This window comes from Oncorhynchus gorbuscha, linkage group LG19 (genome assembly GCF_021184085.1).
Source record: "Oncorhynchus gorbuscha isolate QuinsamMale2020 ecotype Even-year linkage group LG19, OgorEven_v1.0, whole genome shotgun sequence".
In the NCBI taxonomy this organism is placed as follows: Eukaryota; Metazoa; Chordata; class Actinopteri; order Salmoniformes; family Salmonidae; genus Oncorhynchus; species Oncorhynchus gorbuscha.
In genome coordinates, this window is record NC_060191.1 from 54,565,591 (window position 1) to 54,637,679 (window position 72,089).

At 40.9% G+C, this 72,089-nt stretch overlaps 2 protein-coding genes across 3 annotated transcripts; both read left to right on the forward strand.

Moving 5' to 3' along the window:
- Nucleotides 1–12,815: 12,815 nt before the first annotated feature.
- LOC124005623 (RNA-binding protein 7-like) lies at nucleotides 12,816–15,324 on the forward strand. Of its 2 annotated transcripts, none has more exons than XM_046315042.1 (5): nucleotides 12,816–13,031; nucleotides 13,515–13,677; nucleotides 13,782–13,863; nucleotides 13,968–14,043; nucleotides 14,280–15,324. In XM_046315042.1, exons 1-5 carry the CDS (start codon nucleotides 12,939–12,941, stop codon nucleotides 14,625–14,627), a joined length of 762 nt encoding a protein of 253 aa, XP_046170998.1. In that variant the 5' UTR covers nucleotides 12,816–12,938; the 3' UTR covers nucleotides 14,628–15,324. The 2 variants fall into 2 exon arrangements, with proteins under 2 accessions (XP_046170998.1, XP_046170997.1); XM_046315041.1 differs by having other exon boundaries at nucleotides 12,819–13,031; nucleotides 14,262–15,324.
- Nucleotides 15,325–26,219: 10,895 nt separating this feature from the next.
- On the forward strand, nucleotides 26,220–41,428 carry LOC124006405 (homeobox protein BarH-like 2). The gene is made up of 4 exons (XM_046316402.1): nucleotides 26,220–26,649; nucleotides 34,331–34,646; nucleotides 39,392–39,476; nucleotides 39,795–41,428. The coding sequence occupies exons 1-4, from the start codon at nucleotides 26,463–26,465 to the stop codon at nucleotides 40,092–40,094; spliced, it is 888 nt and encodes a 295-aa protein (XP_046172358.1). The 5' UTR covers nucleotides 26,220–26,462; the 3' UTR covers nucleotides 40,095–41,428.
- Nucleotides 41,429–72,089: the final 30,661 nt, after the last annotated feature.

Consider the following 72,089-nt stretch of genomic DNA (forward strand, 5'->3'; position numbering starts at 1 on the left):
CAAAATGGCTCTTGAACTTTCACTCTAGAGTTTAAAACACACAGCCCAAAGGAGCTCCTGCTCCTGCATGGGTTTTAAGTAATGCGGTTTATCCCGACAGTGAAGATAAAAAGGTAGAGCTCGGGGGTGAGGAGAAAAAAACTACAGAGGTCTCCTGAGAGCTCACTGAAGGTTAGCTGTGCAATTTTTGGCCGAGATAAGGCCGGTAGTAAATTCAATTATTCCTTAAAGCCTCTACCAGCAATTAATTTACACACAGAGCGTTACCAACACGATTGAGGGTTCTTTGACCTTCTTTTGCACTCCATAAATGCCCCGGCTATACAAATAGATTCTCCATGAAATGACATGTCTAAATGCAGTCTTATTTCACTCCTGCAATTGCATCACTGACTTCGTGTGGAGGTGGCAATTTGGCCCCAAGGCTGGACCATGGTAGATAAGCATCCTGTCATGTATGTACGTATTATACGGTAGAGATGGTCCATCATTGTCTTTACCATGTATGTTCACCATTTGGATAGATATTAATGTCATCCAGTTGAATATACCAAGTTTGTAGCATGGAAAGAAACATTCTCAATCATGGCACGTGCCAGTGGGATGTACACTCCGAAGGCTTCTCCAGTGGTTTGATGGGAATTCCTCAGTGGGGTTGTTTAAACATCTGACATTTGATTGTAAGGGAACCAAGATCTCCTCCTGGGACTAACCATTGATCCCTAATTTGTACCAACTAATTTCCTCTCTAGGTGGTCATCAGAGAAATGATTGTGGGTTTGGTTATCAATGAACAAACAAGCAACCAATTTCAGATCCACTGACAGAACAAATAGTTAGTGTTAGCTGATCGTACCCCTGATCACCTGATTACCATATTGATGATGCCTTCAAAGGAAAACTGGGTCATTTTTCCCCCTCAGAGGACATTCAGATCTGAAGCCCTCTCTTCCTGAATGCAATGTTGTCTCAGCTGTGATATTGACTGGTTCTGATGCAATCTTTTGCTCAACAACTGAAATGTGGGACACCACACTGTCGGTTATATGAATTTTTAAAAAGTGTATTTAAAATAAAAATCCATATTTTGATAGAGCTCATTATCTTCTCCAAAGGCATTTTCGGCTTCAAAAGCAGCGGGAGTGGAGGAGAGGGAGTGGGATCTTAAGAGCCGCTGTGAGATGCGATGGGCTTGATACTCTGGATATCCATCTCTTATTAATTATTCCTGCAGGCTTGTCGTTATCCCCCCATCCTCCCTCCATAAAGTACTCTCCATATGGCTCCTTAGGCAGACGGCATTATTTTGTGTCTCAACAGGCGGTCATGGTGAGAGGGTTTGCAGAGCGTGAGAAATGTGCTGACGCTTCAACTCCATGAAACAGTGAAGAGGAAAAGGAGGTGGGCTATGTAAAAAACTAACTGCCGCCCCCTTGATCCATTTTATGACGACCTACGCTCCTTCTCAAGCTCATAATTATTTAAGTTAATTTAAGTAATTAAACACCTCCTGAGACTAAAGGAGGGCTCTCAGACGTAAGTGATGTGGGGCTGGTAAGCTTGTCGCCTAGCCGCAGTTGGTGTCAAGGTGCTGATGCCAAGCGCTTCTACTCAGCACTCCAGTAGCCTAGTACTATGGCAACAGGCAGGGTGGAACTCTTCTGCCTACACAATAGTTCTGTGCATTCAGAGTCACAGTCTGGAAACAGCCACAGCATATCAGGGTGGCAGCATGCAGCAATGATATTCAGATAACAAACATGGTGCAATATGAAATAAATAAATAAATTGATTGGAGACCTGCCTCAGTATCTTCCTCCATCCATCCTTGGAGACCTTGAAATTGGCTGATACAATGTCACAAGAACTAATTGTGTGTGGTGTGTTTCTGTGTGTCCTGTTCACTCAATCAAATATGTAAGAAAAGCTACAGTACACCAGTGGTGGAAAAAGTACCCAATTTTCATAGTTGAGTAAAAGTAAAGATACTTAAAAGAAAATGAACCAAGTAAAAGTTCTAGTCACCAAGTAAAATACGACTTGAGTAAAAGTCTAAAAGTATTTGGTTTTAAATATACAGTACCAGTCAAACGTTTGGACACGCCAACTCATTCAAAGGTTTTTCTCTATTTTCTACATTGTAGAAAAATAGTGAAGACATCAAAACTATGAAATAACACATTTGGAATCATATACTAACCAAAAAAGTGTTAAACAAATCAAAACATATTTTAGATTTTAGATTATTCAAAATAGCCACCCTTTTCCTTGATGACACTCTTGGCATTATCTCAACCAGCTTCACCTGGAATGCTTTTCCAACAGTCTTGAAGGAGTCCGCACATATGCTAAGATCTTGTTGGCTGCTTTTCCTTCACTCTGCGGTACAATTCACCCAAACCATCTCAATTGGGTTGAGGTCGGGTGATTGTGGAGGCTAGGTCATCTGATGCAGCACTCCATCGCTCTCCTTCTTCGTCAAATAGCCCTTACACAGCCTGGAGATATGTTGGGTCATTGTCCTGTTGTAAAACAAATGACAGTCCCAATAAGTGCAAACCAGATGGGATGGCGTATCGCTGCAGAATGCTTTTGTGGCCATGCTGGTTAAGTGTGTCTTGCATTCTAAATAAATCACATACAGTGTCACCAGCAAAGCATCCCCACACCATCACACCTCCTTCTCCATGCTTCACGGTGAGAACCACACATGTGGAGATCATCTGTTCACCTACTCTGCGTCTCACAAATACACAGCGTTTAGAACCAAAAATCTCAAATTTGGACTCATCAGACCAAAGGACAGATTGCCACGTGTCGAATGTCCATTGCTCGCGTTTCTTGGCCCAAGCAAGTCTCTTCTTATTATTGGTGTCATTTAGTAGTGGTTTCTTTGCAGCAACTCTACCATGAAGGCCTGATTCACGCAGTCTCCTCTGAACAGTTGATGCTGAGATGTGTCTGTTAATTGAACTCTGTGAAGCATTTATTTGGGCTGCAATTTCTGAGGTGCAGTTAACTCTAATGAACTTATCCTCTGCAGCAGAGGCAACTCTGTGTCTTCCTTTCCTCTGGAGGTCCTCATGAGAGACAGTTAACCCTAATGAACTTATCCTCTGCAGCAGAGACAACTCTGTGTCTTCCTTTCCTCTGGCGGTCCTCATGAGAGCCAGTTTCATCATAGCGAATGATGGTTTTTGCGACTGCACTTGATTAAACTTTAAAAGTTCTTGAAATTTTCCAGATTGACTGACCTTCATGTCTTCAAGTAATGATGGACTGTTGCTTCTCTTTGCTTATTTGAGCTGTTATTGCCATAATATGGGCTTGGTCTTTTACCAAATAGGGCTGTCTTCTGTATACCACACCTATCTTGTCACAACACAACTAATTGGCTCAAACGTATTAAGAAGGAAAGACATTTTTGCAAATGTACTTTTAACAAGGCACACCTGTTAATTGAAATGCATTCCAGGTGGCTATGTCATGAAGCTGGTTGAGAGAATGCCAAGAGTATGCAAAGCTGTTTTCAAGGCAAAGGGTGGCTACTTTGAAGAATCTCAAATACAAAAAATATTTGTTTAACACTTTTTTGGTTACTACATGATTCCATGTGTTATTTCATAGTTTTGATGTCTTCACTATTATTCTACAATGTAGAAAATAGTAAAAATAAAGAAAAACCCTTGAATGAGTAGGTGTGTCCAAATGTTTGACTGGTAATGTACTTAAGTATCAAAAGTAAAAGTATAAATAATTTCAAATTCCTTATATTAAACAAAACAGATGGCATTTTCTTTTTTTATTATTTATTCACAGATAGCCAGGGGCACATTCCAACACTCATTTACAAACAAAGCATGTGTGTTTAGGGAGTCCGCCAGATCAGAGGCAGTAGGGATGATCATGGATGTTCTCTTGATAAGCGCATAAATTGGACCATTTACTTTTGGGTGTTAGGGAAAATGTAGAGTAAAAAATACATTATTTTATTTAGGAATGTAGTGAAGTACAAGTAAAAGTTGTCAAAAGTATAAACAGTAAAGTGCAGATACTCCAAAAAACTACTTAAGTAGTACTTTGAAGTATTTTTACTGAAGTAATTTATGCCACTGCAGTACGTACAGCACTTACGTATATCCAAATGTACACAAAATCACCCTCCATGAATACAGGGAATAATTACTGACATTTGCATGAAATGGACAAAAAGTGCACGGCTCTGCCACTGAATTAAGTGTGATTGATCTACACCCTCTCAGTGCTACCTAAAACCATTCAAAATCATCTTAGACTAGACTGGCCAGTCAGAGTGCAAGAAGTGTAAAATAAGGGGGAGCTGGCATGGTGGGATAAGCACTGAGTAGCACTTATAAAAGGTACAGGCCATTAAACCAGAGCTGAGCGCATTGAACGGGAAGCCGATTGATGACATCATGCGCCGTTGGAGAGGGATGGCTTAATTAAAGTTTAATCCGACAAATATTCATGTACATTTAATGATCCCAAATCACTTCATTCTACATGAATGATGAATGTTAATGAACCAAAGGATGGATAAATTGAGGCAGAGGCAAGGGCCAAGGGATGTGACCAGCCACCAGTGTATAGGCACATCAACAGTCACTTCTTCCCAGGGGTTAAAGGAGAGGGGACTAATGTAGAGGAACAAAACTCATACGTGACGTCACCATAGGTGGGTGGCCTAGTTCTTGGGCTGGCCTGGTCATCGCGTCTCACTTCTTTAAATGCTCATTCACTCTCATCTCGCACCACAGTGATATTCCCCTTTGGTCTTGTTCTTCACTTAAATCAAAAATAATGCAGGTTCGAAGATATGGGGGCAGAGACCGAAACCAAAGTGGCCAATGTTAATCATGGTAATTGTGTAACATTTTGATATTTCATTTCTCTGGCAAGAAGTGCAATGCCAACATTTCAATCTTTCTATACACTTACTGTGTCTCCTTAATTATTATACACATTTAAAATTGCATAGTGCATGTTATATGCTGTGCTTACTAGATTAAGATGAGAGATACAGCTAGGGCCAACATGTCAATGTATCTTACTACAGCGAGACAAGAGATGAGGTATATACTATAGCTGTGGGTGTTTACTAAGTGAATGCATATTGCTTGCAGCAAGTACTGTGTAAATCTAGATGATTATTTACATAGTTAAATAAGCCATGAGGTCATTCTGATAATAATTAGTTGAACAGTTTACAATTTACCAAGCTAGTTGCATATTTTCAACGTTGTCACAATGTTGCTGTTCCAATATATTCAATCCCTATCTGCACTCCATCATTGGTCAGTTCCACTATCTAACGCTGTGTTATGTACGAATGAGATTGTCTATGAAATAGAATCCAGGAACACCCAGTAAAGCTAGACTAAAAAGTGCATATTTCTTTTTCCATTAAGATTGTTTTCTATTTCTCTTTTTTGCTTTTACAAAAGCTCGATAGTAGGCTATGCCCTTGTTACCGCAAGCAAATGAAACCAGTGTGTTCTTCATGAGGATGCAGTCTATCATCGGAACAACACTGCCATCTGCTGTCAGTCCTGTGAGAAACCAATGGCTTAACTCCCTGCCACGACAAAATAATGCTATGCCGCTTGAATAGAGAGCAATCCCAATTGGTATTTCATATCATATACAAGATTTAGATTTCATCCAAAATTCCATGGAAAAACTGCTAAACAGACGTATTTGTGAAATAAAAAAGGGTCAGCAGAACCTTTGTTTGCTTTCAGCATCTCTTAGTTGTTTTTCTTACTCAAAGCAACTAGATCAGCCTGTCTGCTTGTTGTTCCCCACTTTACTCCAATTTATGCCAATTCTCTGGTTCTGTGGAACTGCTGTTCCTTAGTGCTCTCCTGAATTCCATCCAATGCTATAAAAAGGGAAAAGGCATCCGGGAGATATATGGGTTAATAGTTACTGGGTCCAAAAATAGATTAATGTGCCTTAGTCATCGGCGTGCATTTCTGCACAGGTGTGGTTTTATGGTATAGATTTTTTATCGCTAGCAACTGACAAAGATTTGATGCATTTGAAATCATAAATATTTCATGTGAAAGTGCTGATACATCAAGTGTTAACTACCCTATACTGTACACGACACGTGATGCCCATAACAAACTGGGCTGTAAAAAAATTGATGATTTTAGTATTAAACTATATATTTTACTGCCCCATTATGAATGACAGCTATAAATCATGTGAAAATAAATGCTCTAGTGGGGATCCTGTAAATAAGAACAGCCTTCAAAAGAGTCCCATTGATATTCTACTATTATCTTTCCAGTGTGGTCCTTATACCCAGCCACAATCACAATCGCTATGGGATTTCTCCAGGGATGGGGGAAATCATTAGACTTTATTAAATGAAACTAATTAATATAGCAGCCACACACAAGTGCCACCTGATTAGGGAGGAAGTCGAGCTTTTCACATGGCTCATTTGACCTCGACACTATAATGATGCTGCCATCACCACAAGGCCAGGGGCATACATCGCAGTGTACTTGAGTCAGTGATCCGATCGCATGCACTGGACTGGGGAATGTACATGTCCAGGAAAATCTCATCAGCATGCACATCGACTTCCAAGGGGCTGAGGAGACCTGTGGACAGAGTGTGAGGAGGGCACACTATTACAGCATGTCTGAATCATCACCCTCTCTACTCTATAGAGGTGTTAGTAAGGATAGGCACTTGCTGCAGGAAATGTCAGCGATCTACAGAAGAAGTTAGGCAATGTGGTCCCATGGCAATTCGCATTCATCAGCATGTAAATCTGTGACACTCCATTTAGTATTATATGTTGCACAATGTCATACAAATTAGAGTACATATATTGCTCAGTCCCTTCCTGTACTCCCTGTTCACTCATGACTGCATGACCAGGCACAACTCCAACACCATCATTAAGTTTGATGATGACAACGACTAGACAGCCTATAGGGAAGAGGTCAGAGACCTGACCGTGTGGTGCCAGGACAACAACCTCTCTCTCAATGTGATCAAGACAAAGGAGATGATTGTGGACTACAGCAAAATGAGGATGACCCCATTCTCATCGACGGGGCTGTAGTGGAGCAGGTTGAGAGCTTCAAGTTCCTTGGTCACCAACTAACATGGTCTAAGCACACAAAGACAGTCGTGAAGAGGGCACAACAAAAAATATTCCCCCTCGGAAGACTGAAAAGATTTGGCATTGGTCCTCAGATCCTCAAACGGTTCTACAGCTGCACCATTGAGAGCATCCTGACTGGTTGCATCACTGCCTGGTATGGCAAATGCTCTGCCTCCGACCGCAAGGCACTACATAGGGTAGTGCGAATGTCCCAGTACATCACTGGGACCAAGCTTCCTGGCATCCAGGACCTCTATACCAGGTGGTGTCAGAGGAAGAACCAAAATGCGTCAAAGACTCCAGTAACCCTAGTCATAGGCTGTTCTCTCTGCTTCCGCACATCAAGTGGTACCGGAGCGCCAAGTCAAAGTCCAAGAGGCTTCTAAACAGCTTCTATCCCCAAGCCATAAAACTCCTGAACATATAATCGAATGGCTACTCAGACTATTTGGATTGCCCCCCCTCTCTTTTACACCGCTGCTACTCTCTGTTGTTATCATCTATGCATAGTCACATTAATAACTCTACCTACAGTTGAAGTCGTAAGTTTACATACACTTATGTTGAAGTAATTAAAACCTGTTTATCAACCACTCCACAAATTTCTTGTTAACAAACAATTGTTTTGGCAAGTCGGTTAGGACATCAACTTTGTGCATGACACAAGTAATTTTTCCAACAATTGTTTACAGACAGATTATTTCACTTCTAATTCACTGTATCACAATTCCAGTGGGTCAGAAGTTTACATACACTTAGCTGACTGTGCCATTAACTTATTGGTGACAGGGTGGCAGTATTGAGTAGCTTGGATGAATAAGGTGCCCAGAGTAAACTGCCTGCTACTCTGTCCCAGATGCTAATATATGCATATTATTAGTAGTATTGGATAGAAATCCCTCTGAAGTTCCTAAAACTATTTGAATGATGTCTGTGAGTATAACACAACTCATATGGCAGGCGGAAACCTGAGAAAAATCCAACCAGGAAGTGGGAAATCTGAGGCTTGTAGTTTTGTAACCCAGTCCCTATTGAATATACAGTGGGATATTGGTTATGTTGCACTTCCTAAGGCTTCCACTAGATGTCAACAGTCTTTAGAATGTTGTTTGAGGCTTCTACTGTGAAGTGGGACCGAATGAGAGAGGAATGAGTCAGAGGTCTGCCAGCATTCACGCGCTGATCATGCGCATTTCACATGAGAGGTATTCCTTTGCTGAAGACAAAGGAATTCTCCAGTTGGAATATTATTGAAGATTTATGTTAAAATCATCCTAAAGATTGATTCCATACATCGTTTGACAAGTTTCTATGGGCTGTAATGGAACTTTTTGCACTTTTTGTCCGATGTTCGGCTGGACCTGAATGCGCTTTTGGATTTGTTTACAAAACACTCTAACAAAAGAAGCTATTTGGACATATATGATGGACATTATCAAACAAAACAAACATTTATTGTGGAACTGCGATTCCTGGAAGTGCATTCTGATGAAGATCATCAAAGGTAAGTGAATATTTATAATGCTAATTTTGACTAGTTTTGACTACCCAATATGGCAGATATCTTTTTGGCTGCTTTGTTGTTTGAACAATGTACTCAGATAATTGCGTGGTTTGCTTTTTCCGCAAGTAAAAAGCGGTTGCATTAAGGAGAAGTATATCTCTAATTCCATGCATAACACTTGTATTTTCAACAACATTTATGAGGAGTATTTCTGTAAATAGATGTGGCTCTCTGCACAATCACTGCATGTTTTAGAACTACTGAACGTAACGCGCCAATGTAAAATTATATATATTTTAAATATAAAAATGCACTTTATCGAACAAAACATAAATCTATTGTGTAACATGAAGTCCTATGAGTCTCATCTGATGAAGATGATCAAAGGTTTGTGATTAATTTTATCTCTATTTGTGCTTTTTGTGACTCCTCTCTTTGGCTGGAAAAATGGCTGTCTTTTTCTGTGAGGTGGTGGTGACCTAACATAATCGCTTGTGGTGCTTTCGTTATAAAATATTTTTGAAATCAGACACTGTGGCTGGATTAACGAGAATTTTATCTTTAAAATGGTGTAAAATACGTGTTTGCTTGAGGAATTTTAAATATGAGATTTTTGTTGTTTTGAATTTGGCGCCCTGCACTTTCACTGGCTGTTGGCGAGGTGGGACGCTACCATCCCACATATCCAAGAGAGGTTTTAAACAGCTTGGAAAATTCCAGAAAATTATGTCATGGCTTTATAAATTCTGACATCCTTTGAGTCAATTGGAGGTGGACCTGTAGATGTATTTCAAGGCCTACGTTTAAAATCAGTGCCTCTTTGCTTAACATCATGGGGAAATCAAAAGAAATCAGCCAAGACCTCAGAAAATTAATTGTAGACCTCCACAAGTCTTGTTCATCCTTGGGAGCTATTTCCAAATGCCAGTAGGTATCACATTCATCTGTACAAACAATAGCAAGTAAGTATAAACACCATGGGACCACGCAGCTGTCATACCACTCAGGAAGGAGACGCATTCTGTCTCCTAGAGATTAACGTACTTTGGTGCAAAAAGTGCAAATCAATCCCAGAACAACAGCAAAGGACCTTGTAAAGATACTGGAGGAAACAGGTACAAAAGTATCTATAGCCACAGTAAAACGAGTCCGATATCAACATAACCTGAAAGGCCGCTCAACAAGGAAGAAGCCTCTGCTCCAAAACCACCATAAAAAAAGTCAGACTGCGGTTTGCAACTGCACATGGGGATAAAGATCATACTTTTTGGAGAAATGTCCTCTGGTCTTATGAAACAAAAATAAAACTGTTTGACCATTGTTACATTTGGAGGAAAAATGAGGAGGCTTGCAGGCCAAAGAACACCAATCCAACCGTGAAGCACGGGGGTGGCAGTATCATGTTGTGGGGTTGCTTTGCAGCAGGAGGGACTGGTGAACTTCACAAAATAGATGGTATCATGAGGTAGGAAAATTATGTGGATATATTGAAGCAACATCTCCAGACATCAGTCAGGAAGTTAAAGCTTGGTCGCAAATGGGTCTTCCAAATGGACAATGACCCCACGCATACTTCCAAAGTTGTGACAAAATGATTTAAGGACAACAAAGTCAAGGTATTGGAGTGGCCATCACCAACCTTGACCTCAATCCTATAGAAAATGTGTGGGCAGAACTGAAAAAGCTGGTGCGAGTAAGGAGGCATACAAACCTGACTCAGTTCTGTCAGGAGAAATTGGCCAAAATACACCAAATTTATTGTGGGAAGCTTGTGGAAGGCTACCCGAAACGTTTGACCCACGTTAAACAATTTAAAGGCAATGTTACCAAATACTAATTGAGTGTATGTAAACTTCTGACCCGCTGGGAATGTGATGAAAGCTGAAATAAATCATTCTCTCTACTATTATTCTGACATTTCACATTCTTAAAATAAAGTGGTGATTCTAACTGACCTAAGACAGATCATTTTTACTAGGATTAAATGTCAGGAATTGTGAAACACTAAGTTTAAATGTATTTGGCTAAGGTGTACTTCAACTGTACATCTACATATTACTTCAACTAACACGTGCACATTGTCTCTGTGTCGGTACCCCCCTGTATATAGTCTCGATATTGTTATTTTACTGCTGCTCTTTAATTCCTTGTTACTTTTATTTCTTATTCTTATCTGTATTTTTTAAAACTGCATTGTTGGTTAGGGGCTCGTAAGTAAGCATTTCACTGTAAGGTTGTTACACCTGTTACACCTGTTGTATTCGGCGCAAGTGACTAATACAATTTGATATTATCGTAAGTATTAACTGATCGTACAATAACATATGAATTGGATGATGTTAATGTTTCATATGTCTTAAAGGATGTCTTATTATATGTCTTTCTCTGAGACCAGGTTGCTTGTTGTGTCACAACAAAGGAGAATTAGGGGTAGAATTTAGGTTGGTGAGGTGAACTAACAACAAAGGTTTGGATAATTTATGTGAAAGATTAGGGGATCTAAAACAAATTTGGGTAGTTGAATTACGTAGTAGGTTAGGTTTTACATTTAGAATAAGTGTTAGGAGAAAGGTTAGCTAAAATGTTACAGTTGTTTTCACTGTGTATTCATTTCTCATGTCACTATTTTTTTAAATCTATATATATATATATATCTTTATCTTATCTCTGCATTGTTGGAAAAGGACCCGTACATAAGCATTTCACTGTTAGGCTACCCTTTTTTTTTACGGCAAATGTGACAAATAAAATTTGATTTGATTCCCTGGCACGACTAGAAAACAACACCATTAGATTGCTAGAAGGTACGGATTACTCCCACCCATCCTCCCTGACCAACTTCCCTACATTCCTTTCTTTATAGACCATTAGTATGTGTCTTAAGTCTTGGAGCTGTTAATCTGTCTTAAAGTATATTTCATATGACTCTGAGGTCAGGATGAGTTATCACCAGTGTATTGGTTTCACACCTTGCCACCGGCACATCGGAAAGCCGTGGACAGTCAATCAAATCAATCAATCAAGCCCTTTTTACATCAGCAGATTTCACAAAGTGCTTATACATAAACCCAGCCTAAAACCCCAAAGAGCAAGCAATGCAGATGTAGAAGCACAGTGAAAGGGAAAAACTCCCTAGAAAGGTAGGAACCTAGGAAGACAACCTAGAGAGGAACCAGGCTCAGAGAGGTGGCCAGTCCTCTTCTTGCTGTGCCGGTGGAGATTCTAAGAGTACATGGCCATTAAGGGTAGATTATTCTTCAAGATGTTCAAACGTTCATAGATGACCAAAAGGCTTACATGATAATCACAGTGGTTATAGAGGGTGCAACAGATCAGCACCTAAGGAGTAAATGTCCGTTGGCTTTTCATAGGCGAGAATTTAGAGATCCAGGGAGGCTCAAGAATCCTTGAATGATGTTTAGCGTGTTGTAACATTCAGTAAATACAAACATGACAGGAAGCTAATAGGGGTGAGGCTCATGTGTACTCAACTAATGACATGTTGTTATTTGCAGTGGTGTAGTAAGTACTTTACTATTTATATTTTTGACTACTTTTATTTCACTACATTCCTAAAGAAAAGTATGTACCATACATTGATTGTCCTGACACCCAAAAGTACTAATTTAATTTGCAATGCTTAGCAGGACAGGAAAATGGTCTAATGCACACACTTATCAAGAGAATATCCCTGGTCATCCCTGCTGTCTCTAATCTGGCGAATTTACTAAACACATGCTTTGTTTTTAAATGATGTCTGACTGTTGGAGAGTGTATGGTACATACTTTTCTTTCGGAATGTAGTGAAGTAAAAGTAGTCAAAAATATAAATAGTAAACAATCTGTACATTAAAAAATGGTGCCATCTGGTTTGCTTAATATAAGGAATTTGAAATGATTTATACTTTTACTTTTGATAAGGAAGTATATTTTAACAAAGACATTTACTTTTGATACCTATATGTAAAAACATTTTATTTTATTTTATTTACTTTTACTCAAGTAGGATTTTACTGGGTGACTTTCACTTCAGTTATTTTCAATCTTTACTTGTACTTTAATATGACAATTAGGTCATTTTTCCACCACTGGTATATTTGATGGCATGCCCTTGTTTTTAACCAGAGCTCAATGGCATATGTCGCAAAACATCTTGGTTATTGCAACTCGAGTTAACGAATGATGGCAGTTTTACTTTACGGTCGTACCACGGAACAACTGTATAAAAAACGTGCATTGTAATTTGTTTACATACTGATAAAGTGCATTAGATATCATTAAAGCAAGATGGGAGTAGCGGATGAAGCAGACCGGACTCTCTTTGTTGGAAATTTGGATCCAAAAGTGACGGAAGAACTTTTATTCGAGCTCTTTTTACAGGTGCAGTAGCTTTGAACTATCTAGATACGACATAGCTAATGTTAGCTAGCTAAATGAATTGCGATCATTTCTCTAACTTATTCGACAAATAATGATGGAAGCTTCTGACCCGTGTAATTATCTAGCTATCCAGATCAATATTGTTCATTCAGCCTTAGCTAGCTAACTACCTACTAGTATGCAGCAACGACGTTAGCTAGCTATATTAGCGAACACATATCTAGCTCTGGTCCATTGTACGACAACTACAGGTTGCCTCTGATCTGTTGCTTTTCATAGATCCCCAGCGCACAGGGTTTCGTTTCTCCAAAACACGAAATAAAACACTTGAGCAGGCCCCGGATTGCACATGCAGTTCAGATCCGATGCATCCGCATGGACCAGAGCTAGCTAGCACACAAAGTCCGCGAGCACAGTGGCTAACTTTTAAAATATTTTACAGTTGTGTTCTCCATCGTCTGTTTTGTCTTCTCTTTGGCGCAGGCAGGACCTATGTTCAAAGTGAAAATTCCAAAAGACAATGATGGAAAACAGAAAGCGTTTGGATTTGTCTGTTTCAAGCATGAGGTGTCTGTACCCTATGGCATGAACCTGCTCAATGGGGCAACTCTATTTGGAAGAACTCTCAAAGTACAGTTCAGAGCAGGTAAACTAATGTAAACCCCATACTAGTCATATAAATTGATTTGCTAATGTTTTACTAGGGTCTGCCTGCAATTGAAATGTCATTATTTGGGTAAATATTTACAGGGAGCAGTCACATTAACAGCCCAGGGAACTCCCAGAATCAAAGCCCTGTGAATACTCCCAATCCACATGGGGCTGGGGGCAGGTATGTTGTAACATAATGCAAAATAGTATGCATATGTAGGGAGTGTATTGTGCATCAATAGCCTCTATTTGTCTGTGATATAGAATGACATTTTTCTTGTGCAGATATGACAAGAGCCCAGACCAGGGGTCCATCCAGAGGACCTTCTCCTCTCCTGATAGTCTGCAGAGACAGGCAATGGTGAGCATACCTTCATCCACTGACATTACTCTTGTCAAACCATTCAATTACTCACTATCCTCATCTCCAGTAGTGACACTTATGTCACATTGTTGCGACGTGAACCTGCAAGTAACCATTTCATTGTATCCTGAGCATATGACAAACTGTACTACATAGTGGCCTGTATCATGATCATTTAACCAGTTGACATGGATCAGTAAAAGTGAATTCAACAGATGAACAACATGTGGCAGATGCAGCAGCTCCTGGGCGTGAATGGAGGTTTCCCAGCCGGCGGCATCGGGCTTCTGGGGCAGCCACCACCACAGCAGCTACAGAGTGGTGGAGGTGGTGGGTCCTGGCAACAGGACAGCTCCTCACCTCGAGGCAACAGGCAGGGGTACCAGCAGGACAGCGGCAGGGACCAGCGCTACCCAGGAGGCTCTGAAACTGGCTCCAACCGGCACCACCGCAGCCAGCGGGATGACCAGCGAGGTGAACACTATCACCATGATGACAGGAGCGGGAGCAGCGGAGGTGGCCGTAGCAGAGATGACAGGTGGAGGGACGGCTCCAGAGATGGTCGGTGGAGACGATACTGATGCACTATGGACATTAAGGACTATTGTGAATATTTTTCACTTTAAAGGACCTATATTTTATAATTTTACAGGATGCCACACTCAATGTGTAAATCCTGATCATATTGAGGGAAAAAAAACACAATTACAAGCTCAGGAGATGCGTTGTTTTTAAATAATCTGTTAGTCATATGTTTAGGATAATGACTTTATTTTTTAAATACACTGCACTGTGTCCAAGTAAAAACAAGATTGATTTATTTTTAATTACCAATGAGGTTTTCCAGTTTTACTGTGACAAATTGAAAAAAATGTATCGGGAGATGAATATGCTTTTCATACCATCCTCTGGAGAATTGTTAAATCTGATTATTATACCCCTTAGAAGGGGCAGTTGTCTTTTTTTTTTTTTTGAAAAGCTGAGCCGTTTGTCAAGAATTGGTATTTAATTTCTACAAGGTATGGTGCTCAACTGTTTGTGGTAAATTGCTCAGGTATTTAAACAATTAGGGAACTATTTCAGCTATGTAATCTAATTCCACCCGCAGCACTCTATAGGCTGAAATTTACTGTGACATTTGTTTCTTATCTTACAACTTTAAATGGCAATGTGATTTTTGGATTAGTCTATTTTAAATTTGAGGACTTTACAATTGTAAGATACCCAACAGGTTCCATGTACATGTGAAACATTGGCATAAAAATAATTTGTCTACCATTTTTCTCTTTTTTTTCCTTCTGTTTACAGGAAAAGCATTACTCTGAAAACATCTATTGAAATGTTACTACAACTGGTACTTCTTACAGATGTGCCAGAGGTCACAGATGTGAACTATGCAGTTAATCACGCACACATGCCTGACTCATCTGTCTTTTAATGGGCCATGTGTAACCATTATGCTTATGCAGTGGGTTAGAAAGTAATCTGCAGGTTGTGCCACACACACCCCTTTATTGACGCAGGAAGATGACCAAGCCAACTGTAGTCGACTCTATTTAGCATGCTCATTTAAGTAAGGTCTATATCTTTGGCACTAACTGCTTACAAAGTCAAGTTACAAAGTGTGACAGCTATTCTATGCAATCTAACTTGTCAAGATGGTGGAACAAATCATATCATTGCTGACATGTATCATTGACGTGTCACCTTTCCATCACTTGAGCAACCAAATTAGGTGTTATTTATGGTAGGCTGTATCGTTAATGCCTGGTCACCTTTGGATATGATTAAACAATTTTTCAGCCATGGAATTAGTTTAACTTTGGGCATTGTTTTAGCCCAGGCTTGAAACCTCATGTTACAATTAGTGGCCCTGCTGTATGTGATGCCCTTTGAAAAGGTTTGCGTACAACAAAGTGCCTGCTGAAATCCCTTAATGTACATGTTGAGGTCATAGTATACCCTTCCAAAAGTGCTTAGGCCGCTAACAACTGCTCCCATTATGTATCAACATGTACATCCCCCATAATGCTCTGGGTCCAAAGGTGGAAGTGCATTTGCTCCCACTACACTACATCCTTTGTCTTGCTTAATCTGGAAAGTGTCAGATTCCGCTCTGATGTTTGGAAGTGGCTCTAATGAAGAGTATCCTCAGTTCCCTGTCACAGGCAGTACTGGCAAGGCTGTAATTACCCTTGCTGGCTGGGGCCTAACTGTTTTAATTGATTGATCTGCTTGGCGTCTCTAGCACTAGAGCAGACGGATTAGAGGCACAGTCAGTGGCCGCTCCTGTGTGGATTTATAGACTGATGCGTCATGCCCATAGGGGGTACGGGTACATACTGCCTCAGATTTGTCTTGTTTAACAACAAAAAATACATTTTTGTTTCTATATAATACTACTGCCACCTAGGAATTTTATGAAGTTTTTATTATTATTATTATTATAAGTTTAGCCCAGATAGGTTCCCAATCTCCCAACCTCATAACTAGATACCAATAATCCATCTCAGGCTATCGTCAAACTATCTGGCAAGGTTGGTAGACATTAGAAAAACAGGCAATTACTAAATGTACTTAAGACTCACATTCCTTTCAATCTTTTACCCAGATTTTAGCAAAGAAGTATATCTTATTTTTTTAAATAACCAGTCAAGAGGATATCGACTGCTCAAGAGGTATGCTTCGATATGCAGAAAAAATGCATTTTTTAAAAACTTGAACTTAATGATTATGGCTCTAGATTGCAGGAAAAAGCTGTTTCAAGTGAAAAATGCTAAATTTAAAAATGTACAGATGGTGCCGACCAGATAGTCCAGCCATCCTCGCACACTTTGTGCCACCTCAGATTTTCTGGGGTGCATGATGCGCCTTTATATAGAATCACACCCCTTTCCCTTCCATCCCTGCAGCCCAGGATTCTGGTTCCATCAACTCAAATCCTTGCACTCAGGTTGCAGGGTTCATTGGTGCCAAATTATCCAAACCCCCAATGTACCCAAAACCCATTGAGACCCCCCCCCCCCCCGCAATCCAGCCTCCCAACTTTAAAGACAGCAGCAGCCTCTCACAGTTGTTCTCATCCTTTCCCTTTGATCAATCCATCAAACCCAAAAGAGCCCAATCTTTCCCATGCTGAGCTCCATGTTTTCTTCCCCATAATCCTTCACACTTTGAACATGGCGGCTGTGATCTACATAGGGTCTGCAGTAGCGGTGCATGGGTAAAATCACTGGGGAAGCCAACTCCACCCCCCAAAAAAATCATATTACAACCTATGTGTTGTGATAATTACATTGTTTGCTCTATGACCTGTTAATTCCTTGTGACCGTGATAGACAATGCATTCGGAAAGTATTCAGATCCCTTAGCTTTTTCCACATTTTGTTACTTTACAGCCTTATTGTAAAATGGATTCAAGTCTTTTGTTTTTTTCTCATCGATATTCACACAATAAAAATTGGAGTCCATCTGTGGTAAATTCAATTGATTGGAAATTATTTGGAAAGGCACACACCTGTCTCTATCAGGTCCCACAGTTGACAGTGTATGTCAGAGCAAAAACAAAGCCATAAGTTTGAAGGAATTTTCCGGATTGTGTCGAGGCACAGATCTGGGGAAGGGTACCAAAACATTTCTGCAGCATTGAAGGTCCCCAAGAACACAGTGGCCTCCATCGTTCTTAAATGGAAGAAGTTTGGAACTTCCAAAACTCTTCCTAAAGTTGGCTGCCCCGCCAAACTGAGCTATCGTGGAGAAGGGCCTTGGTCAGAGAGGTGACCAAGAACCGATGGTCACACTAACAGAGCTCCTCTGTGGTGATGGGAAAACTTTCCAGAAGGACAATCATCTCTGCAGCACTCCACCAATCAGGCCTTTAAAAAATATATATTTCAACTTTATTTAACCAGGTAGGCTAGTTGAGAACAAGTTCTCACTTAGAACCTCAACCTGGCCAAGATAGAGCAAAGCAGTGTGACCAAAAAACTACACAGGATTACAAATGGAATAAACAAACATACAGTCAATAGAAAATTTTTATATACAGTGTGTGCAAATGAGGTAAGATAAGAGAGGTAAGGCAATAAATAGGCCATAGTGGCGAAATAATTACAATTTAGCAATTAAACACTGGAGTGAATGATGTGCAGAAGATAAATGTGCAAGTAGAGATACTGGGTGCAAAGGAGCAAAAAAATCTAATAAACAAATAACAGTATGGGGATGAGGTAGTTGGATGGGCTATGTACAGTTGCAATGATCTGTAAGCTGCTCTGACAGCTGGTGCTTAACGTTAGTGAGGGAGATATGAGTCTCCAGCTTCAGTGATTTTTGCAATTCGTTCCAGTCATTGGCAGCAGAGAACTGGAAGGAAAGGCGGCCAAAGGAGGAATTGGCTTTGCGGGTGACCAGTGAAATATACCTGCTGGAGTGCGTGCTGCTATGGTGACAAGTGAGCTGAGATAAGGCAGGGCTTTACCAAGCAAAGACTTATAGATGACCTGGAGCCAGTGGGTTTGGTGACAAATTTTTTCATTTTAATTGTACCTTTATTTAACCAGGCATGTCAGTTAAGAACACATCCTTATTTACAATGACAGCCTGGGAACAGTGGGTTAACTGCCTGATCAGGGGCAGAACGACAGATTTGTACCTTGTCAGCTCAGGGGTTTGAACTCACAATCTTCCAGTTACTAGTCCAACACTCTAACCACTAGGCTACCCTGCCACCCCAGGAGCAAGGGCCAGCCAACGAGAGCGTACAGGTTGCAGTGGTGGGTAGTATATGGGGCTTTGGTGACAAAATGGATGGCACCGTGATAGACCGCATCCAATTTTCTGAGTAGAGTGTTGGAGGCTATTTTGTAAATGACATCGCCAATGTCAAGGACTGGTAGGATGGTCAGTTTTATGAGGGGTATGTTTAGCAGCATGAGTGAAGGAGGCTTTTTTGCAAAATAGGAAGCAAATTAGAGATTTCATTTTGGATTGGAGATGCTTGATGTGAGTCTGGAAGGAGATTTTACAGTCTCACCAGACACCTAAGTATTTGTAGTTGTCCACATATTCTAAGTCTGAACCGTCCAGAGTAGTGATGCTGGACGGGCGGATAGGTGCGGGCAGCAATTGGTTGAAGAGCATCCATTTAGTTTTACTTGCATTTAAGAGCAGTTGGAGGCCACGGAAGGAGAGTTGTATGGTATTGAAGCTTGTCTGGAGGTTAGTTAACACAGTGTCCAAAGAGGGGCCAGAAGTATACAGAATGGTGTCGTCTGCGTATAGTTGGGTCGGAGAATCACCAGCAGCAAGAGCGACATCATTGATGTATACAGAGAAGAGAGTTGGCCCGAGAATTGAACCCTGTGGCTCCCCATAGAGACTGTCAGAGGTCCGAACAACAGGCCCTCCCATTTGACACACTGAACTCTGTCTGAGAAGTAGTTGGTGAACCAGGCGAGGCAGTCATCTGAGAAACCGAGGCTGTTGAATCTGCCGAAAAAGAATGTGGTGATTGACGAGTCAAAAGCCTTGGCCTGGTCAATGAATACAGCTGCACAGTATTGCCTCTTATCGATGGCGGATATGATATTGTTTAGGACCTTAAGTGTGGCTGAGGTGCACCCATGACCAGCTCGGAAACCAGATTGCATAGCGGAGAAGGTACAGTGGGATTTGAAATGGTCGGTGATCTGTGTTAACTTGGCGTTCGAAAACCTTAGAAAGGCAGGGTAGGATAAATATAGGTCTGTAGCAGTTTGGGTCTAGATTGTCTCCCCCTTTGAAGAGGGGGATGCCCACAGCAGCTTTCCAATCTTTGGTGATCTCGGGCGATACGAATGAGAGGTTGAACAGGCTAGTAATAGAGGTTGCAACAATCTCGGCAGATCATTTTAGAAAGAGAGGGTCCAGATTGTCTAGCCCGACTGATTTGTAGGGGTCCAGATTTTGCAGATCTCTCAGAACATCAGCTATCTGGATTTGGGTGAAAGAGAAATGGGGAGGCTTGGGCAAGTTGCTGTGGGGGGTGCAGGGCTGTTGACGGGGTAGGGGTAGCCAGGTGGAACGCATGGCCAGCTGTAGAAAAATGCTTGTTGAAATTCTAAAATATCATGGATTTATCGATGGTGACAGTCTTTCCTAGCCTCAGTGCAGTGGGCAGCTGGGAGGAGGTGCTCTTATTCTCCATGGACTTTACAGTGTCCCAGAACTTTTTGGAGTTTGTGCTAAAGGATGCAAACTTCTGTTTGAAAAACATAGACTTTTCTTTCCTAACTGCCTGTGTAAATTGTTTCCTAACATCCCTGAAAAGTTGCATATCGCGGGGGCTATTCGATTCTAATGCAGTACGCCACAGGATGTTTTTGTGCTGGTCAAGGACAGGCAGGTCTGGAGTGAATCAAGGGCTATATCTGTTCCTGGTTCTAATTTCTTTGAATGGGGCATGCTTATTTAAGGTGAGGAAAGCACTTTTAAAGAATAACCAGGCATCCTCTACTGACGGGATGGGGTCAATATCCTTCCAGGTTACCCGGGCCAGGTCGATTAGAAAGGCCTGCACGCTGAAGTCTTTAAGGGAGCGTTTGATAGTGATGAGGGGCGGTCATTTGACCACAGACCTATTACGGACGCAGGTAATGAGATCCTGGTTCAAGACAGCAGAGGTGTATTTGGAGGGAAGGTTAGGATGATATGAGGGTGCCCTATATTTACGGATTTGGAGTTGTACCTGGTAGGTTCATGTACCTGGTAGGTTCAATAATTTGTGTGAGATTGAGGACATCAAGCTTAGATTGTAAGCATGTCCCAGTTTAGGTTGCCTAACAGCACGAGCTCTGAAGATACATGGGGGGAAATCAATTCACATATGGTGTCCAGGGCACAGCTGGGGGCAGAAGGTGGTCTATAGCAAGCGGCAACGGTGAGACACTTGTTTCTGGAAAGGTGGATTTTTAAAAGTAGAAGCTCAAATTGTTTGGGCACAGACCTGGATAGTAAGACAGAACTCTGCCTTTATAGTAGAGTGGCCAGACGTTAGTCACTCCTCAGTAAAAGGCACATGACAGCCCGCTTGGAGTTTGCCAAAAGGCACCTAAAGGACTCTCAGACCATGAGAAACAAGATTCTCTGGTCTGATGAAACCAAGATTAAACTCTTTGTCCTGAATGCCAAGCGTCATGTCTGGAGGAAACCTGGCACCATCCCTATGGTGAAGCATGGTGGTGGCATCATCATGCTGTGGGGATGTTTCTCAGTAGGTAGGGACTGGGAGACTTTCAGGATCGAAGCAAAGATAAACGGAGCAAAATACAGAGAGATCCTTGATGAAAACTGGGGCGAAGGTTCACCTTCCAACAAGACATCAACCCAAAGCACACAGCCAAGGCAACGCAGGAGTAGCTTCGGGACTGTAATATTTGTGTTGTGGAGAAATGACCAGGCAGGAGACGGGAGTACATTTAGTTTTCGTTTAGTCAAAACCCCTCGTGCTCTACAGTTCGCGGCACCCCAGTGCGCATGTGCATTTCCTATTAGGTGTAGTAACGTAACACTGCCGTAATGCATTACTGCTTAGTAACAGCACAGTAACTAATATAAACAGATGTAGATCCCAGATACTACAGGCTTGAACCCGATTGAATATCTCTAGAGACCTGAAAATAGCTGTGCAGCGATGCTCCCCATCCAACCTGACTGAGCTTGAGAGAATTTGCAGAGAAGAATGGGAGAAACTCCCCAAATACAGATGTGCCGAGCTTGTAGCGTCATACTCAATAAGATTTGAGGCTGTAATCTCTGGCAAAGGTGCTTCAACAAAGTATTGAGTAAAGGGTCTGAATACTTATGTAAATGTGATATTTCAGTTTTTTTCTCCATATAAATTTGCAAACATTTTTAAACCCTATTTTTGCTTTGTCATTGTGGGGTATTATGTGTTGATTGATGAGGAAAACAAACAATTGAATCAATTTTAGAATATGGCTGTAATGTTACAAAATGTGGAGAAAGTCAAGGGGTCTGAATACATTCCGCATCCACTGTAAAGGCCTAAAGGTAGCGACAATAAGACACAGTGGCAGAATAAATGCAACCACACCTTTGTTTTATCACAAAACCGGATAGCAACCTCTGTCCAATGAAGAACACAAAGCATATTGTATGTACAGTAACAGACAGTTACATGTGTAACGGCTAGCTAGTTGCGCTAAATAGCGTTTCAATCGGTGTTGTCACCTGCTCTGAGACCTTGTGGTAGTGGTTCCCCTTGCTCTGCAAGGGCCGCGGCTTTTGTGGAGCGATGGGTAACGATGCTTTGTGGGTGACTGTTGTTGATGTGTGCAGAGGGTCCCTTGTTCGCGCCCGGGTATGGGCGAGGGGACGGTCTAAAGGGGGGATGAGGGGGCGGTCTAAAGTTATTCTGTTACACATGAACTACAGCATGGTCAAGCAAGCGGGCCACTAAACAACTATTGATTTAACACCACAGAGAGCAATGCCAAATCGCAAAGAAAACAGGAGCTGCCTCCACTATTCCAGAAACATTTCAACATCAACATCATTAAATCACCTCTGCTTAGTGTTATACGACCATCTCCCACTATATCTGCAGTATTCTTTCTCCCTGATCTTGTTTTCCTTCGTAGGATGTCGGTGGGCGGAGCTGTAAGGGTCATCAGCGAAATGGGACACACGTGGAGAGAATCTCCATGCAGGCACATTTATTTTTTGCTGGTGTGGCATTGCTGGTGTGGCATCTCTCAACACCACTCATTATCACAATTTATGCACGCATCCACTCACTTACGCACACCACTGTTGTTTTTATATAGTTTACTTTATTTAATACATACATTTAAGTTATTTATGTATCTCTGCGTTGTCTCTCTCTTTGTTATGGCCTACGAGCCGGTTCGTAACATTAGTCGAATACAGTGACAAAAGATTTAAAAAACAATTTAGTCCAAGCAACATAAGCTAAATATGATGTGGCTGTCCTTGGCTCTGATTTCTGTGTGTGCGCGTTCGTGCAAGTAGAAAATATGTTGATTCACCAGGCCGATGTCATCCTCCTCTTTAATGTTGACGAAACGGTCATAAGAGTACACGCTTTTATTTTTTTATTGGCCTTCCTTGCCCTCGATGCTACGGGCGGCAACAATGTCATACTCGTTTGGACCAGACGGCATCAGATAGATGGGCTACACGTAGAGAGACAGCGGGGCGCTGTTTCCCTCGCTCGGATGCTTTCTCCTGTGAGATTACATTCAGTCTCTTGGGAATTGAAGGAACATTATGAAACACAGAGACAAAGTATAAACTATTATTCATGTATTTTTTTCTTAGTCCATTTTTTTGCATGGCTTGCCTTGGCATCCCTGAATACACGCCACTGGCAGAGAGGTAATATTTACCCCCACGGCTTGGGAAAAGGATAATCATTTCTGTTCATGTCACCATTTCAAAGTGTGAACTTGACACTATCGTCTGATGTTAGCGCTGCTGTGGTCTTTCTTCTGCTTAAACACACATAATAAAATGAGCCATCTGAAATGTACATCATGTCCTTTGAACTGCACATTAAGTTGGTTATCTGAGCCGTTTCAGGGAAGCAATCGGGTGATATATGAGCCTATATTTTCATTATAGCCTATCTGTAACTTTTAATGAAATATGTTGTATTACAATCTCAGTTTATGATACTTCAACAGGAATACATTTTAAACGTTCCACTGAGAGCAAAGGTGGAACGCTGTTGGAGTTTCCTCGTCCAACCGTAACGAAGCCCCTGAAGGCATGTTGGAAAACATACGGAAAATATACAGCCTGCCAGCTAAGAAATCACACTTGTCAATTGATGTGTTAGTGATTACTAATATCGCTTGTATCTATAACTAGTAATGAAAATAGGTTATAATCTACTTTTGAGTTATATTAATTAATTCACTTTATGAGTAAGATAATCGGTTATTTTATTGGACATTTTAAAATCGGTTGGAGTATTGTTATCAGCTATAAAGTTGTTATCACCTATAAAACTATTTCTGACATATGCCTAAACTGTTGCAGGGTCATATAAGACTCACCAATAAAATACAATGTATTTCTCTAAGCCTACTAACCGATTTATCAGTGTTTTTGTATACTTTGCCAAATTTTCTGTAATTACTTTCGATGGCCCTGCAGTTGATATATAGCCTAAAACTGTTTATTTCCTGGTGAAATCAATTAAACAATCTAGATGATTTGAGTTCAATTACATTTTGAAGACCCAAAAGATCAAATGTGAAAGACAGTAGGCATATATCTAGGCAGTTACCCACAAACACATACGAATCAGTAATTGCCTAGTCCTCTCTGTGTTTCATTTAAAATAGATAGGTATTCGCTTTTAGGAATTATCCTATAGCCAATAGGTATTCGACAACACTTGATAGTAATAAAGCCAGAAGTTAAATTGAGGGTAAATAATACATCTTTGAATAACGTCATTTTTCTTTGCAAGTGAAAAGGAACAGAACCTTACTTAAACCGCAAATATATCCAAGCCATCGCTTTTTGGTTTTAACGTCAAATTTGTTGACAAATTGGACTACAAATCGTTATAACGGCATAATAAACAAATAACAATAAAATAACAATAATCTGCTATTACTATTTTAAAAAATACTGTTAGTGTGTTATTGGCTTAGGCTGCGAATGTAAATTTAGAATAGAAAAGACGATCGTAAAACAAGTGCATAAGAAATTACAAAGGCTAAAAGGTTCTCTTTCAACTCACAATAATTATACCCGCGGTAGACTGCAATCAGCGTTGTACTGCAAAACATGTTTAGCGTTACTGTTCGTTTATAGTCGTTTTTCTTATCCCTTAATTGCTTTTAAAGAATAGCTACTATAATAATAATATTATTTGGATTGATGTGTAAGCCCAAATTGATTAAATACATTAATTCCTACATAGCCTACATTCTCATTCATTAATTTTATTTCCATCAGTTAGTATATTCGTTTATAGTCGTGTTTATTATCACTCGATTGCTTTTAAAGAATAGCTATTACAATAATAGTAGTATATTTTTAATTTGTGTGTGAGCCCAAATGCATCAAATAGACTACATGCATACGTAGCATACATATACATTCACTGTAAATCCCGCCAGTTGGGCCTAACATAATAGGCCTGCAGCGTGTGACAAAATAGCATGCTTTTGTATGACCAAACATTTCAATTCATTCTATTTAGTAGGCTACACACTTCTCTATTCAATTAACTATACACATCCAGGTAATTTCCGAGGTTGAGAGTTGCCTCTCAAAATCAGTAGTCCTATTAATTTTCGAGAAATAATATGAACACAATAATTAGCTGATGAAAGGTTAGGCCTAATACTAAAGCAGATAATAATAATGATAATGATAATAATAATAATACATCCAATGGTCATCTGAGATATTATATCATATCATATAGATTTTAAACTCCTTGTGCAATTAGACTGTATATAGGGAAGACCAAAGGAGCGAGACCGGTTTGGGCCGCGCTGAGATAGAGGGAGCGGTTGAGGGAGAGAGAGAGTCTGTCATTCATAGAGAGATAGTGCGTATTAGACCATACTAGACCATACTAGAGACACATCATTCCCTCAGATTACGCAGATATACAAATAATTCGGAAAAAACACGATTTTGATAAACTCCCATATCTACTGGGTGAAAGAATTACCAGTGTGCCATCACAACAGCAATATTTATGACCTGTTGCCACAAGAAAAGGGCAACCAGTGAAGAACAAACACCATTGTAAATAGAAGCCATATTTATGTTGATTTTTCCCCTTTTGTACTTTAACCATTTGTACATCGTCACAACACTGTATATATACATAATATGACATTTGTAATGTCTTTATATTCGTTTGGAACTTCCGTGAGATTAATGTTCACTGTTCATTTTTATTGTTTATTTCACTTTTGTATATTATCTACTTCACTTGCTTTGACAATGTTAACATGTGTTTTCATGCCAATAAAGCTCCTTGAATTGAATTGAATAGTGGGAGAGAGAGAGAGAGGGACAGTGCGAGAGAGGGAGAGAGAGCGAGAGAGACGTTGATTGACATCTGCAGTGTCATGTAGTAAAGATGTGTATGGGGGGATCGTTTATATATAGCGGCGCGTCCGGGCACATTGTACTGAGATCATAATAACCACTCTGAAGCGCACTGCGCTCAAGTTGAAGGCAACTGCAGTTAGTACCGCTCAGGGATAGAACAAAGCAAGCCTGTTCCGAAAACGGAAAACTAAAATGCATCAATAAATCGCTAGAAGACACCCAACTCTCAAGTTTGAACTGGTTTCGTTTTGATATTTTGAGTTAATATTTGGGTACAGTGCGAAAGCCAAGCACATCGGGAAATCATGCACTGTCAAGCCGAGTTGAGACTCTCCTCCCCCGTACAGCTGAAAGCAGCCAGGCGTCGCTACAAGACTTTTATGATTGACGAAATTCTTTCCAAGGAAACTTGTGATTACTTTGAGAAACTTTCTCTTTACTCAGTATGCCCTTCACTCATCGTTAGGCCTAAACCTCTACACTCATGTTCGGGTAAGTGAATATGCTTGAACTCTGTCAAATCAAGGGATGCTGATGAATGGTGTTAATGGTTTATATATAATATGTCTATGCATGCAGTGAATGCTAATCATCATTGTATTAAAACTACATCTGATTTTGTTTATCATGAACAAAGTGAGTTATAGGCATATTCTTCTTATTCTTCTGTAACGTTCAGGCGATCGTCCATCATGTGTCTACTCATATCACGAAATACTCAAGGCTAATGGTTATATTAGGAGTATTGACGACATATCTTACACGCAGTTGTCAGTAGAGACCATAACATGACGCAACACACCTGTGCAGAATCTATTACATGTCAAATAGCAGCTTTAGAGAAATTGAGCTGCATTTGCATGACTTTATTTTCGATAAATCTACTCTAATATAAGAAAATACGGAACAGGGACAGGTCCAGAATCACATTAGACGTCATGATTGTCAATTAATGTTTAACAATGCACTATAGAAATGGACCATGTGTAAAATGAATTCAGGCGACTGACTGGCCTGACTTGCACTTTTACTCATGGTGGACTTTCATATTCGTGTTTGGCCTGCTGTCTATATTTATCAAAGGTATATATTATGGAGAATACTATTGTGATAGCCTGCTATTTACAGAGATTTTGTGATGTAATTTTAACCCGTGAAATTATGAAATCAAAAGCACCAGATAAATGCAACATGTATAGTAGATGTAATGTAGACCCCAGCGTTTTAGTAACCTATTTATTAGACTTGATAGTTTTAATTTCCTTTTAAAACAGCAGAAACGAATGAATCCTTTTCCAACCCAAAACATTAATTCACAGTTTAACTGTAATTCCATGTTATTTCATTCACAATTAAAACCTAATGCACTGGGACCTATAACATTTATTTAACAATTCCTCAATATATTGTCTCACAAGAAATCAGTAAATCCCTCCAATCAGTCTAGATTATTAGTTTAATATATTATGCTGACATTCAGATCATTATCAGCATCAGTCTTTTATGTTCATGTTATATATACAGGATGAACCAAGTCCCAGTGTTGTAATCAAGGTGGTTTGTAAAGTGAAACCTGGTTCCCCGTTAATTATGTTGACACTTAACTTAACATATACTCTTCTGACAAAAGACACAAACTCAGAACGCACAACAACCAACCCTGCATTTAGTTGAACAGCAGGCTTTTGGTTTCTAGAGCTGTAACCACTAGGCCACTTGTCCTCATTCAGAAGGATTCATGTGGGCGCTGTGCTAAACCCAGAGTCTTGCCTAATTACTTTCACTGCTGCCACTTTGCATTTACTGAAGCATGGGCAATGCCCTCTACCTAACTCTCTTTCTGTGTATATGGGGGTGCAAGATGTGGCCAGAGTTCCACGGTTTGATATTGGTAAGGGCAGGTACATGGTGGTTAAGGGCAAGGTTAGTATGTCATCACTGATGGACATTTGTCCACCTGCCACTACAGTTGATTGTGCAAACACCATGAAAGTTTACAGTATGCTGATAAAGTGTGCAAGTCAGCCCCAATGACCTTTATTCATAGAAGTATGTTGCTTTGTGAAGAGAGATTCATTGCAATTGTCATCTCATAAATTGCAGCACCACTCATAAATTCATGGGTTCCATGCACTTGATCCAACTGTTTCAGTGAGGAAGACTACCTTCATTCTTCACTCAGTATCCAGAAAGGCCAATTAAAACAAAGAATTATTGCATAAAATAATTCCTTAATCAATATAAGCAGATTTGAAAAACAAAAAACAAAACATTGGCACAAAGTGTAAAGACACAGATAATGCTTTGTTTACAAAATATCTAGCAGCACTTGATTTCTGTAAATCATCATCATCAACTCCCTTTTCTTCCCACTTATCATGGGATACTAACGGTCATTTAAACACAATTACTGTTGTTCTGCAGTCAGTCATAAAAGCTTTCACCACTGTGTTATAATTATACAGGGAATTGATAAATTCATTTTCCTAAAAAGCATTTGGCATGAAAGACTATCACATTTTTGTCCTTCAATTGCAGCAGCATTTCGGAATCCATTCTTCATGGGTTATCCTGCTGTTATGAGTCAAAACAACATTGACTACTGATCTCTCAAGTAACTATTATGATAATTGCCTAAACTATGAAATAATAGCCGCTGCAATTTGATGATGACAGTGACAAATGTATAAATAGCAGGCAATGTGGGGTTTCGGTGTGTGCCAGAGTGCACTGTAAAAGGTTTTGGCAGCCCTGTGATGGATGGATAGAGTAACCAGCCCACATCTCACTACCCAGTGCCCACCACTTATTCGTAGCTGAGGAGGTGTGAGACACAGTATAGTCCCGCACTTCAATGTCTTGTAACGCTCAATATAGAAGCTGGCAGGCTTATAGGCCCAGGGCCAGTGAAAGGCCATTGGCCCGATGTGGTCCCCATCAGTGAACGTGGACTCTATATTTTTACGGTGTGGAGCTTCTGCTCCAGCAGTTACCAGTAGAGGCTGCTATAGGACAGTGGTGCTGGGCAGGCAACAAACCAGGCTGTGAGGCCTGGAGGGCTTTTACCCAAATTAACAGCTGTTTGTTTGTTCTTGATGTAATATGGCATCAACTAGTAGGATGCCACTCAACATAGCAACAAAGCGATTACTCTTCTCTTTGATCCGGAAATCCCCTCTGTTCTGTGATGATTTTGTTTGTCACAGATCACGCCTCTCTGCTCCCTGCTTTATGTTTCACAACGGTCCATTTACCTGTACCAAGCCAAATGCCCTTACGACAATGTACACAGTAAAACCAGTTGATGAGCTCAGAGCGTATTCTCTGCTCTCATTTTGTGCCTTGTAAAACTACAGGAGTGATAGACCTGCTGGGCAGACCTGACCTCCAGCAGAACATTACCTTGGTGGGGAGCTGTGAACAGTGTAATGACGGGTTACAATATTTCATTTGGAGTCTTATCTCTCAGCAGAACCCAGGGCAAGGCTTTTAGTTGGATTTCTGTAAGGAGGTGAGAGAGATAAAGATCAACTCTGGCGTAATCTCACATGACAGCGTGATGAAAAATGGCCAAATAGGAGGGTGTGGACCTCGAGGGGCCCAGGTATTGCAGCATAGTCACACGCCACCGCTGAGGGTTTAGGGAAGAAAGCAGGGAGAGCCAAGGGTTTTCATCCCATTTTAACAGTTAATCCACCACAGACAATAAGGCCTGCTATTAACCATGAGGCTAGCTTGAGGAGTAGGATCATGTCTCTGTTAACACAGTAAGTATTGACCCATGCAACCACCACACACACACACACACACACACACACACACACACACACACACACACACACACACACACACACACACACACACACACACACACACACACACACACACACACACACACACACACACACACACACACACACACACACACACACACACACACACACACACACACACACACACACACACACACACACACACACACACACACACACACACACACGAGAACATTTTTACAGTAGTTTGTAATGCAGGCTGCACTGCACACACAATGCCGTCGTAAGTAACATCTGAAAATTAGAAAATAGCATCACAACACTACACATAACATTCTAGAAACCTCAAAACGTCTCATGAAACCCAAATTTGAGTTGAAATTGGCACTTAACTGATCTGATCTGTGAGAGTTGAAACAGATTAAAAAGTAACATACCCTGTTGCCCATCCCATCCCTGCAGTGTTTGACTTGGGCTGGCTTGGCAAGACAGCTGTTGAGTGAAGAAATATATGTCTAATGTAACACTTCTCAACCTGTCACCACATGATGTACCCAAAGCAATACATGTTGCTGTAGGTTCATTTGGCCTCTGAGTGCCAAGTCTTGAATCATCACCTTGGAATCCAATTAAACAAAGAGAAAAGGTGCAGAAAATAAGCAGTAAAAATCAAACAGCTAATGAGCTTGTTGCTGGAGATTTCCCTGCAAATAGTAAAATGGTGACTCATTCTACTGAGTAACTGCCATTGTCAATGCCTTCAAATGTTAAACAGTACCAGTTAAAAGTTTGCATACACTTACTCATTCAAGCGTTTTTCTTTCTTTTTTCTTTTTTTCTACATTGTAGAATAATAGTGAAGACATCAAAACTATGAAATAACACATATGGAATCATGTGGTACCAAAAAAGTGTTAAACAAATCAAAATATATTTTATATTTGAGATTCTTCAAAGTAGCCACCCTCTGCCTTGATGACAGCTTTGCACACTCTTGGCATTCTCTCAATCAGCTTCATGAGGTAGACACCTGGATTGTATTTCATTTTAACAGGTGTGCCTTCTTAAAAGTGAATTAGTGGAATTTATTTAATTCATAATGCGTTTGAGCCAATCAATTGTGTTGTGACAAGGTAGGGGTGGTATATAGAAGACAGCCCTATTTGGTAAAAGACCAAGCCCATATTATGACAAGAACAGCTCAAACAAGATATGAAGGTCAGTCAATCTGGAAAATTTTAAGAACTTTGAAAGTTTCTTCAAGTGCAGTCGCAAAAATCATCAATCACTTTGATGAAACTGGCTCTCATGAGGACCGCCACACGAAAGGAAGACCCATAGTTACCTCTGCTGCAGAGGAAAAGTTCATTTGAGTTAACTGCACCTCAGAAATGTTAGCCCAAATAAATGCTTCACAGAGTTCAAGTAACAGACACATCTCAACAGCAACTGTTCAGAGGAGACTGCACAAATCAGGCCTTCATGGTTGAATTGCTGCAAATTAAACACTACTAACAGACACCAATAATAATAAGAGACTTACTTGGGCTAAGAAATACAAGTAATGGACATTATACCGGTGGAAATCTGTCCTTTGGTCTGATGAGTCCAAATTTGAGATTTTTGGTTCTAACTGCAGTGTCTTTGTGAGACGCAAAGTGGGTGAACGGATGATCTCCGCATGTGTGGTTTCCACCCGAGAAGCATGGAGAAGCTCTGCTGGTGACATGGTCTGTGATTTATTTAGAATTCAATACACACTTAACCAGCATGGCTACCACAGCATTCTGCAGCGATACACCATCTTATCTGGTTTGCGCTTAGTGAGACTATAATTCGTTTTTCAACAGGACAATGGCCCAACCCACCTCCAGGCTGTGTAAGGGCTATTTGACCAAGAAGGAAAGTGATGGAGTGCTGCATCAGGTGACCTAGCCTCCACAATCATCCGACCTCAACCCAAATGAGATGGTTTGGGATGAGTTGGACCACAAAGTGAAGGAAAAGCGGCCAACAAGTGCTCAGCATATGTGGGAACTCCTTCAAGACTGTTGGAAAAGCTTTCCAGTTGAAGCTGGTTAAGAGAATGCCAAGGGTGTGCAAAGCTGTCATCAAGGCATAGGGTGGCTACTTTGAAGAATCTAAAATCCCAAATATATTTAGATTTGTTTAACACTTGTTTGGTTACTACATGATTCTATTTGTGTTGTTACATAGTTTTGATCTCCTCACTATTATTCAACAATGTAGATAAGAGGAAACACAAAGAAAAATCCTTAATTGAGTAGGTGTGTCCAAACTTTTGACTGGTACTGTGTATAATGTGATTTAAACTCTAAAAATCTACATTAAAAAAACTTCAATAACGATTACAGTATCGATAATGTATGATAAACAGGCATGTGTGTATCAAATGTTTCCAGACTATTCTTGGTCTATTATTAGGAAGTATGTATTCTGTAATGACTACCACAAGCACGTGCCAGTCCGATCATTCCGATTGTGCTTGTCAAGAGTATCAGTGTGCTTTAGCATGGACAGAGTGCACTCTCCCTGCTACACAAATGGTTTATTTGTAGACTTTTGACCGGGCATTGGCGCTTGTCAACAATGTGTCAGATCTGGGCTCAGGAAGCCAGCTCAGTTGTCAGTGGAAAGTCATCATGAGGTCTGATTTTTCCCTGCTGACAAGCATCCAAAAGACACAGCTGTCACAGCTCTAAAGACAACTTCAAGCTCTGCACTGACAGGAGATTTCCTGAAGAACGTGAAAGAAATCAAGATGTTTCCGTTCTTTCTTTTCAATCAATCTTCTCATTTAAAATGACAGGAACAATTCATCACTTGGACTTATTATGTTATGATATATCTGTGTATTTTGGATTATTCCATAATAATACCAATATATTTCCGAAATATAAATATATGTGTTAAAACAGAGATAAATATGCCATTTAATAAAAATCAAGTTAGGACATCTGCACAGTTCCCCTCAGTTTGTCACAATCTCAACATCAAAGACAACGGTAATATAGGAGAGTAACAGAAAGAGAGAGAAAGAGAATGAAAGAGAGAAAGAGAAAAAGAGGGAGAGCATTGTGGAGGGAAGGAGGCATCATGTCCAGACAGCAGCAGTAGCAGCTATTCTCCGAGGTGAACGATTAGTGATGAGCTCAGTGCCCTGCGATGATGTCTTGCGTGATGTCATGTATATAGGGATGAGCCCGAGGTGCTGTCTGAGAGAATAGGGGATGTAGATATGGTAGGAGCAGGCTGCAGCGATTAATCCCCCCCAGACCATTACCTCCCAGACCAACCAACCAACCCCCTGTCACACCAGCTCCCATAACTGCTGAACATTACTGAAAATGTCAGAGAAAGGGGATACAAATTTAAGACCACGGTCTGCCTGGGTGTATCTTCTCAGTTGTGAATGTAGGGTTTGAATAATATAGCTTGTCTACAGTATGTGTTGGTGGAGAGATAAGAGAGGCAGATCCACCACAGGCATCTAGGAAGACACAAGGGGAAAGACTATTCTGTGTTTGTAATGTGACAGCATAATGTCCTCTCTACTCCGTCATTGGATTTTATCTCTCTCCATATCTTCTTCCTAAGCACATCCCTCTCTCCTGCCACATAGCAGACAGAGCATTAGTTTCTATGTCAGTCTTAGTTCAGTCGTAAATTATGCCATGGGGATCTGCTGTTTATTTGAAGCCATAAGGTTTTTTCCACCAGATATTATGTTTATGCTAGAGCGCCGTCCTTGGTCTTGGCTCCAGTGGGTGGCCACCCCAGACATTTGTTACTTTTTATTGATTCTGGCGTCTCGCTGCTTCTGTCTGCATAGATAAAGAGATAGAGAGAGAAGAGAGAGGTGGGGGGTGGGCGGAGAGCAAGACGAGAGAGAGAGAGATGAATCATGGGGGAGAGAGTTAAACGGTGAGGGGCATAGTCACTTTGGATTTACAGCCTTGTGTGTGTGTGTGTGTGTGTGTGTGTGTGTGTGTGTGTGTGTGTGATTGAGTGATTGAGTGAGTGAGTGAGTGAGTGAGTGAGTGTGTTTGTGTGTGTTCAGGGTGGCAAAGACACATCATTTATCTGGCCAAGGAATTTTTTTTATTGGTGGGTTCAGAGTAGCAGAGTAAAACACACAGTGCGTCATTAAGATCACAACCTTCTACATCAAAGAGGTCAAAACACTTTTCGTAAAAAAAGAGCAATGAAAAGGAACCCAGTCTAAATGATTATTACAGGTCTATAAAAACTACCATCTGTGGTGATGCATACAGTACCAAATGAAACCACTACTAAAAATAAGAATATAAAAGTACAATTGTATTTAATGCTCTGCATTTTACCCTGCCTCTGACCTATCTCTATTTTTGCTTTTTTAGGGTCCTCCTCACTGCGGGCCTACCCCCTCCTCTCAGTCATCACGCGGCAGCCGCCCAACCGGCCCCCTCACCTTTCCCAGCCCTCCTCCCCCGGCCAGGTTCCCAATTTGACCCTGCTCTCCCCCCAGCACCACTCCCGGGTCTCCGAGCCCTCCCACAGCGAGACACCTGTCAGCATCAGCAGCGAGTCAGACACGGAGCACAGTACCCCCCGGCTGAAGAAACCCAGACGCAGCCGCACCATCTTCACTGAGCTGCAGCTCATGGGCCTGGAGAAGAAGTTCCAGAAACAGAAGTACCTCTCCACCCCTGATAGGTCAGTATCATATTGCATCTCGCCACTGATAGGCCAAAATGAAAGCAGAGTCTGATTGGTTACTTGAAAGGAGCTACCTCCTGATAGATCAGTATTATACTACCTCTCAAATGTCATACCGTATTTCATTCGGTCAGTCAAGCTGGTGAAAATGAGAAATTCTGTGAAAGCAACCAAACGTCATAAAACATAATACAAATGCAATAGCTGACTAGAGGTTCAGCATCAACATCATAACTTTTTGATGTACAGTGCCTTGCGAAAGTATTCAGCCCTCTTGAACTTTGCGACCTTTTGCCACATTTCAGGCTTCAAACATAAAGATATAAAACCGTATTTCTTTGTGAAGAATCAACAACAAGTGGGACACAATCATGAAGTGGAACGACATTTATTGGATATTTCAAACTTTTTTAACAAATCAAAAACTGAAAAATTGGGCGTGCAAAATTATTCAGCCCCCTTAAGTTAATACTTTGTAGCGCCACCTTTTGCTGCGATTACAGCTGTAAGTCGCTTGGGGTATGTCTCTATCAGTTTTGCACATCGAGAGACTGAATTCTTTTCCCATTCCTCCTTGCAAAACAGCTTGAGCTCAGTGAGGTTGGATGGAGAGCATTTGTGAACAGCAGTTTTCAGTTCTTTCCACAGATTCTCGATTGGATTCAGGTCTGGACTTTGACTTGGCCATTCTAACACCTGGATATGTTTATTTTTGAACCATTCCATTGTAGATTTTGCTTTATGTTTTGGATCATTGTCTTGTTGGAAGACAAATCTCCGTCCCAGTCTCAGGTCTTTTGCAGACTCCATCAGGTTTTCTTCCAGAATGGTCCTGTATTTGGCTCCATCCATCTTCCCATCAATTTTAACCATCTTCCCTGTCCCTGCTGAAGAAAAGCAGGCCCAAACCATGATGCTGCCACCACCGTGTTTGACAGTGGGGATGGTGTGTGCAGGGTGATGAGCTGTGTTGCTTTTACGCCAAACATAACATTTTGCATTGTTGCCAAAAAGTTCAATTTTGGTTTAATCTGACCAGAGCACCTTCTTCCACATGTTTGGTGTGTCTCTCAGGTGGTTCGTGGCAAACTTTAAACAACACTTTTTATGGATATCTTTAAGAAATGGCTTTCTTCTTGCCACTCTTCCATAAAGGCCAGATTTGTGCAATATACGACTGATTGTTGTCCTATCGACAGAGTCTCCCACCTCAGCTGTAGATCTCTGCAGTTCATCCAGAGTGATCATGGGCCTCGTGGCTGCATCTCTGATCAGTCTTCTCCTTGTATGAGCTGAAAGTTTAGAGGGACGGCCAGGTCTTGGTAGATTTGCAGTGGTCTGATACTCCTTCCATTTCAATATTATCGCTTGCACAGTGCTCCTTGGGATGTTTAAAGCTTGGGAAATCTTTTTGTATCCAAATCCGGCTTTAAACTTCTTCACAACAGTATCTCGGACCTGCCTGGTGTGTTCCTTGTTCTTCATGATGCTCTCTGCACTTTTAACGGACCTCTGAGACTATCACAGTGCAGGTGCATTTATACGGAGACTTAATTACACACAGGTGAATTGTATTTATCATCATTAGTCATTTAGGTCAACATTGGATCATTCAGAGATCCTCACTGAACTTCTGGAGAGAGTTTGCTGCACTGAAAGTAAAGGGGCTAAATAATTTTGCACGCCCAATTTTTCAGTTTTTTATTTGTTAAAAAAGTTTGAAATATCCAATAAATGTCGTTCCATTTCATGATTGTGTCCCACTTGTTGTTGAGTCTCCACAAAAAAATACAGTTTTATATCATTATGTTTGAAGCCTGAAATGTGGCAAAAGTTCGCAAAGTTCAAGGGGGCCGAATACTTTCGCAAGGCACTGTATGTCCTGGGTAATATGTCATGTATTGTTAAGTTATCTAATCCAGGCATTACCTCAGCATTCTAGTTGAGACAAGAGCAACGTTTTAACCATAAGCTTTTGAATAGCAAAAAGCCTCAACAAAGAAACACTGCTCTATTCAAGAAAATCGGGACATCTGCCAACACAAGCAAACAGAAATATACTCCATTGATTGACTGCCAATCATGTAATATATGTGCAGTTGTATATAACATGCATTTAGCTTTATACACTGTATTTAGATGAGGTAATATTCATGTTAATATCCATGTCGTAGATTCCAGTCCCTGGGTCATTTTCGAGACCTGACATACGGCCATAACACATTTTCCATTTTATTTGAAACTCCACTTTCAGATTTGGCCTACCGGACGTATTTCCATTTTAACCCAAGTTAATATTGAGCCATAAACCTCAGATTTTCCTTTGGTCGAGCAACAAGAACACCAGACAGCTAGTAAACCTCAGCAACACATGGTTAGAACAGCTTGTTCAGAGCGAGAAGATGAATCACTATTTTACTAAAACTCAACAGCCACAAAATGCTTTGAAAATGATCAGTTATTTTTTATATTGTTGTAGATTTGTAGTAAAAAGGCACCAGTGTATTTACTGGAACTTGACTATTTTAAAACCTGCCTGTTCCTTCTCCTTGGCCCTGAAGAATCTGAGAAGAATTGTGAGAGCATGCTTGTTATCAACCCTGTCTATAGATGGGTTGGCGATTTATGAATCAAAACAGGCGGGGTTGGCTTAGATTGTTGACAACATGGAAACTATCTTTAGTCTCCAATGTTTATTGAAAACAAATACATTTGTAGGATGAGCACTTGTTGTCTCTAAAACACATCGTTACAGTTGTTGGTTAGCTAGCTAGCCATATTAGCATAGACGTGACATCAGTAAAAACACGTCAAAACAAGACATAGTATCAAGAACAAGCTGAAACTAGCCAACTACGATTCCCCACATGGCAGATTCTTGTTAATTTTGCTAGCAATCTGGCCATCCAGAATCACAACAACACACGGCGTTCTGACATGTTGAAATGTGCGCATTATTTTTGTGACGTTGTCAACTAACCTGTTTATACATATCTCATCCTGGGGAAAGCTCCCACAATGCATCTCTTCTTCAATGCAAATCACACTTCTCTGTTCTAGCCAATGAGCCACACCACACCTCCCATGTGAACTCCCAGGCAGGCTGAGGTAGACTACAATAGCCCAGCGGTGATCCAAACGACCCACCCTGACAAATCTGTATAATGCCAATAATCAAATTCCCACTGGCTGTGATGAACTAATTAAAAGCACAGCTGGATGGAAAACATAAACAGAGAAAATCCCCTTTCATAGCCCACATCACAAGTGTGGCATGCTCCCCAGTTCACTTTGTTATGATCCAAAGATAACTCCTTGTCTCTGCGTTTTTTTCTTTAGCTATTTGGCTTGGCTTGGAGACACTGTGGTCTTTGACTGAGACAATGCTCTGAGGAAAACAGCATATAAAAAGCCCCTAACACCACACCACAGACTGTAATGATTTAAACCATTAGGCAGTAATGATTTTATTTAATTGAGATTAGTATAATCAGCATCATCATCATTATCATTATGCATTAAGCTGCAACTAAAATCCCTGCTGATACAGGTTAGAGACTTGAACAGCAAACAGAGGACTTCTAAGTGCCTCCAGCAGAGTCATTCTACAGTACTGTATGGCAGTCTGTTGCTGTAAGTGTGTGGTTTCCCTCCATAGAAGACTAATGACCATAAATAACTGAGGTGCTTCCCCTGCTGAAATTACTTTCCCTGCCTCTAGTCTCTCCACTGGGCGGTTTGCCTGTGTTTTTAGGGTAGAGTGTTGTTGTTTTTAAAGTATGCACACACACTTTTCTTCTGCACTCAATCATTGAGGCCGTGTGGCTGTCTGTACTGTCTACAGTTGTATGGACTGAAGTTCCTCTATGTAATACTTTCAAATCAGGTCAGATAGAGATGGTGAGGGCGGGAAAGAAGGGAGGATGAGAAGATAGGAAGAGGAGACAAGATCAGAGGGCAAGCTGATGGATCAGTAGTAATCTCTCTCTCTCCCTCTCTCTCTCTCTCTCTCTCTCTCTCTCTCTCTCTCTCTCTCTCTCTCTCTCTCTCTCTCTCTCTCTCTCTCTCTCTTTACATCAAATGAAAGCCAGTTCCACTCACTTGAGTGTGAAGGACTTAGAATTAAGATGTGGCGGAAATCTCATTTCAAAAACCAGATAAAGGCCCCTCCCTCTGTAGGCTGATCCGTCTTTCACCGACCCCCTTCCTGGGATATCATGTTACACGCCAACCAATATCCTTATTAGTCATGGATCAGAACATGTGGTGGAAGTGTCCAGGATTCCATACTCTCCTGAACATCCAGATACAGATGCTATGATTGGATAACTGAACTCCCTTACATATGTTCAATAAGGGTTCTCCTATATGCTGCAGGTGTAAAGTCTCTCTCTGGACCATAAGAGGGTGTATCAAAGAGACTACAGTACTTTGATGCACCATGCCAGAATGTGGTTATAAAGTCACGGTTAGGATGCAAGCTAGTCTCCAAAGGGAACGCGATCTAGATGATACAATGTATATGGCTAATGATGGCATGCATTTCAGGGCAGGATAGTCAACAGGTGATTGGAAAGCTAAAGTAACTTGTTAATGTTAGTTTGATTACTCCAGCTACACCCTCTCTGTGTAAATCTGTTGTCTATCTCCTGCTGCTTTTCATCTTATAAAGAATGAACTCAAGTTTCAAAAACATGTACCCTGAGTTGCTGTGTGTACTGTGTGTCTTTGTTTCCCTGCAGACTAGACCTGGCCCAGTCCCTAGGCCTCACACAACTTCAAGTGAAGACCTGGTACCAGAACAGAAGGATGAAGTGGAAGAAAATGGTGAGAGCGCCACACACACATAACAACAATGACCATGGGTCAGTGTAGAGGGAATGAGTGGTAAGGGTGGAAAAGACTGAGTTGGAGGGATGATGAGGGACTGGGACACAAAAGTCTAGTCTAGTCAGGTCAGCAGCTCAGAGAACAAAAGTCTCAAATCGTTAACTCCCCAGATTAATGACCCTATGTGGGGCAGCTCAGAGTCATACATCTTCCCTTAATTACTATAATAACCATGGTTGCCTTTGACCGCAGCCAGCATTTATCACAACCCCACTGAGCCATGTGTCTGTGTTTGTGTGCGTTATGTTGCTCCAGGTGCTGAAGGGCGGACAGGAGGCCCCCACCAAGCCCAAGGGCAGGCCCAAGAAGAACTCCATCCCCACCACCGAGGAGATAGAGGCAGAGGAAAGGCTGGCCAGGCTGGCTGAGGATGAGAGGATGAGGATCGCAGCCGAAGAGGCCTTGGCCCACGGAAAAGCTCCCCAATCGGAACCCCAGAACCTCAGCACGGTCGCCGGGGCAACAGAGACCCACAATCCCACGGCGGTGAGCGAGGGTCAAGTTCAGCGAGAGCAGCCACTCCCAATGCAGTCAGAGACACACACCACCAGCTAAATAAGACAATTATTAATGTATGAATGAAACAGCTAAAGACTAGTGCTGACTGGAATACAGAAACACTTACTGTAGTGGCTCAGGATCGCTGTAAAAAAGCCTGTCTGGTGTAGATTATTCGTCGTGTTTGAGGTTTGACTGTACTGGATGACATTCATAGGTAGATCATTTGGGTTTTGCCATATCACTTCCGCCGTATACTGGAATGAAAGGAGTTTACATATAGTGTCAGGCATATACAGTACATAGACATGAAAAATCCAGAATTGTACAGTGCATTTTGTCCCTGTGTCAACAGTATCACCTCCCCAGCCTCAAACCTGCTTGTTCTACTGCAAGAGGACTCCTTTAGTCACATGCTAAACAGTTTGCCTGAGTATTGTAGTTATAACATAACATGAAATGACCACACTGGTCATGGTGCCTTTTTCTCTCAGAGGATATCACAAGTTTTATCAGTCTAGAAACACCAAGGTTTATTAATAATAAATGAAGTGTTATTTTACAGTGTTTCACTTTTGCTTATTAAAAATAATACATAATTACGATATGCTCTGGACTACAGTTAACACTGCCGTTGTACCTGTTCTGTACAGCTTTGAACGAAATTATATTTCTGTCCCAGAGCCACAGCATCATCTCGTTTAATTCTTCAATGAACTTATGTTATGTTCCTTTTGCATTTGATTTTTACAAAACAATATATTTCAATTTGTATCTATAAAGACATGCACTGTAACATACTGTAGCAATATTCTGGAAAGAAAAATATAGAGTATATGTAAATTATTATTTTTTCATTTGGAGAAAAATAAGGTGTATCAAATCCTTTACCTTTCTCTTTTGACTCTGGGGCAGAATGATTTTACTGCCACGAGGGAAGCCTCTTAAGCTGTCAGAGACTGTACAATTGAATAAATCACAGCCTGTGCCAAAGAAACGAGGAAACTGCCAAACATTTAAAATCTTTTAGAGAGGTTCTCAGCCCGCAGGCCTTTGCATCAAAGGAGCACTCCTCCAACTCTGCCTTACAGACTCCCCACATAAAACTGTCTTCAGCTGCTTGTCAACACTTTTATTTTCCGCTTTGGCCTCCTGTTGTTTCCTTCCAAAGATGTCTATTTGTAAAGAGTTCCTTTTTTAAAACAAAAATTATATTTTTAGTTTGATATAAACTAGTACAGTATTTTTCTGATGTAAATAATGCTTGTTAGAAAGCTACTGAATAGTTATTTTTGCATGAACAACCAAATGCCCATTGTTCTGTATGTTGTTATTTTTGTGTTTTGTGCTTTTAAATACACATAATAAAATGGCAATCATTTCCATATGAATGATGAAAGTCCACCATTATTATTATTATCATATGAATTACTATTTTAAAAACATTAAATACCAGACCACAAGCATGGACTCCAAGGTTATTTGATTTTCACGAAACCACATTAGTATTTTAACACTATTTGAACCAGAATTAAGTGTACTCCTAGGTTTATTTAATCTTCATCCATAAAAATATCTTTGTGCTCTCACTAAGATACAAGGAATCTTTGGTTTAATCTGATATGCAATGCAACTACATATACATGAAACCCTCTGCCAACATGCAGCAAGAGGTTCCAGCTGAGTTGACACAAAAAGCTTGTCATAGATATGACAGATCCCCTGCATACGCCAGAAGGCGAGGCCGCGAGGCAATGCATATGAAAGACAACTGTGCCACATGTCACATAGAAAAATACATATTTCATCTATCCATTGACATCACTGTAGCTAATGAAACGGTTGCGTAAATCACACATTTGTGAAAATCAAGTAAATTGTTAAACATACACAACATCATATCATGTGTTTGAAATTGAAATTATTATTTATTAAAAACTATTTCAATACTGCAATATTGCAGTAAAATTAAATAATTCACAAAGTTTCACTGTGCACGTAATACTTTATTGAAGAGTTGACCATAAATCAGGCTTAGAGAACAAAGCCTTTTATGTACTCTGTTTTGTGATTTTATCATCTTGATCTTTTCTGCAAACACGTTGGCCTTTAGTTCACTGAAACACTGCTCTTTGACCCAGGCCAGGCAAGCTAGTTATGCTGTAAAGTGTATTTTTAGTGCACAATACCAGACATGGATGATTTGTAAAACAAACAGTGCAGGTTGGCACTGAGTGAGATGCAATGTGCTCTAACGCCATGGGTAAACACTTTGATGATGCTTTCTATGAATGTGTATTTACAGGTGTACAGCAGCCCCTGGTTCCTTCCTTGGACTGTCAGTTAAGCCCTATAGGCAGGAAGTGATGGTTTGGTGTGGGGGTGAGAGGCAGCTCTGTGTGTGGGCGTGCAGATCTGAGGAAGGCCAAGGTGGAGAACTGAGGGGAGGGGGAAAAAGTAGCTTTTATTCAGGCAAGGCAAGAACAGTCAAGGCAAGATCTTTCCACAGCATTAAAGCTACACAAATATGAGTCCTCAGGGGCATGCGGTGGAAGGGGCATAAGCATGATTCCAACTGCCAACCTTAACAAGACATTGTCAGAGCATCAGACAACTCAGTCTATATTTACATTGGCAAGAACACTGAGTGTAGCATGAACAAGAGGCTGGATATGAGCAACTGGAGCCAAACTATGCCATGTTTTCACTTTCATTGTTTTTGTCAAGACCCCATCATTCTAAGCCATGGAATAAAAAGTAATACTTCATCATTGAGTATGACGACTGTCAATCATATTTCTATGCCAGTCGACTGCCCGAAAACAGAGGTGAAGATGCCAAGGATCACGAAGATGATCCACCAAGGAATTACTGAGTTTCATTATTGACTGGTGCATTGTACAGTTAGTCCCCAGTCATTTGTTTTGACTGATGTACACTACCATTCATAAATTTGGGGTCACTTAGAAAATTACATTTTTTTTAAAGAAATGTCCATTAAAATAACATCAAATTTATCAGAAATACAGTGCAGAAATTGTTAATGTTGTAAATGACTATTGTAGCTGGAAACGGCAGATAAAAAAAAAGGAATATCTACATAAGCGTACAGAGGCACATGATCAGCAACAATCCCTCCTGTGTTCCAATGTCACGTTGTGTTAGCTAATCCAAGTTTATAATTTTAAAAGGCGAATTGATCATTAGAAAACCCTTCTCAATTATGTTAGCACAGCTGAAAACTATTGTCCTGATTAAAGAAGCAATAAAACTGTCCTTTAGACTCGTTGAGTATCTGGAGCATCAGCATTTGTGGGTTTGATTACGGGCTCAAAATGGCCAGAAACAAATAACTTTCTTCTGAAACTCGTCAATCTATTCTTGTTCTGAGAAATGAAGGCTATTCCATGCGATAAATGTTCAAGAAATTGAAGATCTCGTACAACGCTGTGTACTACACCCTTCACAGAACAGCGCAAACTGGCCCTAACCAGAATAGAAAGATGAGTGGGAGGCCCTGGTGCACAACTGAGCAAGATGACAAGTACATCAGAGTGTCTAGTTTGAGAAACAGACGCCTCAGAAGTCCTCAACTGGCAGCTTCATTAAATAGTAACCACAAAACACCCGTTTCAATGTCAACAGTGAAGAGGCAACTCCGGGATGCTTGCTTTTTAGGCAGAGTTCCTCTGTCCAGTGTCTGTGTTTTTTTTGCCCATCTAAATATTTTAATTTTACTGGCCAGTCTGAGATATGGCTTTGTCTTTGCAACTCTGCCTTGAGGGCCAGCATCGCGGAGTCACCTCTTCACTGTTTAAGTTGAGACTGGTGTTTTGCGGGTACTATTTAATGAAGCTGCCAGTTGAGGACTTGTGAGGCATCTGTTTTTCAAACTAGACACTAATGTACATGTCCTCTTGCTCAGTTGTGTGCCGGGGCCTCCCACTCCTCTTTCTATTCTGGTTAGAGACAGATGTGCGTGCGCTGTTCTGTGACGGGAGTTGTACACAGCGTTGTATGAGATATTCCGTTTCTTGGCAATTTATTGCATGGAATAGACTGACGAGTTTCAGAAGAAAATCTTTGTTTCTGGCCATTTTGAGCCTGTAATCGAACCCACAAATGCTGATGCTCCAGATACTCAACAAGTCTAAAGAAGGACAGTCTTATTACTTCTTTAATCAAGACAACAGTTCCCAGCTGTGCTAACATAATTGCAAAAGGGTTTTCAAATGATCAATTAGCCTTTTTTAAATGATTAACTTGGATTAGCTAACACAATGTGCCATTGGAACGCAGGAGTGATGGTTGCTGATACTGGGCGTCTACCCCTATATAGATATTCCATAATAAATCTGCCGTTTCCAACTACAATAGTCATTTACAACATTAACCATGTCTACACAGTATTTCTGATCAATTTGATGTTATTTTAATGGACAAAAAAATGTGCTTTTCTTTCAATAACAAGGACTTTTCTAAGTGACCCCAATCTTTTGAATAGTAGTGAATATGTTTGACTATTTTAAATTTAGTATGCCACTTGCAAGTCAGAGCCAGGTTGATGTGAATGAGAAGTGATTCACTCAACCAAGCCACCTGGTTGAATTAGAACTAGAAAAACAGATAGATTCGAGCAGGTACAGTGGATCTCTTTTAATTGCAGAAACCGAGGGCAACATGTTCCTATTAAAGCCTTGTGAAAACAAAGGCTGTGGTTGGCAGCCAGCTAGGCAGGCAGGCCTGTTGTATGAGCTGTGAACTGAGCCAAGCGGAGCGGCAGGTCTCCACAGGCAGGGAGCTGAGCACTGCTGCTGGGTAATTGTTGTATGGCGAGGTAATGAAGGGTTACAAAAACAGCCCTGGGTAAAACACCAGAGGTCTTATTGAAGAGTTGGTGTTGTCTGTGCCCAATAATATTTGTACCATGTTTTGTGCTGCTACCATGTTGTGCTGCTGCCATATTGTGTTGCTATCATGCTGTGTTGTCATGTGTTGCTGCCATGCTCTGTTGTTGTCTTAGGTCTCTCTTTATGTAGTATTGTGGTGTCTCTCTTGTCAGGATGTTTGTTTGTCCTATTTTTTAAGGCCTTTTTGCCTTTTGGTAGTCACTGTAAATAAGAATTGGTTCTTAACTAACTTGCCTAGTAAATAAAGGTAAAAAAATAAAAATAAACAAAGAGCCTGCAATTTTGTCACAGGTTCAGACACAGGTCATAAAGAGTGGTGCTGGTGTCAATCAGCAACCCCCCCCCCCCGGTAAAGCATCCATCGCGCACCTTCACCTGTCATCTTAACTCACGCTCTGCAGACAATTAGCCCTGTTGATTTGAGGCATGCACTCAGTGTTTTATTCCCTTCTCTGTTATGACAGGGGAAGCAATTTCTAAATACCAAGGGAAGGAGGCACAGCAGGCGTACCAAAGTCAATAGAGGGAGATCCTGCCGACAACAGGAACAATCACCCTATTGTTTTAACAGCAGCAGAGGAGAGCATTACCATGAACAAGTATATAAACATTCATAATGATGACATATGCGTTGGTCCACCCCACTTCAATTCAAGCGTGATTGCGAAATATTCATAAAGCTTGGCATTCAAATATCATTTTCACCATCAGTATCAGTTGTATTTGACATATACTGTTACTAAAAATGATGAACTATTTTACAATCAGTTCAAACAGGCTTATTATCATTAGGATGCAGCAAACTTCAAAAACTCAATGAATTTGATTATCTTTGTATCCTTTCCTGTTGTAAAGCAATCATATTCTTTCATCTAGAGAGGTCAACCTCTTAACATCAACACCTTGATACAGCCAAATAAATTATTACTCCACTTTACGATCTCTTCTCCAGCTAATGTATATACTATGCTGATTACAGTGCTGTCCACCTCCCTGTTGTCTTGCTCTAGCTAATGCCCTGGTCAACATGGCTCTCTGTCTGTCTGTCTGTCCGTCCGTGAGATGGCGGGCGCTGCCTCCATACTGGTCAAAAGTTTTAAAACACCTACTCATTCAAGCGTTTTTCTTTATTTTGACTATTTTCGACTTTGTTGAATAATAGTGAAGACATCAAAACTATGAAATAACACATAAGGAATGATGTAGTAACCAAAAAAGTGTTAAACGTAAAAATATATTTTATATTTGAGATTCTTCAAATAGCCACCCTTTGCCTTGATGAAAGATTTGCTCACGCTTGGCATTCTCTCAACCAGCTTCACCTGGAATACTTTTATAGCAGTCTTGAAGGAGTTGCCACATATGCTGAGCACTTGTTGGCTGTTTTTCCTTCACTCTGCGGTCCGACTCATCTCCACAATCGGGGGATTGTGGAGGCCAGGTAATCTGATGCTACACTCCATCACTCTCCTTCTTGGTCAAATAGCCTTTACACAGCCTGGAGGTGTGTTAGGTCATTATTCTGTTGAAAAACAAATGATAGTCCAACTAAGCCCAAACCAGATGGGATGGCTTATCGCTGAAGAATGCTGTGGTAGCCATGCTTGTTAACCTCACTAGGGTAGGGGGCACTATTTTCACCTCCGGATGAAACGCATGCCCAAAGTAAACTACCTGCTACTCAGGCCCAGAAGCTAGGATATGCATATAATTGGTAGATTTGGATAGAAAACACTCTAAAGTTTCCAAACCGTTAAAATAATATCTGTGAGTATAACAGAACTGATATGGCAGGCGAAAACCTGAGGAAAATCCATCCAGGAAGTGCCATTAGTTTGACATGGCTGTTTTTCCAATGAAAGCCTATCCACCATTTAAGGGGATAGGACCCAGATTCCGTTCCCTATTACTTCCACTAGTTGTGAACAGTCTTTAGACATTGTTTCAGGCTTTTATTCTGAAAAATTAGGGAGAATGACCACTTTGAGTGAGTGGATAGTGGGATGTCCCCAGAGCTGTTTCCTGCACATGACAGAGAGCGCGCCTTTCTTGTTTATCTTTATTTTGACGACGCTATTGTCCTGTTGAAATATTATGGATCATTTAGGCTAAAAACAACCGGAGGATTGATTATAAACATTGTTTGACATGTTTCTACGAACTTTACAGATACTATTTGGAATTGTCGTCTGCCTGTTGTGACTGTCACGGGCGTCCAAGGTGCAGTGTGGTGGGCGTACATATTCCTTTTTATTAGAATATCGGCAACAAAAACAATAAAAAAATATTAAATAAACAATACAAAACAACCGTGAAGCTTAACAGGGCTATGATGCCTCTAACAAAGTTAACTACCCACCCCAAAAGGAGGGAAAAAAGGCTACCTAAGTATGATTCCCAATCAGAGACAACGATCGACAGCTGTCCCTGATTGAGACCCGTACCCGGCCAAAACATAGAAATAAAGAAACATAGAAAACAAAACACAGAATGCCCACCCCACATCACACCCTGACCTAACCAAATAGTGAAATAAAACGTCTCTCTAAGGTCAGGGCGTGACAGTGACTGCATTTGAGCCATTGGATTACTGTACAAAACGTACCAACAAAATTGAGGTTTTTGGATATAAAGAGGGACTTTATCGAACAAAACAAACATTTATTGTGTAACTGGGAGTCTTGTGAGTGCCACCATACGAAGATCATCAAAGGTAAGTGATTAATTTTATTGCAATTTCTGACTTTCGTGGCTAATCTACTTGGCTGGTAACTGTATGTAATGTTTTGTGTGCTGGGTGCTGTCCTCAGATGATCACCACATTTGCTTTCGCGGTAAAGCCTTTTTGAAAAGAATGCTAAGAGAGAAATTACACAAATAAAGTTAAGCTTTATTTTGATGTATTACACTTGTGATTTCAGGAAAGTTAAATATTTATAGTAATTTAATTTGAATTTGGCTCTCTGCAATTTCACCGGATGTTGGCCAGGTGGGACGGTAGCGTCCCACACCCCCTAGAGAGGTTAAGTAAAGCACCACCGCATCAGCAAAGCACCACCACATCATAATACTTCTTGATCCATGCTTTACGGTGGGAAATACACATGCAGAGAACATCCGTTCATGCACACCGCTTCTCACAAAGACACAGTGGTTGCAAAAAAAAATCATAATTTTGGACTCCAGACCAAAGGACAAATTTCCACCCGTCTAATGTCCATTGCTAGTGTTTCTTGGCCCAAGCAAGTCTTTTCTTCTTATTGGTGTCCGTTAGTAGTGGTTTCTTTGCAGCAATTCGACCATGAAGGTCTGATTCACACAGTCTCCTCTGAACAGTTGCTGTTGAGATGTGCCTTTTACTTGAACTCTATGAATCATTTATTTGGGCTGAAATTTCTGAGGCTGGTAACGCTAATGAACTTGTCCTCTGCAGCGGAGGTAACTCTGAGTTTTCCATTCCTGTGGCGGTCCTCATGAGAGCCAGTTTCATCGTAGCGCTTGGTGGGTTTTGCGACTGCACTCGAAGAAGCTTTCAATGTTGTTGACATTTTCTGGATTGACTGATCTTCATGTCTTCAAGTAATGATGGACTGTCATTTCTCTTTGGTTATTTGAGCTGTTCTTGCCATAATATGGACTTGGTATTTTACCAAATCTTCTGTATACCACCCCTATACCACAACAGAACAGATTGGCTCAAACGCATTAAGAATGAAAGAAATTACGAAAATGAACTTTTAAGAATGCACACATGTTAATAGAAATGCATTCCAGGTGACTACCTCGTGAAGTTGGTTGAGAGAATGCCAAGAGTGTGCAAAGCTGTCATCAAGGCAACAAGCACTATTTTTGGTAACTACATGATTCCATGTGTTATTTCATAGTTTTGATGTTTTCACTGTTATTCTACTATGTAGAAAATAGTAAAAACAAATGAAACCCTTGAATGAGTAGGTGTTCTAAAACTTTTGACTGGTAGTGTATATCAAATGGCTTGTGAGTGAAGTTGATCATCACCAGCTCGGTCCAAAGCAATCGCACTTATCCCAGCCCTTCCTCTGTCCAGCCCCGGCGTTAATGACTCGTCTCCCAGGCAGATCGTGCCCTGCAACAATCAAGCAAACTATCATGGCTGGCAGTAAAATTTAAACAACACTTGCATGGGGGCTAAAATGGTGGTGGGTACTGTCATAGTAGTCGTAGAGTTTGATCGTAACTCATCCTGAGGCACAGCTGAGTCGGCTGCGGCCCGTTCACACAAAAGCCACCAGGGCCCATGTGATTATTTTTTATCACGGACTGGTCTGGCCTCTGGGAACTCCCTCCATTGGCTGGTTTAGTCCCCTGGTATTATATTGTTTTTCCTTCCATAAAATACACAGACCCTCAAACCCTCTCAGCAATGGAGCAAGGGGGGGGGACAGCTTTCATGGCAAAATTAGGCTCCAGCAACAGGGGGTGTGAATACGAGACCATGGCAACATTAGGCTCCAGCAACAGGGGGTGTGAATACGAGACCATGGCAACATTAGGCTCCAGCAACAGGGGGTGTGAATACGAGACCATGGCAACATTAGGCTCCAGCAACAGGGGGTGTGAATACGAGACCATGGCAACATTAGGCTCCAGCAACAGGGGGTGTGAATACGAGACCATGGCAACATTAGGCTCCAGCAACAGGGTTGTGAATACGAGACCATGGCAACATTAGGCTCCAGCAACAGGGGGTGTGAATACGAGACCATGGCAACATTAGGCTCCAGCAACAGGGGTGTGAATACGAGACCATGGCAACATTAGGCTCCAGCAACAGGGGGTGTGAATACGAGACCATGGCAACATATATTGGCTGCAGTGGCTTTGTTAACTCACAACCCTACTCCCCTCGCCCCCTTTTCTCCCTCCCAGTCACCTCCTTCCCTTTGCCAGGATTTCACTCATGGTTTTCTCTAATGATAAAGAACAGCTCCTAATGCACTTAATTTAGGCAACATGGAACCAAGCTCAATTGGCTTGTAATCTATATTTTACACTGAGACGCAGGTTCATAAGTGAAGCCGTAGTCAAAGCCAAGGAAATGTCTCTGTGAGAGGGGAAAAAGTGCAACACCGCCGACTGTGTAATGCGGGATCAACTTAGTTTCAGGAATGCTGCGCAATTACGTATTTGTTGAAAGCCCTTTTCATAGTTCCTGAGCCCAATAGAAATGAAATGTGCCGATAGTTTTGTGTGCCGGAGCCGTGCCAGTCAGATGACTCCCTCCCTCCACAGTCAGTCAGGAGCCATGTCAGTCAGACAACTCCCGCACTCCACAGTCAGTCAGGAACAGTGCCAGTCAGGTGACTCCCTCGCACCACAGTCAGTCAGGAGCCGCACCAGTCAGACGACTCCCTCGCACCACAGTCAATCAGGAGCCGTACCAGTCAGACGACTCCCTCGCACCACAGTCAATCAGGAGCCATACCAGTCAGACGACTCCCTCGCACCACAGTCAATCAGGAGCCGTACCAGTCAGACGACTCCCTCGCACCACAGTCAATCAGGAGCCATACCAGTCAGACGACTCCCTCGCACCACAGTCAATCAGGAGCCATACCAGTCAGACGACTCCCTCGCACCACAATCAGTCACGAGCCGTACCAGTCAGATGACTCCCTCCCTCCACAGTCAGTCTGGAGCCGTGTCAGGAGCCGTGCCAGTCAGACGACTCCCTCCCTCCACAGTCAGTCAGGAGACGTGTCAGTCCGACGACTCCCTCACTCCACAGTCAGTCAGGAGCCGTGTCAGTCAGACAACTCCCTCCCTCCCTCCACAGTCAGTCAGGAGCTGTGACAGTCAGACGACTCCCTCCCTCCCTCCACAGTCAGTCAGGAGCCGTGCCAGTCAGACAACTCCCTCCCTCCACAGTCAGTCAGGAGCCTTGCCGGTCAGATGACTCCCTCCCTCTAAAGTCAGTCACGTTTTAATCTGGCTCTTGATTATTCTCTCCTCGTAGAGCTACCAAAGAAAACTTCCCCAAAAGCCTATTTCCTCTCAGTCAAGTTTTCTTTGAATACGGTTATTCTTGTTTTCAGACATGAATCCTCACTCGAGTTAGGACACTTTCCTGTGTCGGCAGAGTCAATTTTCCCCGGCTAGGGGTGTATGGCTACAGCCTCTTTCCACTTGGATAGGTGTGTATGGACGGGTTTATTGTCAGCCATTTTGTGTTGTGTTGGGCATTAATGAGCTTAGGTGAGTGATGTGTCTCATGATATTTGCACAGGGGAAAAAAATAAGGGATATTTGTGATTGGCAGGCTGTGAGGAGCTTCTATTCATTTTCACAGCACATTTACCGTCTCCTCTGTCGACTGCTCTGACAGAGACACATGTCAGCATCGTTGTGAAGGGCTCCTGCTCCTCAATGCTGCCTGGCTGATGTCAGAGAGGAGGCAGGGGTCAGCCATCAGCCAAAGGGTGGTGCCTGGCTGTGTGATTGACAGGTCCTCGACCAGGAAGGCTCTTTCTGTTGAGTGGAGGGAATGTGGTGGTGATCACAATGAAGTATAGAACAATGGTACCGTGTAGGAGATGCGGCCAACACATCAGCTCACAAACAAGCCCAGAGCCACCCTTGCCTGCCGCATGCATCACTTAGCACCGAAACAAACAGAGGGTTAACCGCAAACACCCAAAGCACACACAGCACCTGTTGGTGAGCCAGACTGCAGGAATGATTCACATCTCCTATTATGCGCATGTCACTACAGATCTCAAACACATTTCTATAAGACGTGTTTGACGTTTGGATTACTAACCATTTTTTTCTGTTCGAAAAACACAAGTCTATTTTACGTTATAGACTGTATTTGACTGTACTACAATTACCTGCTTCATATATTTTTAAGGGACCCTTGGCACAGGCGATGGGTGCTGTGGCACAATCAGTAAAACACAAGTTATCCGAGTCCAGAGGTAGGAGTATTTCAAACTGCCATGTTCCAGCACCACAATAGCCGAGGTGAGGAGGAAAAAAAATAGAAAAAAAACATTAAAATTCAATTTTGTTTTACAAGCATTAGTTTCGATTGGAAAGTTATTGCAAGCTTTATTAAACTGCAGCTGCTTCTAGTTACAAAATGGAAAATGTAAGCTATGGTCTTGCCAGCTTGAGAAAAGGGTCCAATGTTAATAATAATAATATAATAATAATAATAATATTGGACTTGAGATAATGGCAGCAAGTAGGAATAGTATAGCAAATGATGGTGTGGAGGTGTCAGTGATTGTGGCTGATGAGTATATGACTCTGGGCCTGCCTATAGTTATCTAATCACACAGTATTTATATGTATGTATGTGTGTTCTCTCTATGCACTCCTGCTGCACTCCCCAAACAAAACCTCCATTATCTCACAGCACAGGGCTCACTCAGGTGAGTCAGATGCCTCTTGAGTAGCTGTCCAAACCATCAGAAACCACAGTCCCATGAAGAGAAAGCCTGCCAGCACATCACTCTGCGCCCCAGCCCTCCCCATGTTGTGTTGCTGGTTGCTATAAACATTTGGACAATTTGCATTAAGTATGCAATACTGTAATGTTTCCTTCAAGATGTTATCTGCTTGGGTCTGGCATGCCGCCCTGTATTCAGGACTCACAGGAAGAGGAGGAGAAGGAGAGGGAGGAGGAGAGGGAGGAGGTGGCGGCAGTTGGATCTCATGTGTCCATGCCCTTATGGATGATTTCATAAGCGCTTAACCCTTGTGTGGTGTTCGGTTCTGTGGGACCCATTTTCAGTGTTTACTGAAAGAAAAATGATACAATGAATCATTTTTTCAACCTGAGACTCGTTGGCCTTGGCTCATTTTCTGTCAAGAACATGTACAGTAGGGCAAAAAAGTATTTAGTCAGCCACCAATTGTGCAAGTTCTCCCACTTAAAAAGATGAGAGAGGCCTGTAATTTTCATCATAGGTACACTTCAACTATGCCCGACAAAATGAGAGAAAAAAATCCAGAAAATCAGGATTATAAAATAACACATTTTCATTGAGTGCACGCTGTGCACTCCTATCCTTGCTGGTGTTTTCAGATCCAATGGTGAATCCACAGAACCCATGTGGGATACAGAAACTGGCAGATTACTTTTAAGTGCAACAATGTCTCTGGAAAACCTCCACATTATTTCCAGGATTATACACTTCGATAACCGAGACACCAGACCAGCTCGGCGGCAGAGAGACTAGCTAGCTGCAATCAGGTCAGTGTGGGACAACTGGGTGGACCGCACAAGCTGGGACAGGAGCTCCTCAAGAGGAAGCTGACGATGGTTGGAACACTTTGAATAAACAAGCCAGAGATCCCACCTCAGCTGTTAAATACATAGAACAAGCCAATCAATTCCTCTAAGTTTGTGTTCACTGCCGACATGTTCCTAGTCTCCTATATGCCAAAGAAAGGCAAACGTGGTACTCATGAGTACGCTGCATAGGGATGGGAGAATCTGTGGCCAGGAACATCAAAAAACAGAAATTTAAATGGTTTGCAATGCCACAAAAGGAGGGGTGGATAATGTAGACAAGCTGGTGACTGGCTCAACTGCCAAAGAAGAACCCTACGCTGGCCACTTGTGATATTCTTCAACTTCTTGGACATCTTGGCGTACAACGTGTTTGTCACCTGGATGGCGTTGAACCCAGATTGGAACAAAAAGAAGCTCCAGAAGAGACGGCTCTTTCTTGAGGAGCTGGGCAAGGCTTAGGTAAGACCTCAAATCCAGTGGAAGCAACATATCCCAAGGACCCCAGCTTCTGCAGTCATCGTGAAGAGGATTCAGGAGGAGGATGTGGCAGGATTTGGCCAGGGTTGTTCTGGTTTTTGGTCACTAGATGCCCCCATTGTGCCTTTTGACCTTTTGTTTTCCCTTGATCCCCATTATTATTTGCACCTGTGCCTCGTTTCCCCTGATTGTATTTAAACCCTTTGTTTTACTCAGTTCTTTGCTCTGTGTTTGTATGTTAGCACCCAGCCCTAGTACTCTGTGAGCTCTTGTTGATCCCGGTGGACTATCTTGTGGAGTTCTGTTTTTCTTTGTTCTTGTTTGTTTATTTTTGAGTATCTTTTGAGGCTTTTTGTGCTGTGCCTTCCACCTTGTGGATTTGCCTTTTTGTCTTGGAGGATTGCCTTTGTTCTTGTGGAATTCCTTTTGAGGTTGTGGAGTTACATGTTTTCCTGAAGAACTTCACTTTTTACTTCATTAAATACACCGTCTCAAGTACTGCTGTGTCTGCCTCATCTTCTGGGTTCTGCTGACTATTCGTGGCTCAGTTGGTTTAGTGACTGTTTCTCACTCCGGAGACCCGGGTTCGTAACTGGGTCCTGACAGGATGCTGGTGCCACATCCGCCCAACCCACAGAACCAACAACTCCAATAGCAAAGGTAAGTATGAGTGATGTTGTTGAATATGTGTGTGTCTGAATCTCCTACCTTGGCCTGCTGTAACTATATATGTGAGATGTTAGTAAAATTCCTGAACTAAGTGTTTTCATCATTCTAATCATTCTATCATGCTGGCTTGCTTCTGAAGCTAAGCAGGGTTGCTCCTGGTCAGTTCCTGGATGGGAGACCAGATGCTACTGGAAGTGGTGTTGGAGGTCCAGTAGAGGCACTCTTTCCTCTGGTATATTTTTTTTTTATCTCAATCCCCCAGACACTGCCCTGTGTCGGGTGCCATCTTTCGGAATGGATGTTAAACGGGTGTCCTGACTCTGAGGTCATTAAAGATCCCATGACACTTATTGTAAGAGTAGGGGTGTTAACCCCGGTGTCCTGGCTAAATTCCTAATCTGGCTCTCAAACCATCAGTCACCTAATAATCCCCAGTTTACAATTGGCTCATTCATCCCCTTCCTCTCCCCTGTAACTATTCCCCAGGTCATTGCTGCAAATGAGAATGTGTTCTCAGTCAACTTACCTGGTAAAAAATATTTAGAAAAAAAACCCCAAGAAGAAGCGCTACAGGAGGAAGATACAGTACACATGCGTTAAGTGCAACAAATACTCTTGCAACACACACAGTCAAACTCTGTCCCTCATGTGTTGTGTAGACCGGCCTTCATTTGTGTTCAATGGGGCTTATTTATCATTTATCATGTAAAATTTGACCAGTTCAAAGCATTAAACATCAATAGTCATAAACTTTGTTTAATTTATATTTGTTCAATATAAACATGATTTATTCCACCCATGTTTATTCCACTCATCTTGATTATAATTTATTTTTGTTTACAAAAATCTAATTGTATTAAAAAAACAAATAGCACTTTTATTAATGAATGTGATCGTGCAGAGGTAAATGGAAAATATTAACCATGTATGCTGTCTATATTGCTTGTAATTGATATAAGTCAACATCTAAGTACAATGTATTGTTTTAAAAACCCAATGAAGTTGGGGGTCCATCAGACCCATGAATATTAGGTGAATAACAAAAACATGAACACCACACAAGGGTTAAAGTTGATGAAACAAAAGGGCATGGATAAGTTGCTGTGTTAGTGTTATTTCTTTAACTGACAAAATAGGCTCATCACTGATCATTAAAATGACACACTGATGAACATTGAAAACCATATTATATATATTTTTTATGGTGAGGAAATGAAATCATCTTAGCATTTGACAAAAATAGGAAACCAAACATTTAACACAAATCAATCAGTTAAGTTGCTCTGTCTCTGAACCTAAATAAATCAAAGCACAAGTAACCCAAGCTAATGTGAAAAATCATAGTGACATACACTCTAGTAGCAGCCTGAAAATTCATCAGAGAATGATGATGTTTTTCTTTCCTGTGGTGTGGGTGGTAATGATTTGATTTCCCTAATATGCAGGGACGAGGTTCTTCCTGATTAGACCGTAGGGAACAAAAGAAAGATGAACAAAATGTCCACCCAAATGGTTTTAAGAATGATAGGGGGGAGAGAGAGAGAGAGATGAAACACTGTGCTAGATGTGGCCTCATGGTCATCAAATAGAAATAAAGAAAAAATGTCACTGTACTATCTTTTTTCCACCAAAGGAACAGGCCTTATGGGGATTTTCTTCGGAGTTGGGGGGTTAATTGTTTGAAACGAATTGTCCCAATATCACAACTCTTTATAACTCGATCCTAGTGACAGATGGACAAGTCATCTGAGAGGACACTTCCATTCATCCTCCACCCGTCATATGCAATGGCATTCTGGGGCATCTGGTGTGAAAAAATAGAATGGGAGAGTGATCCCCAGGCCCTTCAGTGTATCATATCACACAAGATATGTGAACTCTCTGCTCCAGGACTTCCTGATTTCACAGTGGACATGGGAAAGACAATAGAGAGGTGTGGAAGTGTGTTTGTTCAATTTCACTTATCTACCAGTTGAACCAGCGAAGCACAAGAGTGCGAGGTCAGACATCCAGGCGTAGTCTCTCTAAATCCTGCTTTGACCCCTCACCTTCACCTGCTCCAGTTTCAGGGATGCTAAAAGGCAACACAACTGCTACTGATTTCCATTCAGAATTTTGGAAATGATATTACCTTTGACTGTTTATTACTTTGTTATTACACACATTTTTAAAGCTTTTTTTCATTTGCAAAAACTTATGGAAATTTAAAGATAATCCCAACTGTTAATAAAAAGGCACCTGGTACAAGTAAATTCATCCACAAACACAAATATAATTGTATATACTGTATCTCTTAAATGATCGCATTTTCATGAATTTGATTAAATAATCTTGAAACCACCCAACAGATTATAGGACAGTCTACAGAAGTAAAGTAGTCATCAATTTCACAGCAAATTACACTAGTGAGCCTGATAACAATGCTGTCAAGAATACACTCTGGACTCAAGGACACCTCTTCTGCCTTCCTTGACTGCCTCACTCAGATGGGTCAACCATAGTTATTTAAACCCCATATCTCTGCATTTCATGGTGCTAAATCACTCAGGTCGTGTCGACACAAGTGCTTTCATGCTGTCAAAGTGTGAGCTGCTCCTTCCCATCAGCAGTCTGGACGGAGGTTGAACTGACGAGAGGAAGAGCTGCCATAAATCTGAGTGCTGTGACATTGGAGGCGTGAGAGTTAGTGTTTGTGTGCTGCTCTAATAACAGCCATTGGGGGCTCCACTTCCATGACTTAAGTCCGGTTTACTTAGGGCCTGCTGCTGTCAGGGGATTGGTATGGTAGTAGTGAAGACAAGAGCCGGAGATACTGTAGTGTAGGTATAGCAGGCCATCTAAGATGTCCTGTGTAATTTGAAGGGTTGTGGATGACATGGAGTGGGCGTGAGGACATTGTCCTCTTATCATTTCCTCCCTCCTCCCACCTTTCCTCCCATTGCATGGCAACCCCTTGATTCACAATAAAGTATGCAAAATACAATGAACAAAATATAAACGCAACATGTAAAGTGTTGGTCCAATGTTTCATAAGCTGAAATAAAAGATCCCAGAAAATGTCTATACACACAAAAAGCTTTTTTCTCTCAAAATTTGTACGCAAATTTGTTTTCATCCCGTTTAGTGAGCATTTCTCCTTTGCCAAGATAATCCATATACCTGGCAGGTGTTGCATATCAAGAAGCTGATTAAACAGCATGGTCATTACACATGTGCACCTTGTGCTGGAAACAAAAAAGGCCACTCTAAAATGTGTAGTTTTGTCACACAACACTGCTGACTGCAGGAATGTCCACCAGGGCTGTTGCCAGATAATTGAATGTCCATTTATCTACCATAAGCCACCTCCAACGTCATTTTAGAGAATTTGGCAGTATGTCCAACCGGCCTGACAACGGCAGACCACGTGTATGGTGTTGTGTGGGTGAGCGGATTGATGATGTCAGCGTTGTGACCAGCGTTCCCCATGTTAGAGGTGGGGTTATGGTATGTGCAGGCATAAGCTATGGACAACAAACACAATTGCATTTTATTGATGGCCCATTGTCGTATCATTCGTCCGCCGGTATTGCCTAATTAGTATGATAATGCACAGCCCCATGTTGTAAGGATCTGTATACAATTCCTGAAGGCTGAAAATGTCCCAGTTCTTCCATGGCCTGCATACTCATTTCACCCATTGAGCATGTTAGGGATGCTCTGGATCGATGTTCCAGTTCTCGCCAAGATCCAGCAACTTGCAACTTTGCACAGCCATTGAAGAAGAATGGGACAACATTCCACAGGCCACAATCAACAGCCTGATCAACTCAATGTGAAGGTGTGTCGCGCTGCATGAGGCAAAAAGGTTATCACATCAGATAATGACTGATGTTCTGTTCCACACCCCTACCTTTTTTAAAGGTTTCTGAGACTAATAGATGGATTTCTGTATTCCCAGTCATGTGAAATCCATAGATTAGATCCTAATGAATGTATGTCAGTTGACTGATTTCCTTATATGAACTGTGTAACACAGTAAAATCTTTGAAATTGTTGCAAAAAATAAGTTACAAACAACGCAGATAAACAAACATAAAAACACAATCAGTTGGGGGCACATAAAACGTCTGCCTTCTGCTTACATAACATTTGATTATGTTACATTTATATTTATGATCAGCATACACACACAAAGTATGTTGGCTATCCTCTAAAATGCTTGCCTAAAAAAAGTGTGATATGAATGACTTTAGATATTCCTATTCCTAACCTCAGTTGAACATCTTGTATTTTGATAGTCATTTTAATGTTATAGGTGGGTCAGTGACGAAGGGCACAATGTATGATTGTTCACTGACGGCCTTGGAGGCAAAATAATGGTTGATAACTGTCTTTATCAACAGGCCCAGAGCAAGTCAAATACCCAGAATAGCAATTAACAAAGTTTTTGCCAGGACTGACACAATGTCAGAAATGATTTGCTTAACAACAATACCTTGTAAGATGTAAAACATTTAGTTGAAAGAGACACCTGATAAAGTATACACATTCACCCACACCCGCATCCAAATAGCTAACTTGCTCATTATGCAACATGTACTTCACGACATTGTCGTATGTGCAGGGTTAAAGAAACAGAGCAGTTGCTAAGATAAACAGTGAATAATACCTGTCCCCTATGTAATACCTGTGTTCTACAGTATGTTAATAATACCTGTCCTGTATGTAATACCTGTGTTCTACAGTATGTTAATAATACCTGTCCTGTATGTAATACCTGTGTTCTACAGTATGTTAATAACGTCTGTCATCTATGTTAATAATACCTGTCCCCTATGTAATACCTGTGTTCTACAGTATGTTAATAACGTCTGTCATCTATGTTAATAATACCTGTCCTGTATGTAATACCTGTTATTCTACAGTATGTTAATAACGTCTGTCATCTATGTTAATAATACCTGTCCCCTATGTAATACCTGTGTTCTACAGTATGTTAATAATACCTGTCCTGTATGTAATACCTGTGTTCTACAGTATGTTAATAATACCTGTCCTGTATGTAATACCTGTGTTCTACAGTATGTTAATAATACCTGTCCTGTATGTAATACCTGTGTTCTACAGTATGTTAATAATACCTGTCCTGTATGTAATACCTGTGTTCTACAGTATGTTAATAACGTCTGTCATCTATGTTAATAATACCTGTCCTCTGTTAATAATACCTGTCCTGTATGTAATACCTGTGCTCTACAGTATGTTAATAACGTCTGTCATCTATGTTAATAATACCTGTTCTCTATGTTTATAATACCTGTCCTGTATGTAATACCTGTGCTCTACAGTATGTTAATAACGTCTGTCATCTATGTTAATAATACCTGTCCTCTATGTTAATAATACCTGTCCTGTATGTAATATCTGTCCTCTACAGTATGTTAATAACGTCTGTCATCTATGTTAATAATACCTGTCCTCTATGTTAATAATACCCGTTCTCTATGTTAATATTACCTGTCCTCTATGTTAATAATACCTGTCCTGTATGTAATACCTGTGCTCTACAGTATGTTAATAACGTCTGTCATCTATGTTAATAATACCTGTCCTCTATGTTAATAATACCTGTCCTCTATGTAATACCTGTGCTCTACAGTATGTTAATAACGTCTGTCATCTATGTTAATAATACCTGTCCTCTATGTAAATAATACCTGTCCTGTATGTAATACCTGTGCTCTACAGTATGTTAATAACGTCTGTCATCTATGTTAATAATACCTGTCCTCTATGTTAATAATACCTGTTCTCCATGTTAATAATACCTGTCCTCTATGTTAATAATACCTGTCCTCTATATTAATAATACCTGTTCTCTATGTTAATAATACCTGTCCTCTATGTTAATAATACCCGTTCTCTAAGTTAATAATACCTGTCCTCTATGTTAATAATACCTGTGCTCTACAGTATGTTAATAACGTCTGTCATCTATGTTAATAATACCTGTCCTCTATGTTAATAATACCCATTCTCTAAGTTAATAATACCTGTCCTCTATGTTAATAATACCTGTCCTCTATGTTAATAATACCTGTTCTCTATGTTAATAATACCTGTCCTCTATGTTAATAATACCCGTTCTCTAAGTTAATAATACCTGTCCTCTATGTTAATAATACCTGTGCTCTACAGTATGTTAATAACGTCTGTCATCTATGTTAATAATACCTGTTCTCTATGTTAATAATACCTGTCCTCTATGTTAATAATACCTGTCCTCTATGTTTATAATACCTGTGCTCTACAGTATCTTAATAATGTCTGTCATCTATGTTAATAATACCTGTCCTCTATGTTAATAATACCTGTCCTCTTGTCATGCCTTGGTCATTGTATTTTGTGTTTTTGTTATATGTTTGGGTAGGCCAGGGTGTGACATGGGTTTATATGTTGTTTTCGTATTGGGGTTTGTATTATTTGGGATCGCGGCTGATTAGGGGTGTTGTTAGGCTTGGCTGCCTGAGGTGATTCTCAATCAGAGTCAGGTGCTTATCGTTGTCTCTGATTGGGAACCGTATTTAGGCAGCCTGAGTTTCGCTTTGTATTTCGTGGGTGATTGTTCCTGTCTTTGTGTAGTATTCACCAGATAGGCTGTAATTAGTTTCACGTTCCGTTTGTTGTTTTCGTCTTTCAGTTCTTTCATGTACCATCATTTCTTTCATTAAAGTCATGAGTAACCTACACGCTGCATTTCGGTCCGACTCTCTTTCTTCAACAGACGAACGCCGTTACACCTCTATGTTAATAATACCTGTCCTCTATGTTAATAATACCCGTTCTCTATGTTAATAATACCTGTCCTCTATGTTAATAATACCTGTTCTCTATGTTAATAATACCTGTCCTCTATGTTAATAATACCTGTCCTCTATGTTTATAATACCTGTTCTCTATGTTAATAATACCTGTCCTCTATGTTAATAATACCTGTCCTGTATGTAATACCTGTGCTCTACAGTATGTTAATAACGTCTGTCATCTATGTTAATAATACCTGTCCTCTATGTTAATAATACCCGTTCTCTATGTTAATAATACCTGTCCTCTATGTTAATAATACCCGTTCTCTATGTTAATAATACCTGTCCTGTATGTAATACCTGTGCTCTACAGTATGTTAATAACGTCCGTCATCTATGTTAATAATACCTGTCCTCTATGTTAATAATACCTGTCCTCTATGTTAATAATACCTGTCCTCTATGTTAATAATACCTGTCCTCTATGTTTATAATACCTGTCCTCTATGTTAATAATACCTGTCCTGTATGTAATACCTGTGCTCTAAAATATGTTAATAATACCTGTCCTCTATGTTAATAATACCTGTCCTCTATGTTTATAATACCTGTCCTCTATGTTTATAATACCTGTTCTCTATGTTAATAATACCTGTCCTCTATGTTAATAATACCCGTTCTCTATGTTAATAATACCTGTCCTCTATGTTAATAATACCTGTCCTCTATGTTAATAATACCTGTCCTCTATGTTAATAATACCTGTCCTCTATGTTAATAATACCTGTCCTCTATGTTAATAATACCCGTTCTCTATGTTAATAATACCTGTCCTCTATGTTAATAATACCCGTTCTCTATGTTAATAATACCTGTCCTCTATGTTAATAATACCTGTCCTCTATGTTAATAATACCTGTACTCTATGTTAATAATACCTGTTCTCTATGTTAATAATACCTGTTCTCTATGTTAATAATACCTGTCCTGTATGTAATACCTGTGCTCTACAGTATGTTAATAACGTCTGTCATCTATGTTAATAATACCTGTCCTCTATGTTAATAATACCTGTCCTCTATGTTAATAATACCCGTTCTCTATGTTAATAATACCTGTCCTCTATGTTAATAATACCTGTCCTCTTTGTTAATAATACCTGTCCTCTATGTTAATAATACCTGTCCTCTATGTTAATAATACCTGTCCTCTATGTAATACCTGTGCTCTACAATATGTTAATAACACCTGTCATCTATGTTAATAATATCTGTCCTCTATGTTAATAATACCTGTTCTCTATGTTAATACTACCTGTCCTCTGTTAATAATACCTGTTCTCTATATTAATAATACCTGTTATCTATGTTAATAATACCTGTCTTGTATGTTAATAATACCTGTCTTGTATGTTAATAATACCTGTTCTTTACGTTAATAATACCTGCTATCTATGTTAAAATACCTGTTCTCTATGTTAATAATACTTTCCCTCTATACCAGTCCTGGATCAGCCACTTTTTAAAAATGTTCACCTAAAATGACAAACCCAACCCTAACTGCCTGTAACTCAGGCACTGAAGCAATGATATGCATATACTTGATGCCATTTGAAAGGAAACACGTTGAAGTATTTGGAAATGTGAAATTAATGTAGGTCTGGTAAAAGAAAATACAAAGAAAAAAAATAAATTGTATTGTTTTTGTCCCATCTTTGAAATGCAAGAGATAAGCCACACTTATGAAGCTGGAGGTAATTTAGATGGTGTCCACAAGAGGGCAACAGTTTCTGTGCAAAGTTTCAGACTGATAACTTCAAGAATTTGCAAGCTACATGACATTTAGTATGAAGTCACCCAGGTGTCTTGGTCAGTGATCTGTTCGTTGACTTGGCTTTCGAAGACCTTAGATAGACAGGGCAGGATGGATATAGGTCTGTAACAGTTTGGGTCCAGGGTGTCTCCCCCTTTGAAGAGGGGGATGACTGCGGCAGATTTCCAATCCTTGGGGATCTCAGATGATACGAAGGAGAGGTTGAACAGGCTGGTGATAGGGGTTGCGACAATGGCGTTGGACAGTTTCAGAAATAGAAGGTCCAGATTGTCAAGCCCAGCTGATTTGTATGGGTCCAGGTTTTACAGCTCTTTCAGAACATCTGCTATCTGGATTTGAGTAAAGGAGAAGCTGGGGAGGCTTGGGCGAGTAGCTGCGGTGGGGTAGGGGGGGGGGTTGTTGGCCGAGGTTGGAGTAGCCAGGAGGAAGGCATGGCCAGCCGTGAAAAATGCTTGTTGAAGTTTTTGATTTTCACAGATTTATCGGTGGTGACCGAGTTACCTAGCCTCAGTGCAGTGGGCAGCTGGGAGGAGGGTGCTCTTGTTCTCCATGGACTTTACAGTGTCCCATAACTTTTTGGAGTTAGAGCTACAGGATTCAAATTTCTGCTTGAAAAAGCTGGCCATTGGTTCCTGACTTCCCTGAACTGTTGCATATCGCGGGGACTATTCGATGCCGTTGCAGTCTGCCACAGGATGTTTTTGTGCTGGGGGAGGGCAGTCAGGCCTGGAGTGAACCAAGGGCTATATCTGTTCTTAGTTCTGCATTTTTTGAAAGGAGCATGTGTAACGTCGTTCGTCTGTTGCAAGAAGAGAGTTAGACCGAAATGCAGCGTGTAGGTTACTCATGACTTTAATGAATGAAAAGGTACATGAAATAACTGAATACGAAAACAACAAACGAAACGTGAGACTAATTACAGCCTATCTGGTGACTACTACACAGAGACAGGAACAAACACCCACAAAATACAACGCGAACTCAGGCTACCTAAATACGGTTCCCAATCCGAGACAACGAGAATCACCTGACTCCAATTGAGAATCGCCTCAGGCAGCCAAGCCTAACTAGACACACCCCTAATCATACACAATCCCAATTAATACAAACCCCAATACGAAACACAACATATAAACCCATGTCACACCGTGGCCTACCCAAACATATACCAAAAACACAAAATACAATGACTAAGGCGTGACAGCATGCTTGTCTTAGATGGTGAGGCAGTTACTTTTAAAGAATGACCAGGCATCCTCAACTGATGGGATGAGGTCAACATCCTTCCAGGATACCTGGGCCAGGTCGATAAGAAAGGCCTGCTCGCAGAAGTGTTTTATGGAGCGTTTGACAGTGATGAGGGGTGGTCGTTTGACCGCGGACCCATAGCGGATAAAGGCAATGAGGCAGTGATCGCTGAGATCCTGATTGAAGACAGCAGAGGTGTATTTGGAGGGCAAGTTGGTCAGGATAATGTAAATTAGGTTGCCCATGTTTACAGAGTTAGGGTTGTACCTGGTGGGTTCCTTGATGATTTGTGTGAGATTGAGGGCATCTAGCTTAGATTGTTGGACTGCCGGGGTGTTAAGCATATCCCAGTTTAGGTCACCTAACAGAACAAACTCTGAAGCTAGATGGGGCGGCGATCAATTCACAGATGGTGTCAAGGGCACAGCTGGGCGCTGAGGGGGGTCGGTAGCAGGCGGCAACAGTGAGAGACTTATTTCTGGAGAGATACATTTTTAAAATTAGATGCTCGAACTGTTTGGGGATGGACTTGGAAAGTATGACAGAACCTTGCAGGCTATCTCTGCAGTAGATTGCAACTCCTACCCCTTTGGCAGTTCTATCTTGATGGAAAGTGTTATAGTTGGGTATGGAAATCTCAGAATTTTTGGTGGCCTTCCTAAGCGAGGATTCAGACACGGCAAGGACATCAGGGTTGGCAGAGTGTCTGCTCTGAAGGCACAGCGGGTGGAGTATTCGTCGGCAGACCAGTCGTGGTGGTGCGGCGGGGGACCGCGTCGATAGAGAATCCAAGCCAGATGGCGAAAGAGGTATTGTAGAATTTAGTTTGCTAGCAGGGAGAATGTGCCTGGCTCACGGCTAACTGGTGCTAGCTTCGTGGCAGTGGCGTTAGCCAAGGTCCAGAGTTTACAGCAAGGATCCGGTGGAGTATTGGACTCTAGCCGTGTATCAGTGGGGTTCGGGTGAACAGTTGAGTAGGCCGGGAGGTGGGCCTCAGGGATAGCTTTGGTACTGGGTGCAAGCTAGCTGTGAACATCAGAAGTAGTGGTCCAGGGATTATTAGGGTTCTGTAGCTCAGTTGGTAGAGCATGGCGCTTGTAACGCCAGGGTAGTGGGTTTGATCCCCGGGACCACCCATACGTAGAATGTATGCACACATGACTGTAAGTCGCATTGGATAAAAGCGTCTGCTAAATGGCATTTATTATTATATTATTATTATGGCAGGAATCCGGCGTTGTTGTGGAGAGACAGTAAACTGGCGAGTATTATCCAGGCTAAAAACAGTGCTGGCTGTGCAGAAGGTAAAAGCTGCTAACAGTGGCTAACAATGACTAAACAGCTTGTAGCTAATTAGCTGGTTAGCTTCGGGAGGTTCTTGAATGTATTCTAAAATAAAAAATAACAGCGATTCCGTATCACATTGGGTGAGGCAGGTTACTGGAAGGTATAATCAAATTAAAATCGAAAAGAGATAAATATGGGTCCAGTGAGTGGTTGGGCTGGCTGGGGACAGGGCGATTCATACAGTTAACAGGCCTGTGCTAACAAGCTAACAGTTAGTAGGCCGGGGCTAAACAAGCTAGGAGTTAGCAGATCGGGCCTAAACAAGCTAGCAGTTAGTAGACCGGGGCAGGCTAGCAGTTAGCAGGCCGGGTTAGCAGGCAAGCAGATAGCAGGGGCTAGAAAGTTAGCCTTTGGAGGACGTCGCGATGGGGTTAAGTCTGTTTTTGCCTCTTCATGCGGTGACGTCGATAGACCGGTCGTGGAATTAGTAGGGTTCCAAGTAGCTCTAGGTAGCTAGCAGACCTAGCTGATTAGCATAATAGGCCTTCAGCAAAAGTTGCGCCTGAGGGGCCTGTTGGAGTCCTCGGGCAGATTATGATGGAATTCCAGTCGTGGGGGATCTGCGGGGTTCCATACCCCATACCGGCTGTAGAAGGGGTCCAGATATTGTAGCCCAGGAGTATGCTTCGGTGGTAGCACAGCAGCTCTGGCCGGGCTAACTTCAAGCTAAGTGGATGGAAACGCTAGCCAGGAGTAGTCATCCGGGGTTACGGTTAGCTAGTTGTGAAGATCCAGATGAAAATGTTCAGTTTGCGGTGGGAATCCGGGGATAAAAACAATTGGTCCGTTATGCTCTGGTTAGAGTCACATTGTTCGAACTGGCGAGAGCTATTCGAGCTGAAGGTTAGCTGATGACCGCTGGCAATGGTTTGCTGACTGATAGCAGGCTAGCTTCAGTTGACGGGATTCCAGATCCGAAGTAAATATAGATACTTTAGAAAAAAAGCAGATCCACGCTACATTTGGTGAGGCGGGTTACAGGAGAATATTTAGATGTTAAGGTTTAGCAAAATATTTTGAAAGATATGCGAAGAAAAATATGTAAAAAAAACTATATATACAAGGGACACGACAGGACCAAGACATCTGACTGCTACGCCATCTTGGATAATGATGGCATTGCTAATATATGCATATTATTATTATTATTGGATAGAAAACACTCTAAAGTTTCCAAAACTGTCAAAATATTGTCTGTGAGTACAACAGAACTGATATTGCAGGCTGAGGAAAATCAGACCAGGAAGTGGCTTCTATTTTGAAAACTATGTTCCATAGCCTGCCTTTGCTCCATTTAAAGGGATATCAACCAGATTCCTTTTCCTATTGCTTCCCCAAGGTGTCAACAGTCTTTAGAAATACTTTCAGGCTTTTATTTTGAAAAGATTACAGAGAAAGATAACATCGCGTCATTGTATGGCCGGGTGCCATTAGCGTTTTGTATGCGTAACAGAATTTGGGCAGCCATTGCCTTTCCCTCCCCGACTGAAAAAGACAGTTGCGGTTGATATATTATCGATTATATATTTTAAAAACAACCTGAGGATTGATTATAAAAAACGCTTGACATGTTTGTGTGAACGTTACTGATACTATTTGGAATTTGTCTGCGTTGTCGTGACCGCTATTTCCTCTGGATTTCGGAACATAACGCGCCAAACAAACTGAGGTATTTTGGATATAAAAATCATCTTTATGGAACATTTATTGTGTAAATGGGAGTCGCGTGAGTGAAAACATCCAAAGATCATCAAAGGTAAACTATTAATTGAATTGCTTTTCTGATTTTCGTGACCGAGCTACTTGATGCTAGGTGTACATAATGTTTTGTCGAGTGATCGATAAACTTACACAAACGCTTGGATTGCTTTCGCTGTAAAGCATATTTTCAAAATCTGACACGACAGATGGATTAACAATAGGCTAAGCTGTGTTTTGCTATATTGCACTTGTGATTTCATAAATAAATATTTTTAGTAATATTATTTGAATGTGGCGCTATGCAATTCTGCGGTTTGTAATGACAATTATCCCGTTAACGGGATGGCAGCCATAAGATTTTAACAATACCTGTGCTCCATGTTAATAACACATGTGCTGTATGTTAACCTGTCCTGTGTGCTAATAATACCTTTTGTCTATGTTAATAATACTTGTCCTCTACGTTAATAATACCTGTCCTCAATGTTAATAATACCTGTCCTTTAATAATATTTGTCCTGTATCGGATGACACTGCTCCACCCCATACATTTCTTATTAAAAAAATGGTATTTAACCAGATGAACGAATAAGGCAACAGAGATTATATACAAATATTATTAGTAATCTAATTCCTAATTCTATGTTGTAATAATCGGTACACCTCTATGATGTGTTAACAAACCAATGTTTTCTATTGTGCAGAACATCAACAAAGGTTTTTCCCAACGATCTAAAATAAAGTCAGTCAATAACTTCCCAAAAATATTATTTGACATTCAAAACATCATCAAATTAAACGCATTTACACAAATCATTCATAAGAGCAGCATTAGGATGAGGGAATTGAGAACAAAGGTCTCTCTGGCATCTCTGGCACAGTATGAACATCATTTATTTTCTCTCAATTTCATTAAAACCTCAAAGTCAGCTGAAGACCTCCCACACCATCCCCATGGAAGAAAATGCTTGTTCATTGTAGTTCTCTATCTCAGAAGGTTTAAAATGTCTCAATAGGTATTAGACAAGGATCCTTGTTACAAATTCTTTATTTTATTAAGGCAATAAATCTATCAAGACAACAGCACAGTGGGGGGAAAAAAACTATTTTCCCCTTGGCAGAGATGTTCTTTATAAATAAACAACTATCTTCTCCATCAACCTTCACACAATTAATCCTTTTTTCTGCTCTTCGGTCTTCCTCAGGTGAAAGGAAACTGTTGCCACATTCAAGTGCTCAGTCAACAATGACGTACTCTCTATGTGACAGTAATCCTGGCTGGGCTCTCAGTGTGTGTGTGTGTGTGTGTGTGTGTGTGTGTGTGTGTGTGTGTGTGTGTGTGTGTGTGTGTGTGTGTGTGTGTGTGTGTGTGTGTGTGTGTGTGTGTGTGTGTGTGTGTGTGTGTGTGTGTGTGTGTGTGTGTGTGTGTGTTAGTCTGGGTGCATGTGTGCGCTGACAGCAACCTGCTGGGTGAGCTCAGAGCGAATTGCCTTGATGACACTGTGAGACATGACAGCAGAGAGCATCCTGCTCCACAGACACCAGTCCCCTTTAACTCTTTCATGCCACTGAGCGAGCTGAACAAGTCAAACCTACTGTGCTCCACACATTCCTCTTTTGTCCAGCAGCAATACTATAATACAAATGAGGATTGTCTTGAAGATAAGGAAGGAAACAAGATTTGATCTACTGTTAATTGATGTAATCCATTTTTTAAAATAAGATGTGTCTAGGTCTCTGTAGGCATGTTTTGAATGTAACATTATGGTGACTGAATAAATTGTGAAAAGAATATTCAGAAACTGTAGTGTCCAAAACATAATACACTTTACATACAGTACACTCAAGTGTCAATCTATCTCTCAGGACTGCACACAAACTAAATATGACTAACAGTAGCAAACGTACACCAGCTGTTGTTTTTTTCCCAGTAGAAGCCCAGGCTATGGTTCTGGATGCAGAAAAAGGTGGATTTCTATAGAGACGCAAAACAAAAATCTGTGACTGCTTTTCATGCAGGGCCAAATTTGGTTCTGTTGAACTCCCACACAACCAGGGAGGTTTCCACTAGCTCATCTGAAGAACCCAATCCTTCCTAAATTACAGGGAGATTTAGTTGGATTACACTGCCTCTGAGAATCCCGGGAAGAGCCTGGCTATGATATCCATCAGAGGAGACAGTGGGGAGCACCTGTTGCCACACAGTTGCCCAGAACAGGCAGTTTAGCCAGCTCAACAGGCTGTATTTGGGCTCATTCATAAAAAGAAAAAAATACATTACCTTGGTTCTTAATTTATTTTGAAATTAGCCATATGTTTTTTCTTCTCTCCGATAAAGGCAATTCTGCTTAAAAATAGGTACCTTCTTTAATGTGAAATGTGCTTTGAATTTCACAGTATTACCTCATAACGGGCAAAATATGTATTTTAGCATTCATCATAACATAGTGCAAGCCTTGCTTCATTATCTGTGCAAGCATTTTACTATGTGTATTACATACAGTAATTCAGTTAGATGTCAGTTGTCTTGAAATAGCGAGCAATAAAAACGACCATTTCAAGAAACTTGTGTCATAATAAGTTAGTATAACACAAGTAATTGACATGACTAATAGCCCAAATTACTCTTAATTTGAGTGGTGCAGTGTCACCAGTGAAGCATGCAAAAATGATCGTTCTTAAGGTAATTACACATCTTAAAAGTTATTTCACTTGTAGGGATACATTCCGGGAAACAGTAATAGGGTTCATTGACTGTTCAGCATTTGAGGGATCATTCCTTTCTCAAGAATGGCACTGCAGCAAAACAATCAAAAGACTCATCTAAATGAATCCGCAGTACCTTTTTCCCCAGAGTCAAACAAAATCTCAGAATAGTTTTGGGTACTGTAGAAGCCTTCTAATATAAGACTCCACAGGCACCTTCCATTTTGGAATTTGCAGTGTGTATGTACAGTAGGGGCATAAGGTTGAATATTGGTATGGCAGGGCTGATTAAATAGACACCATTTCTCATGTTAAATCACTGTCCCCTAATGTAAAAATATGTTTTGAAAGACACATTATTAAGTGATTATAGATCATTTCTGAAAATACAGCCATGCCTAAACCTCTTAAGGATCTACTGGATCGGTGTCCCTATACCCAGGACGGTTGTTGCTAACGTGCGCTAATATTACAAGAATAACATCGTAAGTAAGAGCAGGACATAGACTTCCCAGGACATAGACATGTCTTATTTGGTCAGAAAGCTTACATTCTCGTTAATCTAACTGCACCAATTTACAGTAGCTATTACAGTGAAAAAAGACCATGCTATTGTTTAAGGAGAGCGCACAACAACAAATCTTTTCACGGCAACTGGTTTGATACATTCACCTCTGAAGGTAAATAATGTACTTACTTCGAGTAATCTTGCTCTGATTTGTCATCCTGAGGGTCCCAGAGATAAAATGTAGGATAGTTTTGTTTGATAAAATCCATTTTTATATTCGAATGTAGGAACTGGGTTCTACAGTTTGAACCCCTGCTGTCTCTGGCCCCACACCCACCCCACCCGGCCATCTAGATGTGTGAAGGTTAGTGTTTTCTCTGTAGGGAAGCTAATTATCCATCATGTGTGACATTCCTGGCATTTAAATACTTGAAAATGTATCGAGTGACCAATTCAGCACATTTGGGCAGACTTGATATTGTGCAGGATTGCAATGCTTCACAGGATCAGTCTAAAACTTTGCACACACACTGCTGCCATCTGTTGGCCAAAACTCCTGTATGATACTATGGCCTTTATCTTGAATTTCAAAGATGATAGAACAAAACAAATATTTGAAAATGCTATTGTTGTGTGTTTGTATTATCTTTGACATTTTATCTAATGTGTTATCTTCTCCTACATCAATTTAACATTTCCACAAACGTCAAAGTGTTTCCTTTCAAATGGTATCAATAATATGCATATCCTTGCTTTAGGTCCTGGGAAAAAAACAGTTAGACTTGGGTATGACATTTTAGGCAAAAATTTAAATAATGGGTTCGATCCTTAACCTTCCTGCTGTGTTCCAGTCGAATTGGACCAATTTTCAAGTTTTCTATCTGAAAAATGTAGTTAATTTAATCTGATTGTCATAAGGTTCCATGACTTTGTCCACACAGGGCATCTGAACACACAAAATACATACAGAAAATACATTTCATTACATTTTGGGTGTTTTATTTAACTTTTGTACACCTGTGGTGTTCCCGGTCAAAAATGACCAGTCATTAGAAATTAATGGGTGAGGCTACAATTAGTGTACAAAATTGAGTTCATGCACATGTCCATTCATCAGATGGACACACTTCCTCTCCCAGAGAGGACACACACACACACACACACACACACACACACACACACACACACACACACACACACACACACACACACACACACACACACACACACACACACACACACACACACACACACACACACACACACACACACACACACACACACACACACACACACACACACACACACACACACACACACACACACACACACACACACACACACACACACACAAACCTCACTCCCCTCACCTTTCCCCAATAGAATCTTTCCTCCACAGGAACCACACCTATTGGCATTCTCACAAACAATCGCAACATTGTTTCAATAATATATAGAACTTCTCTATCAGCTCTGGTATATACAGCTTTTTTGAGGCCTTGCTCACAATTAATTCTGTGGCATCACAATGACCAAACGATATACTGTATGTGAGGCTCTTGATCATATCTTTGATCGTGACAC

Excerpts from the sequence above, each read along its gene's own strand:
- LOC124005623 (XM_046315041.1), top strand. The coding sequence starts at position 12,939 with ATGGGAGTAGCGGATGAAGCAGACCGGACTCTCTTTGTTGGAAATTTG. Across the intron at positions 13,032-13,514 it reads TATTCGAGCTCTTTTTACAG|GCAGGACCTATGTTCAAAGT; the intron begins GTGCAGTAGCTT and ends TCTTTGGCGCAG. Across the intron at positions 13,678-13,781 it reads CAAAGTACAGTTCAGAGCAG|GGAGCAGTCACATTAACAGC; the intron begins GTAAACTAATGT and ends AAATATTTACAG.
- LOC124006405 (XM_046316402.1), top strand. The coding sequence starts at position 26,463 with ATGCACTGTCAAGCCGAGTTGAGACTCTCCTCCCCCGTACAGCTGAAA. Across the intron at positions 26,650-34,330 it reads ACCTCTACACTCATGTTCGG|GGTCCTCCTCACTGCGGGCC; the intron begins GTAAGTGAATAT and ends TTGCTTTTTTAG. Across the intron at positions 34,647-39,391 it reads TACCTCTCCACCCCTGATAG|ACTAGACCTGGCCCAGTCCC; the intron begins GTCAGTATCATA and ends GTTTCCCTGCAG.